Source organism: Moschus berezovskii, chromosome 8, assembly GCF_049115385.1.
Source record: "Moschus berezovskii isolate FMDL1 chromosome 8, NW_MosBer_1.0, whole genome shotgun sequence".
In the NCBI taxonomy this organism is placed as follows: domain Eukaryota; kingdom Metazoa; phylum Chordata; class Mammalia; order Artiodactyla; family Moschidae; genus Moschus; species Moschus berezovskii.
Window position 1 is genome coordinate 104,653,882 of NC_142467.1, and position 71,599 is coordinate 104,725,480.

Consider the following 71,599-nt stretch of genomic DNA (forward strand, 5'->3'; position numbering starts at 1 on the left):
TGGGAGATAGTGAGGGACAGGGAAGCCTGGCATGCCGCAGTCCATGGGGTCACAAAGAGACAGACACAATGAGTGACTGAACAGCAACAACATGGGGAAAGGAATGGTGAAATTTCAGGCAGCAGGCAGACTGTATGCTTGTTCTGATCCGGATAGATGGCAGCTGGTGGTCCTGAAGCAGAGTTTTAGTTTCTTGCACAGGAATTGAACTTGGATAGCCTGGGCAACTTCCCTGGTGGCTCAGATGGTAAAGAATCTGTCTGCAATGCAGGAGACCCGGGTTCAATCCCTGGGTAGGGAAGATCCCCTGGAGGAGGGCATGACAACCCACTCCAGTATTCTTGCCTGGAGAGTCCCACGGACAGAGGAGTCTGGCAGGCTACAGTTCATGGGGTCACAAACAGTCGAACAAAACTGAGTGACTAACACTCATGCAGCCTGGGCAAAAAAAATTCCCCAGGAATTCTAGCTTCTATACCATCAAGGTTTAGAGACTAAGAAGGAAGATGCCCTGTTGTCTCTTGCCCCATTTGAAAAATGAATTTCTCTAAGGCAAGCCTGTAAAACACAGGTACAAAGTTTATTATCAGAGACACAGAATAACATGTGGAAAATCACACAGAGAAACTGTTTATTTAGGACAGAAGCAAGGCAGAAGTATACACCTAGAGAGAAATGGTGCGGGTGTCCCCCCGAAAGAGGCGGAGCATGGAAAAGAGGCAGTTAAATCATTTATATGAGCTCCCCTGGTGGCTCAGATGGTAAAGAATCTGCCTGTAATGCAAGAGACTTCGTTTCGTTCCCTGAGTTAGGAAGATCCCCTGGAGGAGGGACTGGCTTCCCAAGCCAGTAGGGCAGTTCTTCCAGGTCTTTATTTACCTTTGGCCCTTTACCTCATTTCCTTGTTTACACCTGACTCTCCCTGTGGTTTTGTCACTCAGTGTCTGACTCTTTGCAACCCCATGGACTGTAGCCCACCAGGCTTCTCTGCTCTGTCCATGGGATTCTCCAGGAGTGGATTGCTGTTCCCTTCTCCAGAGGATCTTCCCGACCTAGGGATTGAACCCTGATCTCCTGTATTGTAGGCAGATTCTTTACCATTTGAGTTACATGGGAGTCCTTCCTACAGGGAAGACCTTCCCTAGGACCCTCCTCAATACACGTGCACATCTTTTTGCCCAGATGGATTTCAGTGCAGAGGCCTGGGGGAGGTTCAACAATGCCTATTATGGGGCAGCAACCCCTCCCTTATTGACCCTGTGCATGTGCAGTGGGGGAGACTTCCTTGACCTCAGGAGTGATAGATGTGCTCATCTTATCTTTATGTTCTAGTAGAGCTCCTTCCTGCCATTAACTTTGTCCTTGGAGTGTTAGGGAAAACAAAGTTGCAATTTACTCTGCTTGACAAAGTCCAGTTTCTCTGCCCAGGGCCCATCTATCTCCTGCCTCAGCTCTAGAGAGATGCCAGGCTGATTCCTGAGAGATGTGTCTTCATGGCTAGACGAAATAAGAACTGTTCATCCATTTTATGTGCCAGCTGTGTCTTCTCAGGAAGCTCGGTGGTAAAGAATCTGCCTGTCGATGCAGGGGATGTGAGTTTGATCACTGGCTTGGGAAGATCCCCTGGAGAAGGAAATGTCACCCCACTGCAGTATTCTTACCTGGAAAAATCCCATGGACAGAGGAACCTGGTAGGCTACAGTACATAGGGTCCCAAAAAGTTGGACATAACTTAGTGACTAGACAATGACAATGTGCTCCTCACCATTCCAAATTCCTATTTCTTTTAAAAATTGTGTCTTACTGTTGGTGGGAATGCAAACTAGTACAGCCACTATGGAGAACAGTGTGGAGATTCCTTAAAAAAAACTGGAAATAGAACTGCCATATGACCCAGCAATCCCACTGCTGGGCATACACACCGAGGAAACCAGAATTGAAAGAGACACATGTACCCCAATGTTCATCTCAGCACTGTTTACAATAGCCAGGACATGGAAGCAACATAGATGTCCATCAGCAGATGAATTGATAAGAAAGCTGTGGTACATATACACAATGGAATATTACTTAACCATTAAAAAGAATACATTTGAATCAGTTCTAATGAGGTGGATGAAAATGGAGCCTATTATACAGAGAGAAGTAAGCCAGAAAGAAAAACACCAATACAGTATACTAACGCATATATATGGAATTTAGAAAGACGGTAATGATGACCCTATATGCGAGACAGCAAAAGAGACACAGATGTATAGAACAGTCTTTTGGATTCTGTGGGAGAAGGCGAGGGTGGGATGATTTGAGAGAATAACATTGAAACATGTGTATTATCATATGTGAAATGGATCGCCAGTCCAGGTTCGATGCATGAGACAGGGTGCTCAGGGCTAGTGCACTGGGATGACCCTGGGGGATGGGATGGGGAGGGAGGTGGGAGGAGGGTTCAGGAAAGGGAACACATGTACACCCATGGCAGATTCATGTCAATGTATGGCAAAACAACTACAATATTGTAAAGTAATTAGCCTTCAGTTAAAATAAATAAATTAAAAAATATAAAAATTGTGTCTTAGTGATAGAAATTACAGCAGCTCAGTGTGGGTGATCAATGCATTAGAGCAGGGGTCCCCAACCATTTTGGCACCAGGGACCAGTTTTACAAAAGGCAAATTTCCACTGACGGGGTGGCGCAAGGGATGGTTTTAGGATGATTCATTCACATGATTTTTTTTGTATACTTTATATGTCTATTATTATTACATTGTGAAATGTAATGAAATAATTACACATCTTACCATAATACAGAGTCAGTGAGTGCTCTGAGCTTGTTTTCCTGCAAGTAGATGGTCCCATCTAAGGCTGATGGGATAGCCATGAAAGTGAAAGTCGCTCAGTTGTGTCCGACTCTTTGTGACCCCACGGACTATATGGTCTATGGAATTCTCTAGGCCAGAATACTGGAGTGGGCAGCCTTTCCCTTCTCCAGGGGATCTTCCCAATCCAGGGATGGAACCCAGGTCTTCCGCACTGCAGGCGGATTCTTTTCCCGCTGAGCCACCGGGGAAGCCTGGGGTAGACACGAGGAGTGGCCAAATAAAGATGAAGCAGCACTGGCTTGCTCTCCCACCGCTCACGTCCTGCTGTGTGTCCCAGTTCCTAACAGGCCAGGGACAAGTACTTGTCCATGGCCGGGGGATTGAGACTACAATTCTACTTCCTCCAATTCCATACAGTGTGTGGATTCCTTTGGTTTTTTACCCAATGAATACACAAATTGTACACAGATACACACACGTTCCTGTTTTGTTTATGGGTGGAACCTTTACTCACATACCATTTTTTTTAATGAATTAATTTTTCCTAATTTTTATTTTTAATTAGAGGATAATTACTTTACAATATTGTGATGATTTCTGCCATACATCAGCCTGAATCAGCCATAGATTTACATATGAACCCTCCTTCCTGAACCACCATCCCACCTCCCTCCTGATTCCAGTCCTTTAGTTTGTCACAAACAACCAGCTTTGGGTTCTCTGCATCATACAGCAAACTCCAAAAAAACCCCACATGTATCCCAGTGTTCATTGCAGTTATGTCCATAGCTTTAAAAAAATCTGAAAATGTCTATGGATTTCTTTCACTCTTTTCATTCTATGTATTTCCTAGCATTTACAATAGCTAGGGCATGGAAGCAACCAAAATGTCCATCAACAGATGAATGGATAAGGAAGTTGTGTATTATTCGGCTCTAAAAAGGAATGTATTTGAGTCAGTGTTAATTGACTTTTGATTTACTTTTGCAAAAAGTCTTAAAATTAGAGAAAATTTTCTCATAGATAAATAAGATTTGCCGAAGACTTTTCACCTTTTCTTTACCTATCAACCTATCTATTTTTGTTTGAGTTTTGAAAAAGTCTTAAAATTAGAGAAAAATTACAAGCACCAGACAAACATTTTCACAAAACTTCCCTATCTCCCATCAGTTCAGTTCAGTTCAGTCGCTCAGTCGTGTCTGACTCTTTGCGACCCATGAATCACAGCACGCCAGGCCTCCCTGTCCATCACCAACTCCTGGAGTTCACTCAAACTCACGTCCATCGAGTAGGTGATGCCATTCAGCCATCTCATCCTCTGTCGTCCCCGTCTCCTCCCACCCCCAATCCCTCCCAGCATCAGAGTCTTTTCCAGTGAGTCAACTCGTCGCATGAGGTGGCCAAAGTATTGCAGTTTCAGCTTTAGCATCAATCCTTCCAATGAACACCCAGGACTGATCTCCTTTAGAATGGACTGGTTGGATCTTCTTGCAGTCCAAGGGACTCTCAACAGTCTTCTCCAGCGCCACAGTTCAAAAGCATCAATTCTTTGGCGATCAGCTTTCTTCACAGTCCAACTCTCACATCCATACATGACCACGGGAAAAACCATAGCCTTGACTAGACGGACCTTTGTTGGCAAAGTGATGTCTCTGCTTTTTAATATGCTATCTAGGTTGGTCATAACTTTCCTTCCAAGGAGTAAGCTTCTTTTAATTTCCTGGCTGCAATCAGCATCTGCATTGATTTTCGAGCCCCCAAAAATAAAGTATGACACTGTCTCCACTGTTTCTCCATCTATTTCCCCTGAAGTGATGGGACCAGATGCCATGATCTTTGTTTTCTGAATGTGGAACTTCAAGCCAACCTTTTCACTCTCCTCTTTCACTTTCATCAAGACAGGGAGTAAGAGGTAAAGGCATCTTCTGGAAAACAGGTGACATGGGGGAGGAGGGGCACTTATGGGAGAACAAATAACATTTCGGAAAGATAAATGGTACTTTAGGAGGATAGATGGGGAAACAGTGGAAACAGTGTCAGACTTTATTTTTTGGGGCTCCAAAATCACTGCAGATGCTGATTGCAGCCAGGAAATTAAAAGACGCTTACTCCTTGGAAAGTTATGACCAACCTAGATAGTATATTAAAAAGCAGAGACATCACTTTGCCAACAAGGGTCCGTCTAGTCAAGGCTATGGTTTTTCCAGTGGTCATGTATGGATGTGAGAGTTGGACTGTGAAGAAAGCTGATCGCTGAAGAATTGATGCTTTTGAACTGTGGTGCTGGAGAAGGCTCTTGAGAGTCCCTTGGACTGCAAGGAGATGCAACCAGTCCATTCTAAAAGAGATCAGTCCTGGGTGTTCATTGGAAGGACTGATGCTAAAGCTGAAACTCCAATCCTTTGACCACCTCATGCAAAGAGTTGACTCACTGGAAAAGAGTCTGATGCTGGGAGGGATTGGGGGCAGGAGGAGAAAAGGACGACAGAGAATGAGATGGCTGGATGGCATCACCTACTCTATGGACATGAGATTGGGTCAACTCCGGGAGTTGGTGATGGACAAGGAGGCCTGGCGGGCTGTGATTCATGGGGTCGCAAAGACTCGGAGATGACTGAGCAACTGAACTGAACTGAACTGATATCAACTCCCAGTTTTAGCTTCCCCTTCAAGTCACATTTCTGTGTGAAGCTTTGCATGTTGTTGTTATTGTCCAGTCGATCAGTTGTGTCCAACTCTTTGTGACCGCGTGGACTGCAACACGCCAGGATTCCCTGTCACCATGTCCCAGAGTTTGCTCATATTCACGTCCATTGAGTCAAAGATGCCATCTAACCGTCTCATTCTTTGTTGCCCACTTTTCTTTCAGCCCTCAATCTTTCCCAGCATCAGAGTCTCTTCCAATAAGTCGGCTCTTTACATCAGGTGGCCAAAGTATTGGAGCTTCAGCATCAGTCCTTCCAATGAAAATATTCAGGGTTGGTTTCTTTTAAGATTGACTGGTCCGTTCTCCTTGCTGTTCAAGGGACTCTCAAAGAGTCTTCTCAAGCACCACAGTTTGAAAGCATGAAGTCTTCGGTGCTCAGCCTTATGGTCCAAATGTCACATGTGTACATGACTGCTAGAAAGCTATTAAGTGTTTTTTCTCATGGTTATCTGCTTTTAACAATTTAATTTGCAGATTCCTGAACACTGAACCTAAGAGGGTGGAGGAAGTGTTTTCCTCCACAATTCCAAGAGCTGACAAGTTACCAATGCTAACTTAATCCTGATCCCCTTTTCCTTCTGTGCCCTCAGTGTCTGACTTGGCAGAACTCCAGTTTCAGGTGAGACTGCTGATCCTTCCCCCTCACTCTCTCCGCGCGACTCGCCTCTTGGTGCTGCACTGCCCCGTGATCCTGCTGCTTTATTTCGTTACTTTGTATCTTCTCATGATGATTTCAAATCTTCTGTCTATAAATTTCTCACCCTGCTCTTCCCCTCTCACTTGTTCCAGACAATCTTAGGTCCCACAACAAACTTCTTGAAAGGTTTGCCTGTATCTCTAGCAACTCTAGACTGTCTTCCCTTTCTTTCCCTCAAAACTGCTCCCATGTCACTGATGACTTCCACGTCGCTGAATCAAAGCCACACCTTTTCAGTCCTTGTTTGTCTGAATTTCTCCTTCCTCTTGGCGTTCACTGTCACTCACCTCTTTGAGACACTCTTTCTTTTGGCTGGACTTCCAGTATTCATTCCTTTTATCCTGAAGGCACAGACAGGTTATTGCGATCAGAGAGACACAGTGCTTATTAAATATCTCACAGTAAACATACAGGTGTTTCCCCCTCGCCCAGGACTTCACCTGGGGCTGTGTGTTGAGAGCAGGTCAGTTGTTCCACACCAGCAGGTGCAGGACGGCAGGAAACCTTGTCCCTGCTGCTTCTGAAGGGACTTTTCCTCTCCTGGGTAGGATCTCCTCCTAACTCGGCCTTTGATACATAAGTAAAGCTGTTCCGTTCCGTTCCGTTCCGTCGCTCAGTCGTGTCCGACTCTTTGCGACCCCGTGGACTGTAGCCTACCAGGCTTCTCCGTCCATGGGATTCTCCAGGCAAGAATACTGGAGTGGGTTACCGTTTCCTTCTCCAGGGGATCTTCCCGACCCAGGGATCGAACCCGGGTCTCCCGCATTGGAGGCAGATGCTTTAACCTCTGAGCCACCAGGGAAGCCCAAGCCCCGAAAGGGTCCTTCTGCCCAGTGTCGCTCTGCCAATGGAATGAGTTGTGTTGAGAAGCAAAGGAACTGAAAGGGGGGAGCCCTGCGGTACAGTCCATGTTCTCCAATAGGTCGCGGGCGGGGCTGCTCCACAGGGCTTTCCTCAGCAGGGCGAGGGTGGAGTTGGAGCGCTCTGGGAGGAGAGAAAGGCGCAGCTGCTCCGGGTAATGGGGCTCACAGGGCTCCTTGCCATCTTGCACTAAAGGTGTCCAGTGCAGCGTCTACCCACACGTCCTCTCTCCTCCAAGCAGGAGCGTCGGCCAAACAGGTTCACACCAGGAACTACGGTTTGAAGGGCTGGGAGCGAGGCCTCTGCAGGTGTCACCCAACTTACACATCAGGTAGGTTTTGCTCCTATAAAGCTTTCATCTCTTCCAGAACTTGCCTCAGTCCATCCTCCTGAGCTCCAGCAGCCCGTCTCCCGGTTTCTCCGCGCGTCACTGGGGCGAGTCGCCCACCGCGCAGCCCGAGCGCGCGCAGAGGCTTTGAGGATGTGGGGCGGCTGGGGGCGCTGAGGAAGTGGTGGCGACCCCCACTTGCAGGAAGCCACCGAAACCGACCTGCCCACAGCCACGGAGTGGATCCACAGGCACACCCGCCGGCCGGCTCGCGGCTGTGCAGCCCCAGAGCAGCGGCCCCGGGAGGTGCCGCCCGCCCCCGCCCTCACGGCGCCCCGCCTCAGGCAGCCTGCCCTCGGTGGCGCGGGGCAGCTCCAGGGCCGGCTCCACGGGCTTCTCGCAGAACACCACCTTTCCTCACATACCATTTTTGAAACATACTTTCCCCTACTCTCTTTGTCTATGTTTAATACGATGTTTGCAAATCTCTGTGACATTCTATCAGCCTATTTAACACATATGAAGAAAGTGGTTCAGAGGGGTGACACCAAGTGACCAGAATAGTTGATTGATACAGACTTGCCCACTGAACGGCTCTGGATAAGGGCGGAAGAACCCCTGGAGAAGGCACAGTGGGTGAAGTGTTTTCAACACAGCCCGGGGGACATTTCATAAGCCAGACTTGGCAGCTGAGATGTTTTGTATTTGATGAAAAACCATTGGGAATGCTCCAGCCTCCTCAGGTTCTGCACAGAATTCTTTCTCCTGAGTCTGCCTGCTTCCTGTGCTGCCTCCCCTTTCCCTTCTACCACCTGATCCAGGGGTCAGGGGAGTCAGGCCAGTAAACCCTGTCCTTTTGATGGCTGCAGAGACCTGCTGTGGCTTGAGTATTTGGTCCTGGCTACGGAAAGTTAGATACCCGCTTAGAGCTTCAATATGGGGCTAGAATTTGCTCTGCATGTTGCCCTTCATAAGGATCAATTTATTGTTGTTCCATAGCTAAATCATGTCTGACTCCCTGCAGCTCCATGGATTGCAGCATTCCAGGCTCCTCTGTCCTCCACTATCTCCGGGAGTTTGCTCAAATCCATGTCCATTGAGTCAGTAATGCTATCTAACTATCTCATACTGTGCAGCCCCCTTCTCTTTTTGCTTCAATCTTTCCCAGCATCAGGGTCTTTTCCAACAAGTCTTATTGCATAAGGTGGTCAAAGTATTGGAGCTTCAGCCACAATTCTTCCAATGACTCTATAGGATTGATTTCCTTTAGGATTGACTGGTTTGATCTCCTAGCTGTCCAAGGGAATCTCAACAGTCTTCTCCAGCACCATAGTTCAAAAGCATCAATTTTTTGGTGCTCAGCCTTCTTTATGGTCCAATGCTTACATCCATAAATGGTTACTGGAAAAACCATAGCTTTGACTATACAAACCTTTGTCAGTAAAGTGGTATCTCTACTTTTTAATATGCTATCTAGGCTTGTAGATAATTTTAATCTTAATTTCATGGCTGCAGTCACAGTCCACAGTGATTTTGGAGGCCAAGAAAATAAAACCTGTCATTGCTTCTACCTTTTCCCTATCTATTTGCCATGAAGTAATGGGACCAGATGACAAAGGTCAATCACATGATATCAAATTTTAGCACAAAGGTCAAAGGACAACACCCACTTGCCCTTTTGTGCAGCCTGGATGTTCCACCCAATGTCTGTTCTTGGAGGCTGTTGCTCCTCATTCAGGTCTCTGCCCACCTTCACCCTTTGACTAAGGTAGGATGTTCTCTGGGCACATCACTCACCACACATCCTTGGTGATTCATTCAATCATTGTCCATCTCCTCACAATATGTTAGCCCCTTGACAGCAGGGAAGATGTCTGCAGTGCTCACTGCTGCATCCCTGTGCCTGAAATAGTGACCAGCACGGTAACAATCATGGTTGTATGAACAGCTCTGTAGGTATAGATTTTTCTCTTTATATTATAACTGAAAATTAGAATTAGCGGGATGAAGGAAGAAACTTCTCCCTGTACCCTTTTCAGAATCCAGACTCAGGAGTCTTATGGCAACACTTCCTAAAACTTGAAGCAGTGGACAGAGTTCCCCTGGATATCTATTTAGATGCAGTTCTGAGTCTGTGTTTCCACATGGGGGTTTCTGTATTTACTTTCAAACTCTCGGGTGACATGGTGGGATGTCAGTTTGAGGACCACACTTTCAGCAGCCTAGGCTTAGAATTGCCCGATGCAAACCTTTCTCTCTTTTCCAGCTTTATAATGAGCATTATTATGTGTCAGGCTGTGCTGTCACCTGTACAGTCCTATTTACCTAACTTACTGGGGGGCTGGAACCAGTCATTTCATGCCTCTGAATCTCCAGCTCCTCTTCTGTAAAACTGGGCTCATGAACTTGATCTTCCAAGGCTGTTGGAAGATCACATCAATAACAACAACAATGACAAACAGTGACTTGCATTTACTGACCCCTTCCTCTGTCTTATGTTTTCTACAAGCATTGTCTCTTTTAGTGATCCCTACCATTTTCCATGAGAGGTGATGCTAATGGAATGCCCATTTACATACAGGGAAGAGGGAGAGCTTCGTGGTTCAGGCTACTCAGCGTGAGGCCTGGGTCACAGCCTCTTTCTATCAAATGTGTGACTTTGGGCGAGTCACTCACATAATTTTCAGTCTCCATTTCCTCAACTCTAAAATGAAAGCACACACAAAAAGTTTATACACGAGAAGGCTTCAAACAGTTTCAGTGGCCCCTGTTGGCAAATGCTGGATGGGTGGTTGCCATTCCTGCTCTACGCTTCCTGCTTATTCCTGGCCCATAGTTGGTCTGCAGTGAGTTGAACCCCTCTAGGCACTGGGGCTCCTTCTATGTGTATGATGTCACTGATGGTTTATCATATTCTGGCCTTGCCATTTTAACCCTGTAGTGAATGGACCTGCCAGGAGGCAAAGTCTACCCCTGTGAAGGAGAAGGTCATTCTTGGGAAAGGATGCACCCTACACCCCTGAGAACATTAGGATCCTCCACCTGAATCCCCCAGCCATTGTTGAGGGGAAGGACATTTGGAGTCTCCCTAGCATTCCACCAGTTTCAGGACAGTCCTTCTCCTGACTCTCCTGCTCAGTTTCTTTGCCAGGAGCTCCATCCTTCAAGTTCTCTGTCATCTGAGAACACACCACACCACAGGACAATTCTGGACAGGATCAAGGAAGGACCCAGGAGGGGACACCAGATCCACTGGATGGTTCATCCTGGATGTGGGAAGATGATCCACGTGATGATACGAGGACCTCAAGATATCTCCCCACTGGGGTGACCATAGTTGCTGAGAATCCACCATTATAACTACCCCCAGATTAGTAGGGCGTCATCCCTTATGAATGGGAGTGGAATGATATAGCAGAGGAGAAAGGCTTGGGCTTGCTGGTATGACAGATCTGGCTTCTTTCCAGCTTTGCAACTTAGGTTGAGCTTCACCTCTATGAACTTCAGTTTGCTCTTTTGTCAAACAGGTATCTTCCCTTCTGCCATCACGTGGGCCCCTCTGCTGACCCCAGGGTGCTGGCCCAGAGCCCTGAGGGGAAGGTGATGCATTACTTTGCTGTAAGAACATCCCGCACACAGTGGGATTATATAGAGCTCCTGACACACTGTAGGCATGCTTTTTGAGGGACCCAGTACACAGTATGCACTCCTCATATACAGCTGTCGCACAGAGTTGTTTCCTTTATGCAAACCTTATTTCAGGGTCTCATCCAACATCCCATTTCCCAGATAGGAAGATTGAGACCAGAGAGGGTCTTCAAAGCCCACAGTATGAATGAGGGTGGGTCAGAACTCCACTCCCAGCTCTGGCTTTTCTGTGTGCATACTATTCTCTCAGGTCCCTTGCAGCCTTACCCTTCATGTCTCAAGATGCCCTCTTCCAACTGAGTCCTTTATTCCCTTGTAATTCTCAGCTGGGTGTGTTTCTCTGCTCCTGATTCCAGCAGTCACGTCTCAACCCAGGCCCTGGGCTGCTGAGAGGCAGGACTTGAATTCTTGCCAGGCTCTGTCACCAGGATGTCAGAGAGTTCAGGTCTCCGAGCTCCCTGTTTCTGCGCCAAGAAATGTTACATGACACCCTCCAGGCCCAGGCGTGGATAAGAGACCTGGAAATGGCTTCAGACAAAGCTGAGCTAGGCCCAGCTTGCGTGATACCTGAATGTTCATGCTTTTATCTGCTACACTGTGCTTAGAGCAGCAGGTGTGGCTGCACACCTGGGACCCCAGAGTCATCGTTACCAGCCCCACAATTTGCCCATTTGGGATGTGATGAGTCCTGAGCATCCAGTGTACAAACTGTGACCCTGAACTTGTTCACAGGCCTCACCCTTTATTTGGACAGCCTCCAGGTAGGGAGGAGGTAAACAGGCGGCAAGGATTGGCTGGCTTAGTGTGGACCCTGGCAGTTTTTTCCTGGGTCAGGGTCAGACCAAGCCTTCCCAGGAGGAGGAGGGGAGTTGTGCAGGACAAGCTGCTCTTGGCAGAAGGTGACAGGCTGGGGGTCATGGGGCTGGGAGGCCTGGCCTGGGGTGGGAGAGGCCACTGTTGTAGGCAGGGTGGCTCCAGGGAACAAGCTGGTCTGGGAGATGAGTGGATGTCAGTAGGTAACTAAAACACAAACATTCTGTGTGTGTTTCTTTCTGTCTCTCTCTGGGTCTGATTCTCCCTCTTACCCTGCCTTTCCCTATTTGAGCCCATGTCTGCCCATTTCTCAGCCTGTCTCGCCCATCCCCAACACTCACCCTGCCCCTCATTCCCTTGCTCTTTTCACTGTATTTATCTCTGCCTCACAGCTCACCATCACTGCCTCCTTTCATCCTCAGGAGCTTACCCTTCACACTGTTTGCCCCACAGGATGCTGGAGCTGAGCCTATCCTGGCTGGGACTCGGGCCAGTGGCAGCCTCCCCATGGCTGCTGCTGCTGCTGGTCGGGGCCTCCTGGATCCTGGCCCATGTCCTGGCCTGGACCTACACCTTCTACAACAACTCTCGTCGCCTTCGATGTTTCCTGCAGCCCCCAAAATGTAACTGGTTCTTGGGTCACATGGACCTGGTGAGTGTAGGCAGCAGGATGGGTCTGTGGCATCGGGGTGGATGGACTTTTCTGAGGGTCAGGAATGGGGCTCAGGTTTGGGGGCGGGGTCTAGGACAGCAGAGTAGCAAGGGAAGCCAGGGAGCCCCCTCTACCTCACTCACTCGTTCCTCTGCTCTGCCATCGAGACCTTCCCCACATTCTGTCCTTCCAGCCCTAGTCTGCTTTGAGGTCCATTTCCTGCCTGACTTCCACACATTAGTGTACGTCTGAGGCTGGGCTGCACAGAGCCTGGTCTTCTGGCCTTTCCAGTCTCTATGGTGACCTTGAGGTCTCCTCAAGGGTGCTGTTCAGGCTCTGATCTGCTTGTGGTCCATTTCCTATGTCTTTTTATTCTGGGTTACAGCTGTCCCACAGGAATTGGCTATCACCTCCCCACCCCCACCTATAGGACCACAGCTTCCCATACCCTCTCTCTCCCAGGATCCCTTCCTCTAATCTTACCTGCTCTCCTCCCAAGATATCCCAATGGGCTCATTGCCCAACCTGGATAAAGTTCACTTCCTCTTTAAGAAGCCCTCTTAGACCTCCCCATCCTCCGTGCTTGCCAACTTTGTGCCCCAGACTTTGATCTTTGAATTGGTTCTGCTTATGATTAATTAAACAGTCACTTGTCCAATTATATATTAATTGCCTTCCAGTTTGATGTTAGTTCTAGGGAGCAGACACTACAGTGTGTACTCCAGGGCTGGCATACTGTAAGCATGTGAAATAAATGTTTGGTTATCTAGGTGGTGAACTTGCCATTACCCTCTTCTGTCAAGGTCAAAGGAATGAGTACCCAGCTTTTCCCATCTAACAGTCCGGCTGAGAGATGACAACATTTTTTCTTTCCTGTCTGGGATGAGAAGTACAACTTGAGGGAGGACTTAACTGCAGTTTTCCTGTTTATTATGGCAAAGTTCAGAAGTCCAGAACAGGGGGCACTCCAAAGCTCGCTGTGCAGATTTCCTGAGAGTCTGGGTCTAGAAATGGTCTCTGCAAGCCCTGGAGGTAACAGGAATGTTATAAAATTACTGCAGTTCTGCCCTTCCTTCCAAGGGCTTGGCTGTGTGGTCTGGTCTTGATCACTTTTCCTTCCCGCGGCCCCTCTTGCTGTGTGACCTTGGCTGAGTCACTCTGTCTCTCTGGACCAGTCTCACCAAGTGCACTGAACCCTCACCTGGGGTCCTTGGGGAGAGGGGAACAAAACCCAAAAGTAAAAGTGACTTATGTTCACCTGCCTGGAGCACCTGGAGGACCGTTGTCAAGCTTGGATGGAGCATCCTGATGGAGGTGACGCTTCTCCAGGAGCATCATCTTCTTCCTGTTGGGTTGCATATGGTGTCAGTTTCTTCATATAAAAGTGGCACAATTGAAAGTTTTATCCCTAGGTTGTAGAGGAATAGACAGACAGGATGCACTCTGCACAGAGCCTAGCCAATAGAGGTTTGTAGGTCTGAGTTGCTTTCCTGATTAATGTCTGTCCCTTGGGATCTACCAGGGCTGGAATGTCCCAGGTCTGAAGACCCTTTACCATGCAAGGAACTGGAGGCCACGTGGACCATCCAGATTATGAAAGGATGTGGGACCAAAATCTAGGGAGAAGTCCTGAGGCCACCCTGCACCCACAAACCTCCCCTATAAGGATCTCCTCCTGTAGGCACTCCTGGAACTGGGACCACTCCCAGGACATGAAAAATCTGACTTCTCAAGCCAAGGTCAGCCACCCTATGGGTAGAGAGCCTGTATTTTCCCTGTGTCCTGGGGTACATCCTTGGGACTTGGAGATGCTCCAGGTCCCTTCTGCCCCCAGAGAAGGAGGAAGAAGGGATTCTCTCTATCTGTACAGAATCTGACATACTGTCCACTGCAGTGGCTCCATCTGGGAAATGATGGCTCTTCCCTTGCTTGCAGGTGCCCCCCACGGAGCAGGGCCTGATCAACTTCACTCAGATGGTGGCCAACTACCCCCATGGGTATTTGATCTGGTTTGGCCCCACTATCCCCATGGTTGTCTTCTGCCACCCTGACATGCTCCGGAGCATCACCAATGCCTCAGGTACCCAGGCAGAGCTTGTGGTGGTGGGTGCCATGACACATCTGAGGGATTCCAGCCCCTCTTTGCCAACATTTGATGTGGCCCCTACAGGACCCTGGCCCCTCCTCCCCTCTTCTCACTCAGCCATTTCCTCCTTTCTTTCATATATTTGTCACCCCCTATTTCACTGTTTCCTTCTTCCTCACACTGTTATCTATACCCCACTTTGGTGCCCTGCTGAAAGATGTCCCCAGTCTCAGGACTCAGATCTGGAACAGGATATCCCTGACCTGGTGTGGTTGGTCAGGAGTTGGCCAGAGAGAGATGGGCTGTGGCAACCCAAGAAGAAGCAAGGTCCTCTGTCAGGGCATGTTGGAAGGCTTTCTGGAAGAGGAGGTGCAAGAACTGGATCTGGAACAATGAACAGATATATTTGAAAGCAGAAGGTAGAGTGATGCAGTGGGTATTCATAGCATCCCAAGCAACCTGGAAGGTCTGCTGCAGTCTCACTCATCCCCAGATCCCCAGCAATGAAAATTTATGTCTGGTGCATGATCTGGGCTGCTATTTTTGTGACATCCACCTCTCCAATGGGTCGGTTTCTTGACCATATCCTGTGGCTCAGCCACTTCTAATTCAGGGCCTTCCTTCTCCAGTGCCCAGGAATCTCCCTGAAGAGATGCCACCCCATCCCACCCTAGCTCCCTAATTTTGTCCCGTGCCCCTCCCATCCACAGACAGACCAGGCAAGCAGAGGAATGGGCAGCTTCTGACAGAGACCTGGTTTCTGACACTGGAATGCTGAGTGACTCTGGGAAGGGCCCTGGTTCTCTCTGGCTGCTGAAGTTTCTTTCAGCTATTAGTGGTGGAAACTCAACCCTGTATGATCTATACAAAGAAAAAGTATCAATTGTTTATAAACTCCAAGGAAGATGTCTTCAGGACAGCTGGATCTGGGTCTTAAAATGTCATCAGAAATCTGTTTTCATCATTTAGTTCTGTGCTCATCTGTGATGGCTTCCCTCTTATCCTGGTAAGATTGAATCCCCCAAGCTCAACCCCCATAGAGAAGTGAACTCATTAAAAACAGTTTTAGAAAAAGTTGAAGGTTCCCTTTAACTTGCCTGGCTTGGGTCATAGGACCAATTCCCATGTTCCTGAGAGTCTGATTGCATGTCTTGGCAGGCACACGGTTACCTGAGCTATTGTTTTAGGGCTCAGAGCAGTTCAAGGGTTAAGAACTCAGACCCTGGATTCAGGCACACCTGGCCTCATGTGTCAAGCAGAGTATCTGTGAGACTGTGGGCAAGTCATTTCAATATTCAGAGCCTCAGTTTCCTTATCTGGAATATGGGGGTGGAAGAGAATTGAGTTGAACATGGTGTTTGGGTTCCACACAGGGAAAGACCCTTCCTACCCCTGCACCCAAAGGGACATCCAACTGTCCTTTATGGAGTGTGTGGGGGAAGGAGCCTGAGAAAGCATGAGGGTAGCTGCTGAAATTGATTCATGGCTTCAGGCGTGACTCTGCCCTGCAGGTCCTTCCCTCTGGCAGCCTAGAAGAGAGTGAATTAGGTCCTATTTGTTTCTCTCCAGATTCAGAGCTGGGAGGAAGGTCTCCTGTACACACAGGGCCTGGCCAGCACCTATGGGGATGTGTGCTGCTGGTGGGTGGGGCCCTGGCATGTGATCATCTACATTTTCCACTCCACCTGCATCAAGCCTGTGCTGTTTGCTCCAGGTAGATCCTTGGCCACAGCTTGTCCCCTGTCATTGTCTGTGTTGCCTCTAATTGGGCGGCTGACCATGATGCAGACAGTGGGGGTGTGTGGCAAGGGTACCACTGTTTCTCACTGCAGACTCCAACCTGCCTGACTTCCGGTCATGTCTGTGCAGTCTGCTGCATGGCTACATCTGGTCACATTTAGGTATCCACGTGGATTCTGGTTACAACTGGTGTATGTTATACCTGGTGCCACCTAGTATATTTTATACCTGAGCTCAGAGATGTTCTCAGTCATGTCTGGAGCTCACCAGTGGCCAAGGACATTTGAGGCATCTAGGAGTCTCTCTGGTTCTTATCTGAAATGTCGTTAGAGATTGTCTGGTTCTCCTGTTGATCACTCCTGGGCCACATGTGGGGTTTGTCTCAGGTCTGAGGCTCAGGGTCACTTTAAGAAATGCCTGCGACCTTGTGTGAATCCTGCCTGTTTTGGGTCTGAAGGTATGCCTGGATCCCACTTGGTTCATGTCTGTGAGATCAAGACATTGTATTCAAATCCTGTCTAGAGCCTGCCCGGGGCATCCTTGGATCAGGTCAGGTGGTCTTCAGGTCCATGGCAGAGTTATTGCATCATGTCAGGTTATGTCATGCATGTTGGGGCCATGTCAGGGCACGTTAACACATGGGGCCATGTCAGATGTCTCAGGAGAGGTCCTAGTGCTGGGGAAGGTGTGGTGTCCTTGGTCCCTGTAAAGGTGTTTTATAGAGGGCTGGGTTTTGCTTCCGTGTCAGAATGTGCTGGACTCTGTAGGCTATGTCAAGGGATGTTGGGGCATGTTGTGTCATTCTGGGGTGGGTGTGTCTAAGCACATTGAGAGTGTCTATGGGCTCTGCCTTTGCTCTTCTCTGTGCTGTGGCCTGGTCTGGTCCCTTCTCCCCCCCCAGCTTCCTGTGCTCTTGGTCCCATTCTGCTGTGTTGGGCTTGGAAGGGGAATGCAGATTCCTGGCTGGGAGCCTCCACCCCCCCATCAAAAGTCCCTCTCCTCTCCATCTACCTGGCCCCTGATTGTCTTTATTCATTTCAGCTGCCATTGCACCCAAGGACATGCAGTTCTATGGCACTCTAAAACCCTGGCTTGGTGAGTAACTGTGAGTGATGGGGATTGGGGATGACTTTGGGGACCCAGGGAAAGGTCTTCCTTTGCCCACTCCCCGTGGCTGTCTCTGCTAGGGGATGGGCTCCTCCTGAGTGCTGGTGACAAGTGGAGCAGCCACCGTCGCATGCTGACACCCGCCTTCCACTTCAACATCCTGAAGCCCTATATGAAGATTTTCGCTGAGAGCGCAGAGATCATGCACGTGAGTCTCTTGAACCCAGGGTCCCAGATGGAGTCTTGAGGATAACGGGGACTCAGGAAAATCTTGTCTGGAATTTTGGATCTTCCAGTTGACTTTGAGGTCATTGTTCTTCCTTCTGAACCTGAGTTTCCTTGGCTGATAAATAAGTATAATGTGAGCCTTGCTTTGCAAAGAGGTCAACATAATGTAATGGAGCCATGTTCCTGGCACATAGTAGGTACTCAGAATGTGTTAGTTTCTCTTTTTCTTCACAGAAGCCTTGGAATCTTGAGACATATTTTAGGAAAATAATGAATGTTGTATAGTAGTTATTCTGGAGTAACAAGTCACTTAAAAACAATAACATGAAAGTGAAAGTCACTCAGTCGTGTCTGACTCTTTGTGATCACATGGACTATACAGTCCATGGAATTCTCCAGGCCCGAATACTGGAATAGGTAGCCTTTCCCTTCTCCAGGGGATCTTCCCAACCCAGGGATTGAACCCAGGTGTCCTGCATTGCAGGCAGATTCTTTACCAGCTGAGCCACCAGGGAAGTCTAAGAACACCGGAGTGGGTAGCCTATCCCTTCTCAACTGATCTCAGATCATTTCACCCAGGTCAAATGGACTTCCTTTTATGCGATTCTCTCCCTAAAAGACATTTCAGGTTTGTTCACTGGCAGAAGCAATGTTCCAATGGACTGAGAAGAAACTGAAATACCCTTTTATTTTTATTTTAGTTTTTAATTGGAGTTTAAACGCTTTACAGTGTTGTGTCGGTTTCTGCCATACAACAATGCTAATCAGTCATATATAGCAGCTTCCACCTAGCTATCTGTTTTACACAAAATGGTAATGTATGTCAACGTTACTTTCTCAATTTGTTTCACCTCCTCTTCTCCCTGCTGTGTTCAAGAGTCCGTTCTCTATATCCGAATCTCCATTCCTGCCCTGCAATTAGGTTCATCAGTGCCATTTTTTCTAGATTCCATGAAAAGTGAAAGTGTTAGTCTCTCAGTTATGTCCCATTCTTTATGACCCCATGGACTGTAACCCACAGGTTCCTCTGTCCATGGAACTCTCCAGGCAAGAATACTGGAGTGGGTTGCCATTCCCTTCTCCAGGGGTCTCTCTGACCCAGGGATTGAACCTGGGTCTCCTTGCATTTCAGGTGGATTCTTTAATGTTAGAGCGACCAGGGAAGCAAATTATATATATATATAACAAAATATTTGTTTTTCTCTTGGCCAATATAAGACTTACTTCACTCGGTGTAACAGGCTCTAGATTCATCCACCTCAGTACGACTGATTCACATTTGTTCCTTTTGATGACTAAGTACATTGTACCTATGTATGTATGTACCACAACTTCTTTATCCATTCATCTGTCAATGGTCATCTAGGTTGTTTTCATATCCTGGTTATTGCAAATAGTGCAGCAATGAACATTAGGGTATATGTGACATTTTCAACTATGATTTTCTCAAGATATTTGCTTAGTATTCCTGGTTTTTAAAGAAATCTCCATACTGCTCTCCACAGTGGCTGTATCAATTTATAGTCACACCAATAGTGCAAGAGGATTTCCTTTACTCCATATCCTCTCCAGCATTTATTGCTTGAAAAGTTTTGATGATGGAAGCTCTAACTGGGGTGAGGTGATGCCTCACTTTAGTTTTGATTTGCATTTCTCTAACAAATGAGTGGTCATGTATGGATATGAGAGTTGGACTGTGAAGAAAGCTGATCGCCGAAGAATTGATGCTTTTGAACTGTTGTGTTGGAGAAGACTCTTGAGAGTCCCTTGGACTGCAAGGAGATCCAACCAGTCCATTCTAAAGGAAATCAGTCCTAGGTGTTCATTGGAAGGACTGATGCTAAAGCTGAAACTGCAATATTTTGGCCACCTCATGCGACGAGTTGACTCACTGGAAAAAACTCTGATGCTGGGAAGGATCGGGGGTGGGAGGAGACGGGGACGGCAGAGAATGAGATGGCTGGATGGCATCACTGACTCGATGGACATGAGTTTGAGTGAACTCCGGGAGTTGGTGATGGACAGGGAGGCCTGGCGTGCTGTGATTCATGGGGTCGCAGAGAGTTGGACACGACTGAGCGACTGAACTGAACTGAACAATGAGCAATACGGAGCACCTTTTTCATGTGTTTATTGGCCGTCTGTGTGTTTTTGGAGAAATTTCTCTTGGGGTCCTCTGCCCATTTTTTGATTGTGTTGTTTGTTTTTCTGATATTGAGCTGCATGGGCTGCTTGTATATTTTGGAGATTAATCCTTTGTCAGTTTCTTTATTTGCAATTATTTTCTGCCATTCTGAGGGTTGTTTTCACATTATACCAGATGGACCTAATTGATATCTACAGGACAACCCTTCCAAAAGCGACAGAACATATTTTTTTTCCTCAAGTGCACATGTGACCCAGGATAGATTACATCTTGATCACAAATCAAGCCTTGGTAAATTTAAGAAAATTGAAATTGTATCAAGCATTTTTTTTTGACCCCTAGCTATGTGCTTAGATATCAATTATAGGAAAAAACTGCAAAAAACACAAACACGATAAAAAAAAAAAACACCTAGAAACCAATGACATTGAAAACACGACAACTCAAAATCTATGGGATGCAGCAAAAATAGTTCTAAGAACTGCTTTACAAGCCTACCTTAAAAAACAAGAAAAATATCAAATAAACAACCTAACATTACACTTAAAGAAAATAGAAAGGAAGAACAACAAACCCCCAAAGTTAGTGGAAGGAAAGAAACTATAGAGATTGGAGCTGAAATAAAAAAGAAATGAAGAAAAAAGTACCAAAGAGCAACAAAACTAAAGGTGTTTCTTTGAGAAGATAAATAAAATTGATAAACCATTAGCCGGACTTCTCAGGAAAGAAGAGGGACGACTCAATTGATAAAATTAGAATTGAAAAAGAAGTTACAACAGACAATGCAGAAATGCAATGTCTTTTGGGGTCTTGGTTTGGGGTACCCTGAAAGTGAAATTCACTCAGTTGTGCCCAACTCCTTGTGACCCCCATGGATTATACAGTCCATGGAATTCTCTAGGCCAGAATACTGAAATGGGTAGCCTTTTCCTTCTCCAGGGGATCTTCCCAACCCAGGTCTCCCACACTGCAGGTGGATTCTTTACCAGCTGAGCCACAAGGGAAGCCCAAGAGTACAGGAACTGGTAGCCTATTCTTTCTCCAGTGGGTCTTCCTGGTCCAGGAATCGAACTAGGGTCTCCTGCATTGCAGGTGGATTCTTTACCAAGTGAACTATCAGGGAAGCCTATGGGGCACCCTAGTCATCATTTTTCTCAGATTATTGGCCAAAGCAGGTCCAAGGCCAACTCAGAATCAAAGGATGGTTAAATAGGCTCCACCTCTTATTATAAACTACTTAAAGATCACATTGCAAAGGAGATTATATATATATATATGGAATTGAAGAACTAAAGTAAAGGATTTTATGAAGTGTTTGGGATTTTTCTATACTTGCAAACGGACAAGTGAGCTTGTTACTGTTTCATGGATTCTGCCATTAGACACGAGAATCCTGAGTCACAGACAAAGGATAATTTATTACTTTTGGCTCAGTAAATGGCATGTGCTTCCTGTTGGTTTGTATTCTTCCTCCAAGTAATCAAATTCCATGAGGATGACACAGGTGGGCTTCAACTGGTGCCTGCTTGTGTTCGGTTCAGTTCAGTCGCTCATTCGTGTCCGACTCTTTGCGACCCCATGAATCACAGCATGCCAGGCCTCCCTGTCCGTCACCAACTCCCGGAGTTCACTCAAACTCTTGTCCATCGAGTCGGTGATGCCATTCAGCCATCTCACTCTCTGTCGTCCCCTTCTCCTCCCGCCCCCAACCTTTTCCAGGATCAGAGTCTTTTCCAGTGAGTCAACTCTTCGCATGAGGTGGTCAAAGGATTGGAGTTTCAGCTTTAGCATCAGTCCTTCCAATGAATACCCAGGACTGATCTCCCTGAGAATGGACTGGTTGGATCTCCTTGCAGTCCAAGGGACTCTCAAGAGTCTTCTCCAACACCACAGTTCAAAAGCATCAATTCTTCAGTGCTCAGCTTTTTTCACAGTCCAACTCTCACATCCACATATGACCACGGGAAAAACCACAGCCTTGACTAGACGGACGTTTGTTGGCAAAGTAATGTCTCTGCTTTTTAATATGCTATCTAGGTTGGTCATAACTTTCCTTCCAAGGAGTAAGCATCTTTTAATTTCATGGCTGCAATCAGCATCTGCAGTGATTTTGGAGCCCCCCAAAATAAAGTCTGACACTGTTTCCACTGTTTCCCCATCCATTTCCCATGAAGTGATGGGACCAGATGCCATGATCTTTGTTTTCTGAATGTTGAGCTTCAAGCCAACCTTTTCACTCTCCTCTTTCACTTTCATCAAGAGGCTTTTTAGTTCTTCTTCACTTTCTGCCATAAGGGTAGTGTCATCTGCATATCTGAGGTTATTGAGATTTCTCCCGGCAATCTTGATTCCAGCTAGTGCTTCTTCCAGCCCAGCGTTCCTCATGATGTACTCTGCATATAAGTTAAATAAGCAAGGTGACAATATACAACCTTGATGTACTCCTTTTCCTATTTGGAACCAGTCTGTTGTTCCATGTCCAGTTCTAACTGTTGCTTCCTGACCTGCATACAGGTTTCTCAAGAGGCAGGTCAGGTGGTCTGGTATTCCCATCTCTTTCAGAATTTTCCACAGTTTATTGTGATCCACACAGTTAAAGGCTTTGGCACAGTCAATGAAGCAGAAATAGATATTTTTCTGGAACTCTCTTGCTTTCTCCATGATCCTGCTGTGTAGTGTGTTGTATTACAGTGGGGAGAAATACTAGGTTTAGGGACTCTATGACTTATAGAACTAGAAACAAGCCTGATACTTTCTCAGGAGGACACATTCCCTCACTCCTGAAGGCTGTTTACTACAAACGCAACTCTGAGAAATGGCCCAGGTAAAGGACATCAGGGTCTTCCAATTTTTTTTAGTATACCAAGCAAGGATATGCAGGGTTATTGTTATCATCTTTCTAAATTCCATATATGTGCGTTAATATACTGTATTGGTGTTTTTCTTTCTGGCTGACTTCACTCTGTATATTAGGCTCCAGTTTCATCCACCTCATTAGAACTGATTCAAATGTATTCTTTTTAATTGCTGAGTAATACTTTAAAGATGCTCAGGGCTGGTGTACTGGGATGAACCAGAGGGATGGGATGGGGAGGGAGGTGGGAGGGGGGTTCAAGATGGGGAACATATGTACACCTGGGGCAGATTCATGTCAATGTATGGCAAAACCAATACAATAATGTAAAGTAATTAGCCTCCAATTAAAATAAATAAATTAAAAAAATAAAATAAAATAGAAAAAAAAAGAATATGCAGGGATACTCAGGGCCCACGGAGGACTACTTTTCTCAACATAGGGGGCAGTTTCCTAATCAGCTTTTAACAAGGAAGATGATGAAGGCAAGATTTATTGAGCATTGGATTCATGTCATAAATTGATCAAGAATATATAGAGAGCAGGTGGCTGAGTCAGGATTTAAATCCAGGTCTCTTGACTTCCAGCAATGAGAACTTCATGTTCTACAAGTAACAGCTTGCACTTTCACTCAAGTCTGATGCTCCCTGGGGATGGTCCTGGAACCAAGAGGCAGGGTCTTAGGGTAGTCCACCCAGGTGGTTGTGAAGGGGCCCCAGCTCTGTCTTCTTCTCTGACCAGGCCAAGTGGGAGCACCTGGTCACAGAGGGCCACACCCATCTGGACATGTTTGAACACATCAGCCTCCTGACCCTGGACAATCTGCAGAAATGTGTCTTCAGTTTTGACAGCAATTGCCAAGAGTGAGTTTCATCGCTGGGCCTGGGAACATGAGACATAGACTCAAGGTAGTAGATGGAGGAGGGAGGACTGACCAGGGCAATTGGAAGGGCCTTCCTGGAGGAGGTGGCTCAGAGCTAGACAATCCAGGACAGGAAATGGAAAGAGAAGGAGCTATCCTTTCAGGTAAGTAGAACCCTTTGATAAAGACCAGAAGGGTAGGATGAGAAAAGTATGTGCAACAGTGAGGAGACACCATATAAAAAAGGTTGGAGGAGTGAGAAGGTGATATCTTAAGGGAATTCTGAAGTCAGGCTAAGAAGATATGAACTTTATCTGAGGTTTCCTGGGAGCTATGGAAAGTGTTTGAGCACATGAAGGTCTTGGTTAAAGTTGAGCTTGGACATCTGACTCAAGAGAATCCAACAGTCATGTAGACACTGGATGGTGTTGACACTGGATGTAAGGAGACTAAGAAAGGGGCTGGGCCATTGACCAGCTGGGAAAGGATAAGGTCTGAGCAAAGTGGACAGTATGGGGAAGGAGAAGGGGCAGATACTGGGTGAGAGAGAAAGGAGAGAAGCTTGGTATCAAAGCTGTGCTCTGGGTGCCTGGGGCATGGAGGCAGCTCACTGAGATAGGATGTGGGTTGAGAAGAGTCAGAAGAGTCACATCTTCTCGCTCATCCCCACACTGTATCTGTGGGTCATCTGTTCTTGGAGCCTCGATTCCTGAAAGGAGGTAGACCCCGGATTCTGGGCTTCAGGTTTTAAGTTGTTGCCTCCCTTATGCTCTCTTCCTCAGGAAGCCCAGCGAATATATTGCTGCCATCTTGGAGCTCAGTGCGCTTGTGTCAAAAAGAAACCAACAGATCTTCCTGTACATGGACTTCCTGTACTATCTCACCTCAGATGGGCAGCGCTTTCGCAAGGCCTGCCGCCTAGTGCACGACTTCACAGATGCCGTCATCCAGGAGCGGCGCCGCACCCTCCCCAAGGAGAATATTGATGACTTCCTTAAGGCCAAGGCGAAGACCAAGACTTTGGACTTCATTGATGTGCTTCTGCTGACCAAGGTGGGTTCCTCTGGGATCTGAGTTCAAGAGGTAAAAGGGACTTTGATCTGATCAAACAATTTGAATGGGATGCAGAGGGTCCTGGGGAGCTGTGGAAGGTGCTTGTAGAAGGGAGGGATAGGTCAGGGATGTTTTAGAGATGATCATGTGCAGTATAGCCTGTAGGGGACTGCTAAGTCTGAAACTGTGAAGGGCCTGTGATTTGACTCTAATGCAAACTGATGTCAGTCTACCACTGAGGTAGGCTCTACATGTATGTACAGAATATATATATATATATGTGTGTGTATACATGTATATATATATACAGAATCCTGGAGCAGAGCAGCACGTTTATTTCTCATGGCCATAATAGTAGCCTGAGTAGAATTGTAGCTCTGGCTCCCCATTCCCAAATGCCTATGAGGGCACCATGATGCTTTTTTTGTATATCAGCCATGCTTGGATCACAGTACAAGTATCTCCAGATTTTGAAATTTGGAACTACAGGGCAATTGATACATCAGCCCCTTTATCCCGATGGAGAGAGGGAGAGAGGGACTGAAAGAAAGATTATTCTGAGCTTAAACAAATACTCTGGTGAGAAGGCAAATTCTACAGGTTCTATAGTTTTATAACCCAGGTTGTAACCCAGGTTGCCAGAAACTTTTTGCAGAAACCCCCTGTCATGTATAAACATGAAAATATTTTCAGATCACTGATTCCTCTCACCAGGGACAACACAGTAGAGAAAGATATTAAGGAGGAGGCCTATGGAATATGGCCTCTAGTTACAGGCTGAGCAAAGGATTTCTAGGGCTTCAGGCTGGGATTGGGTTCCTATATGCAGTTTTAGAGATTGTTTCACATTAGACTCAGGAGTCCTCAGAACTAATGTGATTCTGGGGATCTTACTTTCTCTGCAGGATGAAGATGGGAAGGGATTGTCAGATGAAGATATCCGGGCTGAAGCTGATACTTTCATGTTTGAGGGTGAGGGTCCCAGTTTGGGGCTACAGAAAGGGAGGGAACTTGCTGAATTGACCCTGGACTACCCCATCCCTCCCCATCCTCCCCATCCTCCCCATGGGCCTTAACGAAAGGGAGCTGTCCACGCTCTAGTACTGACGTAACCCTGAGACCCAAGCGGTTCTGGATGTCCCTCAGGCCATGATGCCACAGCCAGTGGCCTCGCGTGAGTCCTACACAACCTTGCAAAACACTTAGAATACAAGAAAAGAGCAGAGTCTCTCTATCTCAGGGACTTGGTGTGTGGACCTTGGGCTATCTCATCCCTACCAATCCCTCCATGGTCCTTACTGTGAGGGTGCTGTTCACCTTTAGTGCTGAAGTAGCCCAGAGATCCAAGTCTTTCTGGATGCTACTCAGGCCATGACACCACAGCCAGTGGTCTCTCCTGGATCCTGTACAACCTTGCAAAGCACCCAGAATACCAGGAGCGCTGCCGACAAGAGGTGCAAGACCTTCTGAGGGACCGTGAATCTAAAGAAATTGAATGGTGAGTTCAAGACCTCATGGTCTTTTTCTGAACCCCTCTCCTTGGCTCTGCTCCCTGGTTGGGGAAGAGAGAAAATCTTTTTGTTGATTCTTTCACTTAGTGGGAATAGGAACAGAGCCTAGAGGCAAGATCTAGGACTCATCATGGATAGCAGGGCAAGCTGGCTCTTGGGACAAAAATTTGGATTCTAAGATAATTTGCAACAATGTGTGAGGACAGATGATGACACTTGGCACATAATCAGTAAGTGAACTTCCCCTCCACTCCCTTAATTTTCTCTCTGAAATCACATGTTTTCAAACATCTTCACTCTGTAAGTGTTTCCTCATCTCCTTCCCCTCTAGTTCCTCATATTATTTAGTCCAGGATTCAGAAGGATCATCGAGGGAATAAAGTATTCAACTCTTGTCCGGGGACACCTGCATCTTTCTCCACCCAGTCCCCATTTAGTAAACACTGCCACCCTGCCTCCCTATCCCCAGTTCTATACCATCTCCAATTCTTTCCAGCTTCTTTGTTGTCCTGGAGATTTAGGAAGATTCAGGATTCCCAGATGCCCCCCAGTCTTTGCCTTCCGCCTGGTGGAGACATAATTTCAAGTCAGGACACTTCCAGTGTACACTCCAGTGCAGGCCTGGAGTTTAGTCTAAGAGGGACAAAATCGAGGGTGGAAAAAAGTGCCTAAGCTGAGACCCTGAACATTGGTTAGTAGATATTTGGGTGCATTTGAGATACAATTAGGTCAGGAGGACAGCAGGGAATAAATTAAGAACTAGGAGGAAGGAGAAGAGAGGGAGAAAGGAAGGAGGGAGAAAGGTGGTTGTCGTGAAAATATAACTGACCTATGGGAAGCATAATATTAATACACAGTAGCCCAGAGCATGAAGTGGATATCCATTTTTGGATATCCAAGTAATCTCCAGGCTTTTAATGGAGCCTAAAATTTTAGCATAGAGATCATACTCACATGTTGTTAAATTAACCCTTAGATACCCTTGTTGCTATGGTAAACCATATAGTCTATCTGGATTGAAACATATTTGTAAGTTTATTTGGATAATACACATTCACACTTCTTGATAAGTTGAATTCAGATACTTTATATCATGGAGATGGGAATGGCAACCCACTCCAGTATTCTTGCCTGGAGAATCCCAAGGACAGAGGAGGTGGGCGAGCTACAGTCCATGGAGTCTCAGAGTCAAACACGACTGAGATACTAACACACACACACACACACACACACACACACACACACACACTTTGTATCATCACCATCATCTTTTCTTTTATTACCTCTTATAACTGACTGCTATTTCTAATAGAAAAACTAATAATTTATGGATAAAGCTTTTTTGTCCATAGCAAACAACAGCAAATGCTAAATATTTAGTCTCTTATCATTAGGGAAAATAAAGGTTGTTTAATAAAAGCTCTGGGTCAACTGGGGATGTATATGGAGAAACGTTAATTCATCCTGCTTCTTGTGCCTTATAAGAAAATAACATCCACATTTAAATCAAAGATTTAAATGAAAAATAAAGAAGTCTTAAACTCTGTAGGATAGATCATGAAAAGTTATTTTCTAGCCCCAGAGTGTGGAAGGCCCTGTTTTTGACACAAACTCCAAGAGATGTATAAGATATTGGTATACGTTACTTGAAATGAACAGCAGTGTGTGTGGTATTTAGTATGCTACTCTATATTTTTTTTTTTAATGCAAAAAGGTACCTCTGGAAGTATACATAAAAAATAATCACTAGGAAAACTGAGGAGGGGAAGTGAGTGCTGTTGGATCATAGGGGGTTTGTCTTGAAGTTTTGAGCCATTTAACTATATCAGCTATGAAGAATTTAAATCACCACACAGAAAGGGGGGGATTTAAAAAAAAGAATTCAGCACCCCCCCCCACTGGATCTTGTCTTCAATGTTTATAAAAGTTTTCCAGTGAATTCACTTGTTTTCTAAAAATAAAATCACTATCTGCAAAAAAATGACATATTTACCCCACATTTCAAATGGCATTACTCTCCTCTCCCCATAAGTGTATTAGCTAGCATCTCTAGTCTTGCAGTTACATACGAGTAAACATTGAATCTGTTTCACAAACATTGAATTTGTGTTTCTTCTAATTTGTCTTCTGATTTTGTGGTCTTGCCGTAAAAATGCTTTATATTTACAAAATTGTAAGTTTCTATGTTTGACTTTTAGGTGAGTTGTTCAGAAACCATAAAAATATCTGGCTAAGTTCCTTCTAGTACTTTTTTGATCCTGCATTTCTTCCTTCCTTCCTTCTTTCTTTCTTAAAACTCATACTGAGTCATGACGGTCAAAGAAAGAGTTGTCTATATTTGTGTATATGACTTAATCAATTTGGAGATATTTTATCCACCTGTGATTTTGTTTTAGGAAGAAAGATCTTAAGGAACAGTCGAAGTGCTGAGGAGTGTCTCTGTTTTTGTTCCCTGGATAATTGTCATGAGGTTTCCGTAGGGACGACCTGGCCCAGTTGCCCTTCCTGACCATGTGCATCAAGGAGAGTCTGCGGTTGCACCCCCCAGTCACCAGCATCTCCCGCCGCTGTACCCAGGACATTGTGCTCCCAGATGGTCGGGTCATCCCCAAAGGTGCCCACAATGACTAGGGGAGGAGGTTCCTGGTCAGAAACAGGGGCCAATAAGGCAGTGAGGACCTAATCCTGACTGGTCCCTCCTGTTCCACAGGTGTTATCTGCCTCATTGATATTTTTGGAACCCACCACAACCCATCTGTGTGGTCAGATCCTGAGGTGATGCCTCCCCCACACCCTATCTCCATCATCTTTGTCCATTACCCTTTGGGGACCCAAGGAGGGCGCAGGGTTCTGGCTGCCTCTCCAAGGATGGACGTCCCAGGAGATACCACCCAGTAACCCTGTCTTGTTTTGCCCCCAGGTCTATGACCCCTTCCGCTTCGACTCAGAAAACATCAAAGGGAGGTCACCTCTGGCTTTTATTCCCTTCTCAGCAGGTCCCAGGTGAGGACATTGAGCATTTGAGGTGGGAATGCGGTGGTGGGGGTGGCAGCATCTGGGACTGAGATTCCAGGTATGACTGTCAGGCAGGGAGGTGGGAAAAATGAAGATGGTCAGAGTTCTGGCTTTCCCTCCCTCCCCTGCCCTGGAGGTGTCAGATAAATGTTTGGGGAATGGAGTTGGGCCCAAGGAGGGGCTTGCAGCGTGCTGAGAGCCCTTTCCTTCCCGCGTCTGTGTTCAGAACTGGAATCTTGACCAGGTCCAGGGGATATGCAAACCCATGTCGTGGGTCCCAGGCATTGTTAGACTTCTCTGTCTCTGCAGATGGGGATGGGGGTTGTGGGCCAGATTTCTGGCTTGGTGAGGCTGGGATAAAGGTCCAGGGAGTAGTCAGAACCACCACTCCTGCCTGCAGGAACTGCATTGGTCAGTCATTCGCCATGACTGAGATGAAAGTGATCTTGGCGCTCACCTTGCTGCGCTTCCGCATTCTGCCGGACAAGGAGCCGTGCCGGAAGCCAGAGCTGATCCTGCGCACCGAGGGTGGACTCTGGCTGCGGGTGGAGCCGCTGAGCGCAGCCCAGCAATGATCCAGCACCTTCTCTCCTGGGATCCTCCCTGACCCTAGACACCTCACGTGGCAGATTGGAAATCAAACTTCATGGTCACCTCTGCCCCAGTATCGTCAAGAGACAGCAAGGAGCACAAGGGGTCTGCTAGGTTCCAGGCAGGTGGGAGTTGCTGTAAACCTAGTGGCCTTTAGAGGGGCGTCTCAGGGGGAAAATTGGATCCCAAGGGTAAGACTACTCATTAGGGAAGTCCAACTGCTTGATGCAGAGAGGGTCAGATAACCTTGGATTTGCTCCCTGCCATGGTAATGTAAAGGTCACGGTCCCAGTCTGCCATTTACTAGTTGTTTGGCTTAAGAAAATTGTTTACCTCTCAGTTCCTTTATTACATAATTGTAGCCACTTTACTGGGATGTTGGGGAGACTGAATAAACAAGCATATGCAAAATGACCGACTCACTATGTAGCAAGCATTAGTAATTGATAAGGGTACATTTCCTCACTTTTCTTAAATTTAAAATGTTTTAAAGTCATCATAGGTATATTTAAATTTGGGGACATGTGAAAACTTGCTGCTTCAAATCTGTGGGAGAGGGCGAAGGTGGGATGATTTGGGAGAATGGCATTGAAACATGTATATTATCATATGTGAAACGAATTGCCAGTCCAGGTTTGATGCATGACACAGGATGCTTGGGGCTGGTGTACTGGGGTGAACCAGAGTGATGGGATGGGGAGGGAGGTGGGAGGGGAGTTCAAGATGAGGAACACATGTACCCCCGGGGCAGATTCATATCAATGTATGGCAAAACCAATACAATAATGTAAAGTAATTAGCCTCCAATTAAAATAAATAAATTTTAAAAAGAGAAGATTTAGCAACTTCAAAATTCCCATATTTACATCTATTGCAGTTTTAAAGGGCCTTGCTGTGAAGCTGACCTGAAGTTGGGAACTGAAAAAAAAAGATTTTTCCTATCACAGAGTCATGACCCAGGACTTCATTTTCATCTGGATGTTTTAGGAAGTAGAGACCACGTGGGTGGAAGTGGATGGGGCAGGAGTGGGGCCACTTCCTTCAGCACTTCCTCCTTACATCTCTCAACTTCCTTCAGTTGACCCAGGACTACCCCTACTCAGGTTGCAGGGAGTCCTGGGATAGAGTCTTAGTCTCAAACTCTTTCAGGAGCCAGAGGACTTAATGGTTGCAAATTAAGAAAGAAACCCTATATCATAAAATGAGTAAATATTTAATATATTCTAAGCTGGAATCAAGATTGCCAGGAGAAATATCAATAACCTCAGATATGCAGATGATTCCACTCTTATGGCAGAAAGCAAAGAACTAAAGAGCCTATTGATGAAAGTGAAAGAGAGTGAAAAAGTTGGCTTAAAACTCAACATTCAGAAAACTAAGATCATGGCATCTGGTCCCATCACTTCATGACAAATAGATGGGGAAACAATGGAAACAGTGGCTGACTTTATTTTTTTTGGGGGGGGTGCTCCAAAATCACTGCAGATGGTGACTGAAGCCATGAAATTAAAAGATGTTAGCTCCTTGGAAGAAAAGTTATGACCAACCTAGACAGCATGTTAAAAAGCAGAGACATTAATTTACCAAGAAATGTCCGTCTAGTCAAGGCTATGGTTTTTCCAGTAGTCATGTATGGATGTGAGAGTTGGACTATAAAGAAAGCTGAGTGTCGAAGAATTGATGCTTTTGAACTATGGTGTTGGAGAAGACTCTTGAGAGTCCCTTGGACTGCAAGGAGATCCAACCAGTCCATCCTAAAGGAAATCAGTTCTGCATATTCATTGGAACAACTGATGTTGAAGTTGAAACTCCAGTACTTTGGCCACCTGATGTGAAGAACTGACTCATTTGAAAAGACCCTGATGCTGGGAAAGATTGAAGGCAGGAGAGAAGGGGACAACAGAGGATGAGGTGGTTGGATGGAAACACCGACTCAATGGAGATGAGTTTGAGTAAACTCAGGGAGTTGGTGATGGACAGGGAGGCCTGGTGTGCTGCAGTCCATGGGGTTACGAAGAGTCGGACATGACTGAATTGAACTAAACTGAAGCTGAAAATCACAGTTGTTTTTCTTTGCCTTCAGAGTTGTTATTGAAAATGTCTATCTTCTACCCTAAATGACACCTTGTCACAGAAGAAAATACAAATAAGAAAAAAAGAAATAAAAGTAATATCCTTAATCCAAACATGTTAATCACCATTCATATTCTCTCACACATACTGTCAAATTTTCATTATATTAGTATTTGAAATCCTTATACCAGTAAAAATTTGACTTTTCATCTGAATGTGTTACATTTACATCACATCACTGCAGATGCTGATTGCAGCCAGGAAATTAAAATACGCTTACTCCTTGGAAGGAAAGTTATGACCAACCTAGATAGCATATTAAAAAACAGAGACATTACTTTGCCAACAAAGGTCTGTCTAGTCAAGGCTACGGTTTTTCCAGTGGTCATGTATGGATGTGAGAGTTGGACTGTGAAGAAAGCTGATCGCCAAAGAATTGATGCTTTTGAACTGTGGTGCTGGAGAAGACTCTTGAGAGTCCCTTGGACTGCAGGGAAATCCAACCAGTCCATTCTAAAGGAGATCAATCCTGGGTGTTCATTGGAAAGACTGATGCTAAAGCTGAAACTCCAATACTTTGACCATCTCATGCGAAGAGTTGACTCACTGGAAAAGACTCTGATGCTGGGAAGGATTGAGGGTGGGAGGAGAAGGGGACGACAGAGAATGAGATGGCTGGATGGCATCACCAACTCGATGGGCATGAGTTTGGGTGAACTCTGGGAGTTGGTGATGGACAGGGAGGCCTGGTGTGTTGTGATTCATGGGGTCGCAAAGAGTCGGTCACAACTGAGCGACTGAACTGAACTGAATCTCTTTTTTAAAAAAGTATTATTTTACTGACTACCAAGCACATTGAAGCTGAAACTCCAATACTTTGGCTGCCTGATGCAAAGAACTGACTCATTTGAAAGACTTCTGATGCTGGGAAAGATTGAAGGCAGGAGGAGAAGGGGACAACAGAGAATGAGATGGCTGGATGGCATCACCGACTCAATGGACATGAGTTTGAGTAAACTCCAGGGGTTGGTGATGGACAGGGAGGCTTGGCGTGCTGCAGCCCATGGGGTCGTAAACAGTTGGACATGACTGAGTGATTGAACTCAGCTGAACCAATCACATGGAAAGACGCTTTTATGCCATTAGTCATTAGGGAAATACAAGTCAATGCCACCATGTGATACCACTTCACACTCACCAGGATGGCAAGAATATAAAACAATGGAAAATAGCAAGTGTTGGTGAAGATACAGGATAGGTGGAATAATCGTTGTATAATCCTATTGTATAATAGTTGCATAATCCTCATACATTGCTGTTGGGAATATAAAATAGTGCAGCCATTGTAGAAAATAATCTGGAATTTTTCAGTAAAAAACCCTAGAATTAATGGCATTGAAACATGTATATTATCACATGTGAAAGGAATCACCAGTCCAGGTTTGATGCATGATACAGGATGCTCAGGGTTGGTGTACTGGGATGAACCAGAGTGATGGGATGGGGAGGGAGGTGGGAGGGGGGTTCAAGATGGGGAACACATGTACACCCAGGGCAGATTCATGTCCATGCATGGCAAAACCAATACAATAATGTAAAGTAATTAGCCTCCAATTAAAATAAATAAATTTTTAAAAAACCCTAGAATTATTATATGATCCAGCCATTCCATGCCTAGGTATCTACCCAAAAGAATTGGAAACAGGTACTTGTATGTAACTCTTTGTAGAGGCACTATCCACAATTGCCAGAAGCTGGATATTTGGGAAACAATCCAGATATCCATTAATAGATGAATGGACAAATAAAATGAAATATATCCATAAAAAAGAATATTATTGGGTCATAAAAAGGAATGAAGCACTGATACATGCTGCAACATGAATGAACTTTGAAAGCATCATGCTAAGTGAAAGGAGCAAGACACAAAAGGTCATATATCTTATGGCTTCATTTTTATGAAATGTCCAAAATAGGCAAATCCATAGAGATAGATCCAGTAGCTGAAGGGTGGAGGAGGAAATAGACAGTGACTGCTAATGGTACAGATCTCCTTTAAGGTGATGAAAATATCTTGAAACCAGAGAAGAGGTGGTGGTTTCACAATACTGTGAATGTACTAGATGCATGAAGTTGAACATGAACACTTAATAATGGTCAAATGGTGAATTTTATGTGAATTTTGCCTCAAGAAAAAAAATTATTCTTTTATCATACATTTTTCCTTGTTCATCTGTTTTTCATATAATAATATATGTTGTGAACATCCTTCCACAGCATACAATCAACGTCTTAGGGATCTTTAAAATCTTTTGTGTCAAGTATTCAAGTCATTTTATTTTTGTGAATGGCATTATGCTAGGAAATAAGTTAGTCTGGCTCACTTTGTAAGAATTCTCTTTATGCACTTTGATAGCTTGAGATATCACAACCAATTTAAAACTTAATTACTCTTAATCACATTCTCTGGGTGTAGAAAATTCATTTCTGTAGCAATAGATACCTTTAAGACATCTTAAACTCTTAGAGATGGGAGTACCAGACCATCTTAACTGTCTCCTGAGAAACCTGTATACCAGTGAAGAAGCAACTAACAGGTTCAGGACTGAGAAGGAGTACGACAAGGTTGTTTATTGTCACCTTGTTTATTTAACTTATATGTAGAGAACACATCATGAGAAATGCTGGGCTAGATGAGTTACAAGCTGGAATCAACATTACCAGGAGAAATATCAGCAGCCTTAGATATGAGGATGATACCACTCTAATGGTAGAAAGCGAAGAGGAACTAAAAAACCTCTTGATGAAGGTGAAAGAGGAGAGTGAAAAATCTGGCTTAAAACTAAATATTAAAAAAGGTAAGATCATGGCATCCAGCCCCATCACCTCCTGGCAAATAGATGGGGGAAATGTGGAAGCAGTGAAAGATTTCCTCTTCTTGGGTTCTTAAATCCCTGTGGATGGTGATTGCAGGCATGATATTGCAAGACGATTGCTTCTTGGCAGGAAAGCTATGACAAACCTAGGCAGCATGTTGAGTTGAAAAGCAAAGACATTACTTTGTTGACAAAGGTATGTATACTCAAGGCTATGGTCTTTCCAGTAGTCATGCACAGTTGTGAGAATTGGACGACAAAGAAGGCAAAGTGCCAAAGAATTGATTCTTTCCAACTGTGCTGCTGGAGAAGACTCTTGAGAGTCTCTTGGACAGCAAGGAAATCAAACTAGTCAACCCTGGAGGAAATAACCCTAAATACTCATCGAAAGGACTCATGCTGAAGCTGAAGCTCCAATACTTTGACTACCTGATACAAAGAGCTGATTCATTGGAAAAGACACTGATGCTGGGGAAGATTGAAGGAGAAGAGGGCAACAGAGAATGAGATGACTGGATGGCATCACTGATGCAATGGATATGAACTTTGGCAAACTCAGGGAGATGATGAGGGCCAGGCAAGTCTGGCATGCTTGTAGTCCATGGGGTTGTGAAGAATTGGACACGACTTGGTGACTGAACAACAACAAACAATAGATACACATGCATTCATGTAAGATGTGGGTGTAGTTGGACGCTTTTTATACAACACATAAGGCTTGGTGACTCCACAGACACTGATGCTTTTGGTCTTATTAACAGAGGTAGACCACTGGAAGCAAGAAGATGATGACACTTCAGTTCCCCAAGGTAAAGACTAACTTCATCCTCACACCAGTCTTATGGATTGGAAAGATTAACTCACTTGCTCAAGGTCACTTAGTTGATGAGTGGTTGGAGTGGGGGTAAATTCGGTCAGCTTGTCTTCATAAGTCATGCCTTGTCTCCAAAGGGAGTGATTTTTCAAGGTCTGTCTCAGTCCCAGCTGCATCAGATCACCTGGAGAATCCCTGCAGGCTTACTAGATAAGAATCTTTGATGACTGATGCCTAATTCTTTAAATGTAATATTTTGACATGAAATACATCCACTCATGTAAAAAAATGTAGAGGGAAAAAACTGGTTCTCCATATGTCCTTGGTTTTCCCAGTTTTTTCATCTTTTAAAATACTTTTTAATCTTTTTTTTAAAATTTATTTTATTGGAGGCAAATTACCTTACATTAATATATTGGTTGGTTTTGCCATACATTGACATGAATCCGCCCCAGGTGTACATGTGTTCCCCCTCTTGAACCCCTCTCCCACCTCCCTTCTCCCCATATCCTCCCTCCAGGTCATCCCCGTGCACCAGCCCCAAGCATCCTGTATCATGCGTCAAACCTGGACTGGTCACATATGATAATATACATGCTACAATGCCGTTCTCCCCAATCATCCCACCTTCACCCTCTCCCACAGAGTCCCAAAGACTTTTCTATATACCTATGTCTCTTTTTCAGTCTCGTATACAGAGTTAAGGTTACCGTCTTTCTAAATTCCATATATATGCGTTAGTATACTGTATTGATGTTTTTCTTTCTGCCTTACTTCACTCTGTATAATAGGCTCCAATTTCATCCATCTCATTAGAACTGATTCAAATGCATTCTTTTTGATGGTTGAAAAATACTCCATTGTGTATATGTACCAAAGCTTTCTTATCCATTCATCTGCAGATGGACATCTAGGTTGCTTCCATGTCCTGGCTATTATAAACAGTGCTGCAATGAACATTGGAGTACATGTGTCTCTTTCAATTCTGGTTTCCTCGATGTGTATGCCCAGGAGTGCGATTGCTGGATCATATGGCAGTTCTATTTCCAGTTTTTTGAGGAATCTCCACACTGTTCTCCATAGTGGCTGGACTAGTTTGCATTCCCACCAACAGTGTAAGAGGGTTCCCTTTTCTCCACACCCTCTCCAGCATTTATTGCATGTAGACTTTTGGATAGCAGCCATTCTGACTAGTGTGAAATGGTATCTCATTGTGGTTTTGATTTGCCTTTCTCTGATTATGAGGGATGTTGAGCATTGTTTCATGTGTTTGTTAGCCATCTTTATGTCTTCTTTGGAGAAATGTCTGTTTAGTTCTTTGGCCCATTTTTCGATTGGGTCACTTATTTTTCTGGAATTGAGCTGCAGGAGCTGCTTGTATATTTTGGAGATTAATCCTTTATCAGTTGCTTCATTTGCTATTATTTTCTCCCATTCTGCAGGCTGTCTTTTCACCTTGCTTAGAGTTTCCTTTGCTGTGCAGAAGCTTTTGATTTTAATTAGGTCCCATTTGTTTATTTTTGCTTTTATTTCCAATATTCTGGGAGGTGGGTCTTGCAGGATCCTGCTGTGATTTATGTCGGAGAGTGTTTTGCCTACGTTCTCCTCTAGGAGTTTTATAGAATCTGGTCTTACATTTAGCTCTCTGATCCATTTTGAGTTTATTTTGGTGTATGGTGTTAGAAAGTGTTCTAGTTTCATTCTTTTACAAGTGGCTGACCAGTTTTCCCAGCACCACTTGTTAAAGAGACTGTCTTTTGTCCATTTTATATTCTTGCCTCCTTTGTCGAAGATAAGGTGTCCATAGGTGCATGGGTTTATCTCTGGGCTTTCTATTTTGTTCCATTGATCTATATTTCTGTCTTTATGCCAGTACCATACTGTCTTGATGACTGTGGCTTTGTAGTAGAGCCTGAAGTCCGGCAGGTTAATTCCTCCAGTTCCATTCTTCTTCTTCAAGATTGCTTTGGCTATTCGAGGTTTTTTGTATTTCCATACAAATTGTGAGATTATTTGTTCTAGTTCTGTGAAAAATATCTTTGGTAGCTTTATAGGGATTGCATTGAATGTATAAATTACTTTGGGTAGTATACTCATTTTTACAATATTTATTCTTCCAATCCAAGAACAAGGTATATTTCTCCATCTATTAGTGTTCTCTTTGATTACTTTCACTAGTGTTTTATAGTTTTCTATGTACAAGTCTTTTGTTTCCTTAGGTAGATACATTCCTAAGTATTTAATTCTTTTCGTTGCAACAGTGAATGGAATAGTTTCCTTAATTTCTGTTTCTATTTTCTCATTATTAGTGTATAGGAATGCAAGGGATTTCTGTGTGTTGATTTTATATCCTGTAACTTTACTGTATTCATTGATTAGCTCTAGTAATTTTCTAGTAGAGTCTTTAGGGTTTTCTGTGTAGAGGATCATGTCATCAGCGAACAGTGAAAGTTTTACTTCTTCTTTTCCAATTTGGATTCCTTTTATGTCTTTTTCTGCTCTGATTGCTGTAGCCAAAACTTCCAGAACTATGTTGAATAGTAGTGGTGAGAGTGGGCACCCTTGTCTTGTTCCTGACTTTAGGGGAAATGCTTTCAATTTTTCACCATTGAGGATAATGTTTGCAGTGGGTTTTTCATATATAGCTTTTATTATGTTGAGATATGTCCCTTCTATTCCCACTTTCTGGAGAGTTTTTATCATAAATGGATATTGTATTTTGTCAAAGGCTTTCTCTGCATCTATTGAGATAATCATATGATTTTTATTTTTCAGTTTGTTAATGTGGTGTATTACGTTGATTGATTTGTGGATATTGAAAAATCCTTGCATTCCTGGGATAAAGCCCACTTGGTCATGATGTATGATCTTCTTAATGTGTTGTTGGATTCTGATTGCTAGAATTTTGTTAAGGATTTTTGCATCTATGTTCATCAGTGATATTGGCCTGTAGTTTTCTTTTTTTGTGGGGTCCTTACCAGGTTTTGGGATTACGGTGATGGTGGCCTCATAGAATGAGTTTGAAAGTTTTCCTTCCTCAGCAGTTTTCTGGAAGAGTTTGAGTAGAATAGGTGTTAGCTCTTCTCTAAATCTTTGGTAGAATTCATCTGTGAAGCCGTCTGGACCTGGGCTTTTGTTTGCTGGAAGATTTCCGATTACTTCCTCTATTTCCGTGCTTGTGATGGGTCTGTTCAGATTTTCTATTTCTTCCTGGTTCAGTTTTGGCAAGGTGTACTTTTCTAGGAATTTGGTAAATAAAATTGACAAACCACTAGCCAGACTCAAGGGAGAAGAACCAAATCAATAAAATTAGAAATGAAAATGGAGAGATCACAACTGACAACACAGAAATACAAAGGATTATTAGAGAATACTATCAGCAATTATATGGCAATAAAATGAATAACTTGGAAGAAATGGACTTTTTATTTATCATTTCATAGTATATTTATTCAAATAATATATATGGTTAGTTATCCTCTGCTTCATCTTAAAATGGTATATAAACTTATAAAATACAAATAGCAAAGTTTTCTGTACTTGGTGTACAACCTTGAGTTTTGTCAAATGCCTAGAGTAGTGTAACCATCACTGCTGTTGGTTAGCAAAAGCCTTTCACCTCACCCCCTGAGAAACACTGATCTATTCTCTATTCCTAGAGTCTGGCTTCTTTCACTTAGCAATGTATTTACGATTCACCCATGTGGCATGTATCAATGCTTTGTTTCCTTTGATTGTAAGGTAACATTCCATAGTAAGGATGGGCCATGTTTTCTTCACCAGTTGGAGGACATGTGTATTGTTTTCAGCTTTCTGCTGTTATGAATAAAGCTACTATGAACATTTTCATACAAGTGTTCATTGGACTTGGAGTGGGATACAAGGTCTTAACATATGTGCATGTGTAACATTAGAAGAAACAATGAACCTATTTTCAAAGTGTGCATTTAAAATTTTTAAATAAATAAAAATTCTCAGGGCTTCCCTGGTTAAGTCCTGTGGTTAAGTGGTTAAGACTTCATGTTCTAATGCAGGGGATATGGGTTCGACCCCAAGTTGGTTAGATAAGATCCCACATTCCTGGCAGCCAAAAAACCAAAACATTAAAAGTAAAAATAAATTGTAAGAAATTCAATAAAGTCTTCAAAGATAAATAAGATCCCCAGCTCTATTGAGATATGATTAACACATAATACTGCATCATTTTGAGGTGTACAACATAGTTGACTTGATACATTCATAACTTAGGAAACCATGATCACTATAGTATTAGGTTACCACCTCCACCTCATCTCATAGTTGCCATTTCTTTTTCTATGGTGAGAACATTTAAGATCTACTCTTTAGGCAGCATTCAAATTTGTGATGCAATCACCATGTTGTATATTAGATCCTCAACTTGTTAATTTTATAACTACCATTTGACCAACATCCCATTCCTCCCATTGCTACACTTCATGATAACCACCACTCTATTCTTTTTGAGTTTGTCATTTTTTGGATTCCACATATAAGTGATATGATACAGTAGAGTTTTCATCAATGTCTGTGCGGGGCATTGGTTCTAGGACTCCCTGTCAGAACTGTACATGGAACAACAGACTGGTTCCAAATAGGAAAAGGAGTACGTCAAGGCTGTATATTGTCACCCTGCTTATCTAACTTATATGCAGTGTACATCATGAGGAACGCTGGGCTGGAAGAAGCACAAGCTGGAATCAAAATTGCTGGGAGAAATATCAATAACCTCAGATATGCAGATGACACCATTCTTATGGCAGAAAGTGAAGAGGAACTCAAAAGCCTCTTGATGAAAGTAAAAGAGGAGAGTGAAAAGGTTGGCTTGAAGCTCAACATTCAGAAAACGAAGATCATGGCATCTGGTCCCATCACTTCATGGGAAATGGAAAAACAGTGGAAACAGTGTCAGACTTTAATTTTTTGGGCTCCAAAATCACTGCAGATGCTGATTGCAGCCAGGAAATTAAAAGACGCTTACTCCTTGGAAGGAAAGTTATGACCAACCTTGATAATATATTAAAAAGCAGAGACATTACTTTGCCAACCAAGGTCCGTCTAGTCAAGGCAATGGTTTTTCCCATGGTCATATATGGATGTGAGAGTTGGACTGTGAAGAAAGCTGATCGCTGAAGAATTGATGCTTTTGAACTGTGCTGCTGGAGAAGACTCTTGAGATTTCCTTGTACTACAGGGAGATCCAACCAGTCCATTCTAAGGGAGATCGATCCTGGGTGTTCATTGGAAGGACTGATGCTAAAGCTGAAACTGCAATACTTTGGCCACCTCATGCGACGAGTTGACCCACTGGAAAAGACTCTGATGCTGGGAAAGGTTGGGGGCGGGAGGAGAAGGGGACGACAGAGAATGAAATGCCTGGATGGCATCACCGACTCTGTGGACATGAGTTTGAGTGAACTCCGGGAGTTGGTGATGGACAGGGAGGCATGGCGTGCTGTGATTCATGGGGTCGCGGAGAGTCGGACACGACTGAGTGACTGAACTGAACTGAACTGAACTGAACTGAACTGACTAGACGGACCTTGGTGGGCAAAGTAATGTCTCTGCTTTTTAATATATTATCAAGGTTGGTCATAACTTTCCTTCCATGGAGTAAGCGTCTTTTAGTTTCATGGCTGCAGTCAGTATCTGCAGTGATTTTGGAGCCCCCAAAAATAAAGTCTGACACTGTCTCCACTGTTTCCCCATCTATTTCCCATGAAGTGATGGGACCAGATGCCATGATCTTAGTTTTCTGAATGTTGAGCTTCAAGCCAACCTTTTCACTCTCCTCTTTCACTTTTATCAAGAGGCTCTTGAGTTCCTCTTCACTTTCTGCCATAAGGGTGGTGTCATCTGCATATCTGAGGTTATTGATATTCCTCCCGGCAATCTTGATTCCAGCCTGTGCTTCTTCCAGCCCAGCGTTCCTCATGATGTACTCTGCATATAAGTTAAATAAGCAAGGTGATAATATACAGCCTTGACGTACTCCTTTTCCTATTTGGAACCAGTCTGTTGTTCCATGTACAGTTCTGACTGTTGCTTCCTGACCTGCATACAGGTTTCTCAAGAGGCAGGTCAGGTGGTCTGGTATTCCCATCTCTTTCAGAATGTTCCACAGTTTATTGTGATCCACACAGTCAAAGGCTTTGGCATAATCAATGAAGCAGAAATAGATGTTTTTCTGGAACTCTCTTGCTTTCTCTATGATCCAGTGGATGTTGGCAATTTGATCTCTGGTGCCTCTGCCTTTTCTAAAACCTGCCTGAACATCTGGGAGTTCACGGTTCACATATTGCTGAAGCCTGGCTTGGAGAATTTTGAGCAGGACTTTACTAGCGTGTGAGATGAGTGCAACTGTGTGGTAGTTTGAGCATTCTTTGGCACTGCCTTTCTTTAGGAATGGAATGAAGACTGACCTTTTCCAGTCCTGTGGCCACTGCTGAGTTTTCCAAATTTGCTGGCATATTGAGTGCAGCACATTCACAGCATCATCTTTCAAGATTTGAAATAGCTCAACTGGAATTCCATCACCTCCACTAGCTTTGTTTGTAGTGATGCTTTCTAAGGCCCACTTGACTTCACATTCCAAGATGTGTGGCTCTAGGTCAGTGATCACGTTATCGTGACTGTCTTGGTTGTGAACTATCCCCATGGAAAAAAAATGCAAAAAAGCAAAATGGCTGTCTGAGGAGTCTTTACAAATAGCTGTGGAAAGAAGAGAAGCAAAAAGCAAAGGAGAAAAGGAAAGATACAAGCATCTGAATGCAGAGTTCCAAAGAATAGCAAGGAGAGATAAGAAAGACTTCCTCAGTGATCAGTGTAAAGAAATAAAGGAAAAAAACAGAATAGGAAAAACAAGAGATCTCTTCAAGAAAATTAGAGATTCCAAGGGAACATTTCATGCAAAGATGGGCTCGATAAAGGACAGAAATGGCATGGACCTAACAGAAGCAGAAGATATTAAGAAGAGGTGGCAAGAATACACAGAAGAACTGTACAAAAAAGATCTTCACGACCAAGATAGTCACGATAATGTGATCACTGACCTAGAGCAGGTCAGGAAGCAACAGTCAGAACTGTACATGGAACAACAGACTGGTTCCAAATAGGAAAAGGAGTACGTCAAGGCTGTATATTGTCACCCTGCTTATCTAACTTATATGCAGTGTACATCATGAGGAACGCTGGGCTGGAAGAAGCACAAGCTGGAATCAAAATTGCTGGGAGAAATATCAATAACCTCAGATATGCAGATGACACCACCCTTATGGCAGAAAGTGAAGAGGAACTCAAAAGCCTCTTGATGAAAGTAAAAGAGGAGAGTGAAAAGGTTGGCTTGAAGCTCAACATTCAGAAAACTAAGATCATGGCATCTGGTCCCATCACTTCATGGGAAATAGATGGAAAAACAGTGGAAACAGTGTCAGACTTTAATTTTTTGGGCTCCAAAATCACTGCAGATGCCGATTGCAGCCAGGAAATTAAAAGATGCTTACTCCTTGGAAGGAAAGTTATGACCAACCTTGATAATATATTAAAAAGCAGAGACATTACTTTGCCAACCAAGGTCCGTCTAGTCAAGGCTATGGTTTTTCCCATGGTCATGTATGGATGTGAGAGTTGGACTGTGAAGAAAGCTGATCGCCAAAGAATTGATGCTTTTGAACTGTGGCGCTGGAGAAGACTCTTGAGAGTCCCTTGGACTTCAAGGAGATCCAACCAGTCCATTCTAGAGGAGATCAGTCCTGTGTGTTCATTGGAAACACTTATGCTAAAGCTGAAACTCCAATACTATGGCCACCTCATGCGACAAGTTGATTCATTGGAAAAGACTCTGATCCTGGGAAAGTTTGGGGGCGGGAGGCGAAGGGGACGACAGAGAATGAGATGGCTGGATGGCATCACCGACTCTGTGGACATGAGTTTGAGTGAACTCCGGGAGTTGGTGATGGACAGGGAGGCCTGGCGTGCTGTGATTCATGGGGTCGCAGAGAGTCGGATAGGACTGAGCGACTGAACTGAACTGACAGGCAGATTCTTTACCTTCTGAGTCAACAGGGAAGCCCCAAGAGCTTGTTATTATTCTTTTTTTACTGAGGAGAAATGTGAAGTTCAGAGGGCACATCAGTTGCCCAAGGTCATCTAGCTGGAAGATGGCAAGCCTAGCTTTGATCTAGAGAGCCCTCTGACTCCAACCCCAGTGCTTGCTCTTCTGCTAGGAGTGTCTACCCTACTAAGGTCAGAGGGAATGAATAGGGGATGTTCATATTCTGCAAGATAACTGATGTCTGTACAAGGGGGACCTATGGCTCACGGCTGGTGCCAAAATCTTCATTTTGTTGTGAAATCGGGAAACAATGGCAGTTTTTTAAGTTTGGTGCTGACTGTGAGTCTGGGAGTGTTGTTATAAGCACTTAACTCTTTTAAATTCATTTAATTTTCACAACTAACTTGAAAATACCCTCAGTTTTCAGGCAAGAAAATTGAGACACAGAGAGGTAAAGAGAGCTACCCAGATTAACTTAGCTGGTCCTGATTTGAACCTTGGCACTTGGAGTCTTTTTTCTGAGCCAGGTTACTTTTTGGCTTTTCAGTTTGTATATATTAAGTCCTGCTGCATGCCAGGCATGGCACTAAGCATTTACTCAGTATGGTACTATACATGACATTAAGCTTTTTCCTTTGAAAAATATAGTCTTTGTAACTACATGGATTAGTAATTGTGGTGAAAAGTGCTTCACAGGCTTCATCTAAGGAAAGAAAACAGTTGGTTAAATGTAGACACTTAACAGAATAAAGGAGATCAAACCAGTCAATCCTAAAGGAAATCAGTCCTGAATATTCACTGGAAGGACTGATGCTGAAACTGAAGCTCCAATACTTTGGCCACCTGATGCAAAGAGCCGACTCATTAGAAAAGACCCATATGATCCAGCAATCACACTCCTGGGCATACACATCGAGGAAACCAGAATTGAAAGAGACACATGTACTCCAATGTTCATTGCAGCACTGTTTATAATAGCCAGGACATGGAAGCAACCTAGATGTCCATCTGCAGATAAATGGATAAGAAAGCTTTGGTACATATACACAATGGGGTATTTTTCAGCCATTAAAAAGAATGCATTTGAATCAGTTCTAATGAGATGGATGAAATTGGAGCCTATTATACAGAGTGAAGTAAGCCAGAAAGAAAAACATCAATACAGTATACTAATGCATATATATGGAATTTAGAAAGATGGTAACCTTAACCCTTTATCAGTTCAGTCGCTCAGTCGTGTCCGACTCTTAGCGACCCCATGAACCACAACACTAAAGGCATCCCTGTCCATCACCAACTCCCGGAGTTCACCCAAACTCATGTCCATCGAGTCGGTGATGCCATCCAGCCACCTCATTCTCTGTCGTCCCCGTCTCCTCCTATCCCCAATCGCTCCCAGCATCAGAGTCTTTTCCAGTGAGTCAACTCATCTCATGAGGTGGCCAAAGTATTGCAGTTTCAGCTTTAGCATAAGTGTTTCCAATGAACACACAGGACTGATCTCCTCTAGAATGGACTGGTTGGATCTCCTTGCAGTCCAAGGGACTCTCAAGAGTCTTCTCCAGAGCCACAGTTCAAAAGCATCAATTCTTTGGCGATCAGCTTTCTTCACAGTCCAACTCTCACATCCATACATGACCATGGGAAAAACCATAGCCTTGACTAGACGGACCTTGGTTGGCAAAGTAATGTCTCTGTTTTTTAATATGCTATCTAGGCTGGTCATAACTTTCCTTCCAAGGAGTAAGCATCTTTTATTTTCATGGCTGCAATCAGCTTCCGCAGTGATTTTGGAGCCCCCAAAAATAAAGTCTGACATGGTTTCCACTGTTTCCCCATCTATTTCCCATGAAGTGATGGGACCAGATGCCATGATCTTAGTTTTCTGAATGTTGAGCTTCAAGCCAACCTTTTCACTCTCCTCTTTTACTTTCATCAAGAGGCCTTTGAGCTCCTCTTCACTTTCTGCCATAAGGGTGGTGTCATCTGCATATCTGAGGTTATTGATATTTCTCCTGGCAATCTTGATTCCAGCTTGTGCTTCTTCCAGCCCAGCGTTCCTCATGATGTACTCTGCATATAAGTTAAATAAGCAGGGTGACAATATACAACCTTGACGTACTCCTTTTCCTATTTGGAACCAATCTGTTGTTCCATGTCCAGTTCTAACTGTTGCTTCCTGACGAGACTGCAAAAGAGACATAGGTATATAGAACTGTCTTTGGGACTCTGTGGGAGAGGGTGAAGGTGGGATGATTGGGGAGAATGGCATTGTAGCATGTATATTTTCATATGTGAAATGAATCACCAGTCCAGGTTCGATGCATGATACAGGATGCTTGGGGCTGGTGCCCGAGGATGACCTAGAGGGAGGATATGGGGAAGAGGGAGGTGGGAGGGGGGTTCAAGAAAGGGAACACATGTACACCCGGGGCGGATTCGTGTATGGAAAACCAACCTATATATTAATGTAAGGTAATTTGCCTCCAATAAAATAAATAAATAAAAAAAGACCCTGATGCTGGGAAAGATTGAGGGCAAGAGGAGAAGGGAATGACAGAGGGTGAGAGCATTGGATGGCATCATGGACTCAACGGGCATGAATTTGAGCAAGGTCTGGGAGACAATGAAGGTAAGGGAAGTCTGGTGTGCCACAGTTCATGGGGTCACAGAGAGTCAGACACCACTTAGTGACGGAACAACAACAACAGAAATATTTTTCCTTCTATTTTACCCTTCCGTTCCAGGATGTGGGTATAATATTTAATTTTTTGTGCGTGCCTGCACAAACAGGGAAACTCACATAACTGGTTTGCTGAGATGTCTGAGGTGTCCCATCCCTTTGGGAAATGTAACAGTTGGGTCTTTCTGAGAGAGTCATTTCCTAGGCAGGTTGATAAGAAATCTAGGGAACCCCAAGGAGAGAGGGGTCTGGAATTCTCAAGGAGGAAGAAAGGACAAACTTTTTTTGTCCCTCTATATTCTTTAGGATTATATAACAATAATGTATCCTGTTTGAGGACAGTCTCTGGAAAAAACCTTCTGGTTAATCCTGTTATCTTAAGGTGTAAATTATGAGAGTAGCTCTAGTGAGGTCTTTACAACCTCGAGACATTCTTTTGATTCACTGTAATAACTAATTAGAGAATATATAACTCCATGGCTAACACTAGTAGGGGGGTACTCTTTCTGTCCCCTTCTGATGCCTATGTCAGAAGCTTTCTCTATCTCCTTTATCCTTTAATAAAACAAATAACACAAAAGCTCTGAGCGATCAAGCCTTGTCTCTGGCCCCGGATTGAATTCTTCTCCTCTGGAGGCCAAGAATCCAGGCGTCTTTTCATTCAGCAGCAACCTTTCATCTTGGGGGCTCGTCTGGGATCCTCCAGGACAAGGTAAGGATGCTTGGAGCTCTAGTTCTTTGTTCTCCTAGCGAACACGTTTTCTACTGTACTTTACTAACTCTACAGTGTGCTTGTGTGAATGAATGACACGCCCTGCGCAAAGCAAGTGAGGAGCCTTGCTCTGTGGTTCCACGGCGACCTCATACGGCTTACAGCAGAAACCTGTCGAGGGTTTATACCGACCTGCCAATGCCAAGTGCAATTTAGTTTTCTGACCAGGGATCAAACCAGGTCCCATGTGTTGGGAGTCGAGTCCCAACCACTTGACCACCAGGGAAGTCCCTCATTTTTTAAATTTACCATTTCACTGAACTTTTTAAAGAATTTTGAGAATTAATACAAGTAGTATGAACTTTTCCTGGAGAAGGCAATGGCAACCCACTCCAGTACTCTTGCCTGGAAAATCCCATGGACGGAGGAGCCTGGTAGGCTGCAGTCCACGGGGTCGTTCAGAGTCGGACATGACTGAGTGACTTCACTTTCACTTTTCACTTTCCTGCATTGGAGAAGGAAATGGCAACCCACTCCAGTGTTCTTGCCTGGAGAATCCCAGGGACGGGGGAGCCTGTTGGGCTGCCGTCTCTGGGGTCGCACAGAGTCGGACACGACTGAAGCGACTTAGCAGCAGCAGCAGCCAATGCCAAGAGGCACCATGTGTCTCCTTTGAGGACCAATCAGAAATGGGCAAAGAGTGTGGAATAAACTCTCCTTTTTCGGTCAATCTTTTCAGTCTCTTTGACCATTTCATAACTCCTTGGGAATTAGAAGTACTAACCTAATCTATTGGATCATAGACTTTCAAGGGACTTGTGATCTATGCTGTTACTGTGTACTATGACTTAGGTCCTAAATTTGGATTGGTAGTCAGGAAGCGCCTAGCCTCTCTAGGCATAGAAGTTTGGAAGCTAGATGGAGCTGTAGCTCCAAGAGTATCTCTGAGCTTAAAGGTTACTCAGATTGAAACTACAATGGATATTTTTTCCTTTGGTAACGCTGCTCTTAGTGGACCAGAGGAGGCTCTTATAGTGGTGTGATGATGCTTGGAGGGACCATATCAGTTTTATGTTCATATTGGTCTTATTGTGGTCAGAAATATACTCAGGGTCGTGCACAGGCACTCAGGTGATGAATGTTTCCCCCAGTGGTTTAGCCTGGGAGGCATTCCGGAAGGTTACTCTGATTGCACCCCAGGTGGCATCAGAGGCAAAGAAGATTAATGGTGAAGAGCTGGACGTCAGTCAGGGATGCCATCAGGTCTACCCCTGGTGCATCCCCACCCCGCCTCGGTGGTAGAACTGGGAGGGACGAGTACGGCGCCTGCGTCAGTAAGGGACAGACTAAGTCTGACCAGGAAAGAAAAACTTTGGCGTAAATTCTGTCTGCACCCCCATCTAGAGCAGGGAGGGACGCCTCCGGTAGAAAGAGGGCGCTGGTCGCTTTTTATCTCTCTTACAGATGGGAGCTAACAATTCCAGACTCACTCCTTTGAACTGTATCTTGAAAAATGGATAGATTTCATCCCCAGGGCTTAAAGACACACCTGGTCTTCCCATGTAATACTGCATGGCCACAGTACCCACTGGAAGACGGTGAACGGTGGCCAGTTGGAGGGTCTCTTAAGTATAATACTGTTTTACAATTAGACCGGTTCTGTAGAAAAAAAGGGAAATGGGTCGAAGTAGCATATGTGTTGCCCCTTTTCTCTCTGCAAAATATACCAGACTTATGTCCTAAGGGTATAGATTTGGGTGTGAAACCTTCAGCTCCCTCCTGTCCTCCTATTTTGCCAGGTGAGATGGAGGACAGGAGACAGAGATAAAGAAAAGCAGGTTTCTTCAATCCATCCCTGGGATCATATGCACAGAGCAGCCAGAGAGACTGAGGAACAGCCACACAAGCTGTTGTCTCTTCGTGAAGCACTCACTGGGAGAAATAAACAGTCTGTGAGAGTTAATAAGCCTTTTTCTCATTAAGAGATACAAAAAATCAAGGAGGATCTGGGAGGTTATTTAGAGGACCCAGAAAAATATATTAGAGCTTTTAAAGGTGTTTCTCTGCTTTATGACCTTACTTGGAAGGATGTGATGCATATCTTGGGACAAACACTGATTCCCAACTCAAAGATTCGAGTTTTGAGAGAAGCAGTTGCTTATGGAGATGAATGGTTTGGTAATGAATCAGTGGGGAAGAGGGAGGATAAGATAACTGCCCTCCCAACTGGAAATCAGGCAGTCCCAATACAGAACCAGACTGGGACTACAACACAGCTAAAGGAAGATGGGATCAGAGTCATTTTGTCAGATGTATTCTTGAAGGACTCAGGCAGGCGCGTTCCAAGCCTTTAATCTATGGCATATTGGCAAACATAGAACAGGAGGAGAAGGAAGCTCCTGGCAAATTCCTAGATAGACTGAGAGAAGCCCTTCACAGTTTCACTGAGATTGATCCGAAAGTGAAGAGGGAAAAGTAATATTAAAGGATAGATTTCTCACTCAGTCGTTTAGCCGTAAGCTATTAAAACGAGCATAAGGGCCAAATCAGTCTTTAGATACTCTGTTACAACTGGCTCAGACAGTCTATTATGGTAGCGAGTATGAGGAAAAGAAAGAAAGGCAGAAAAAGACAAAGGAACAGGCGGAAACCCTCGCAATGGCTATGAAAACCGTTCTTAAACAGCCTGAGAAAAATGCCCAGAGGGACCTATGTGAAAAGGGATGGGCTTGCTATTACTGGGGAAAGGAGGAGCACCTCAAGGGGGATTGCCCTCAGGCATCTAAGCTGCCCCCGGCTCCATGTCCTGTCTGCAAAGGACCACACTGGAAGAGAGACTGCCCCCAGAGGCATAGGTTTCAGGGGATGGGCTTTCAACACAATCAGGACTGAAGGTTCCCCGGGGATCCCCACACAAGCCCCATCATAATTACACCTGAGGAACCCTGTGTATTAATAACTGTGGGGTCCAATCCATCAATTTCCTTTTAGATACTAGGGAAACTTACCCCATGCTTACTGAAACCCCTGGCCCACTATCTTCCCAATCCGCTTCTGTAATGGGACTGTCTGGACGAGCCAAAATGTATTACTTCAGTATTTCTGTCGGTTGTGACTTGGATGCGGTGTTATTTTCACATGAATTTCTGATTGTGTGAGAGTCTTCCTCACCCCTTTTAGGGAGGGATATACTGAGTAAGGTCCATGCCTCTGTTTTCATGAATATGGAGCCTTCCCTTTCTCTCCCTTTAATTGAAAAAAATGTAAATCCTAGAGTATGGGCTGATGGAGAATCTGTGGGTCGAGAACAAAATGCTATACCAAGGGAATATTTCATGCAAAGATGGGCTCGATAGAGGACAGAAATGGTATGGACCTAAGAGAAGCAGAAGATATTAAGAAGAAGTGGCAAGAATATACAGAAGAATTGTACAAAAAATATCTTCATGACCAAGATAATCACGATGGCGTTATCACTCACCTAGAGCCAGACATGTTGGAATGTGAAGTCAAGTGGGCCTTAGAAAGCATCACTGCGAACAAAGCTAGTGGAGGTGATGGAATTCCAGTTGAGCTATTTCAAATCCTGAAAGATGATGCTGTGAACGTGCTGCACTCAATATGCCAGCAAATTTGGAAAACTCAGCAGTGGCCACAGGACTGGAAAAGGTCAGTCTTCCTCCCAATCCCAAAGAAAGGCAATGCCAAAGAATGCTCAAACTACTGCACAGTTGCACTCATCTCACACGCTAGTAAAGTCCTGCTCAAAATTCTCCAAGCCAGGCTTCAGCAATATGTGAACCGTGAATTCCAGATGTTCAAGCAGGTTTTAGAAAAGGCAGAGGCACGAGAGATCAAATTGCCAACATCCACTGGATCATAGAGAAAGCGAGAGAGTTCCAGAAAAACATTTATTTATGCTTCATTGACTATGCCAGAGCCTTTGACTGTGTGGATCACAATAAACTGTGGAAAATTCTGAAAGAGATGGGAATACCAGACCACCTGACCTGCCTCTTGAGAAATCTGGATGCAGGTCAGGAGGCAAGAGTTAGAACTGGACGTGGCACAACAGACTGGTTCCAAATAGGAAAAGGAGTGCGTCAAGGCTGTATCTTGTCACCCTGCTTATTTAACTTATATGCAGAGTACATAATGAAGAACGCTGGGCTGGAAGAAGCACAAGCTGGAATCAAGATTGCCAGGAGAAATATCAATAACCTCAGATATGTAGATGACACTACCCTTATGGCAGAAAGTGAAGAAGAACTAAAAAGCTTCTTGATGAAAGTGAAAGAGGAGAATGAAAAAGTTGGCTTGAAGCTCAACATTCAGAAAACGAAGATCATGGCATCTGGTCCCATCACTTCATGGGAAATAGATGGGTAAACGGTGGAAACAGTGTCAGATTTTATTTTGGGGGGCTCCAAAACCACTGCAGATGCTGATTGCAACCATGAAATTAAAAGACGCTTACTCCTTGGAAGGAAAGTTATCACCAACCTAGATAGCATATTAAAAAGCAGAGACATTACTTTGCCAACAAAGGTCCTTCTAGTCAAGGCTATGGTTTTTCCAGTGGTCATGTATGGATGTGAGAGTTGGACTGTGAAGAAAGCTGATCGCTGAAGAACTTATGCTTTTGAACTGTGGTGCTGGAGAAGACTCTTGAGAGTCCCTTGGACTTCAAGGAGATCCAACCAGTCCATCCTAAAGGAGATCAGTCCTGTATGTTCATTGGAAGGACTGATGCTAAAGCTGAAGCTCCAATACTTTGGCCACCTCATGCGACGAGTTGACTCACTGGAAAAACTCTGATGCTGGGAGGGATTGGGGGCGGGAGGAGAAGGGGACGACAGAGAATGAGATGGCTGGATGGCATCACCTACTCGATGGACATTAGATTGGGTCAACTCCGGGGGTTGATGATGGACAGGGAGGCCTGGTGTGCTGTGATTCATGGGGTCGCAAAGAGTTGGACACGACTGAGCGACTGAACTGACTGACTGTAATTGTCAGACTCAAAGACCCGCACTTATTTCCACAAAAGAAGCAGTATCCACTGAAACCTGAGGTTAAAGAAGGGTTAAAACCCATCATCGAGAATTTAAAGGAGCAGGGACTATTAATTCCTGTAACAGTCTCTGCAACACTCCTATTTTGGGTATAAAGAAATCAAATGGTAAATGGAGACTAGTTCAAGATTTACAAATAATAAATGAGGTTGTAGTTCCTTTACACCCCGTGGTGCCTAATCCTTGTACTCTATTGCCTGAAATTCCTGAACGAGCCAAATATTTCTCAGTAATTGATTTAAAAGATGCCTTCTATTCAGTGCCTTTGAGGGATGAAAGTCAATTTCTATTTGATTTGAGGACCCTATGGAACCAGCTTCTCAGTTAACCTGGACAGTTTTGCCCCAGGGATTTCGTGACAGTACGCACTTATTTGGACAAAGTTAGTCACAGGATGCACGAAACTTTAACAGATCTGAAGCGGTGGTGTTACAATATGTAGATGATATTTAGCTCTGTGCTGAGACAGAGGAAGCTTGTTCACGAGCCTCAGAAGATTTCTTAAACCTTCTGGCAGGTTGCAGTTACAAGGCATCAAGAGAAAAGGCTCAACTTTGTCAACAACCTGGTAGATATCTTGATGTACTCCTTGTCCTATTTGGAACCAGTCTGTTGTTCCATGTCCAGTTCTAACTGTTGCTTTCTGACCTGAATACAGGTTTCTCAAGAGGCAGGTCAGGTGGTCTGGTATTCCCATCTCTTTCAGAATTTTCCACAGTTTATTGTGATCCACACAGTCAAAGGCTTTGGCATAGTCAATGAAGCAGAAATAGATGTTTTTCTGGAACTCTCTTGCTTTCTCCATGATCCAGCGGATGTTGGCAATTTGATCTTTGGTTCCTCTGCCTTTTCTAAAACCTGCTTGAACATCTGGGAGTTCACGGTTCACATATTGCTGAAGCCTGGCTTGGAGAATTTTGAGCATGACTTTACTAGCGTGTGAGATGAGTGCAACTGTGCAGTAGTTTGAGCATTCTTTGGCATTGCCTTTCTTTGGGATTGGGAGGAAGACTGATCTTTTCCAGTCCTGTGGCCACTGCTGAGTTTTCCAAATTTGCTGGCATATTGAGTGCAGCACGTTCACAGCATCATCTTTCAGGATTTGAAATAGCTCAACTGGAATTCCATCACCTCCACTAGCTTTGTTCACAGTGATGCTTTCTAAGGCCCACTTGACTTCACATTCCAACATGTCTGGCTCTAGATGGAACAACAGACTGGTTCCAAATAGGAAAAGGAGTACGTTAAGGTTGTATATTGTCACCCTGCTTATATAACTTACATGCAGAGTACATCATGAGGAACGCTGGGCTGGAAGAAGCACAAGCTGGAATCAAGATTGCTGGGAGAAATATCAATAACCTCAGATATGCAGATGATACCACCCTTATGGCAGAAAGTGAAGAGGAACTAAAAAGCCTCTTGATGAAAGTGAAAGGGGAGAGTGAAAAGGTTGGCTTGAAGCTCAACATTCAGAAAACGAAGATCATGGCATCTGGTCCCATCACTTCATGGGAAATAGATGGGGAAACAGTGGAGACAGTGTCAGACTTTATTTTTTTGAGCTCCAAAATCACTGTGGATGCTGATTGCAGCCACGAAATTAAAAGATGCTTACTCCTTGGAAGGAAAGTTATGACCAACCTAGATAGTATATTAAAAAGCAGAGACATTACTTTGCCAACCAAGGTCCGTCTAGTCAAGGCTATGATTTTCCCAGTGGTCATGTATGGATGTGAGAGTTGGACTGTGAAGAAAGCTGATCGCTGAAGATTTGATGCTTTTGAACTGTGGTGCTAGAGAAGACTCTTGAGAGTCCCTTGGACTGCAAGGAGATCCAACCAGTCCATTCTAAAGGAGATCAGTCCTGTATGTTCATTGGAAGGACTGATGCTAAAGCTGAAACTGCAATACTTTGGCCACCTCATGCGACGAGTTGACTCACTGGAAAATACTCTGATGCTGAGAGGGATTTGGGGAAAGAAGAGAAGGGGACGACAGAGAATGAGATGGCTGGATAGCATCACCAACTCGATGAACATGAGTTTGAGTGAACTCTGGGAGTTGGTGACGGACAGGGAGGCCTGGCGTGCTGTGATTCATGGGGTCGCAAAGAGTCGGACACGACTGAGTGACTGAACTGAACTGAACTGAACTGTTAAATATCTGGGCCTAATCATATCATAAGGGACTAGGGCCATAGGCCCCGAGAGAATTAAACCTATACTAAATCATCCCCTACCTATGACTTTAAGACAATTGAGAGGTTTTTTGGAATCACAGGCTACTGTCGCATTTGGATTCTGGGTTATGGGGAACTTGCCCGACCTTTATATAAACTTATAGCTGAAACTCAGCAGGCCCAAATGGACAAACTGGTTTGGTCTCCAGATACTCAAAAGGCTTTTAAGGTTCTTCAGACTGCCCTCCTGCAAGCTCCCACTCTGAGCTTGCCCACAGGGTCAGAATTTAATTTGCTTGTCACTGAAAGAAAGGGTATGGCCTTGGGAATTTTGACAGAACCCCAAGGGACTCACCAGCAGCCTATTGCTTATCTAAGCAGAGAATTGGATGTAATTTCACATGGGTGGCCCCATTGCCTAAGAATAATTGGGGCAGCGGCTTTATTAGCATCTGAAGCTTTAAAATTAATTAATAGACGCAACCTTACTGTTCTGACTTCTCATGATGTGAGTAGAATCTTAAATTCTAAGGTTGATATTTGGATGACAGACAGTAGGCTTCTTAAATATCAGTCATTGTTGTTAGAAGGACCAGTAACTAAGCTTAAAGTTTGTGTAAATGTAAATCCTGCCACTTTTCTTACTGAGAAGGAAAATGAAACACCTGATCACAATTGTTTTCAATTTCTAACTTTAAACTATGCAGCTCGGGGAGATCTAATGGATACCCCATTAGACAATCCTGACATGAAAATATTTACAGATGGCAGTTCTTTTGTTCAGGATGGAACGGGTAAAGCAGGTTACGCCGTGGTGACTGTTGAACAGGTTTTAGAAGCAAAATTTCTCCCCCAGGGAACCAGTGCTCAGTTAGCGGAACTTGTGGCTCTGACCCGAGCTCTCGAGTTATGCAAAGGACAGTGAGTAAATATCTACACTGATTCTAAATATGCTTATTTGACTTTACATGCTAGTGCTGCAATATGGAAAGAAAGACAGTTTAAAATGGCAACAGGAGAACCTATTAAACATTTCAGAGAGATCGAGAGACTTTTAACTGCTATATATTGTCCTAAAGACACAACAAGGATGGGAGTAAAGTAGCCGAAGGTAATCAGCTGGCTGACTGTCAAGCCAGAAAAATGGCACTTTATGAAACCCCTTCACTACAGACTCCTTTGATCTGGATAGGTCCTGTGGAACAGGAAAAATCATAATATACTGAGGAAGAATTAGAAAGATATGAGAAAAGAGGAGAAAAGATTACTGAAAAAGGATGGTTACAGTCTGAAGATGGACAATTAATAATTCCTGAAAGTGCTCAATGAAAAATTCTTAAGAGTTTACACCAGAGTTTTCATTTGGGTGCAGAGAGTACTTACCAGATGGCTTCTCATTTGTTTGAAGGTAAAAATGTAATGGAAACTTTAAAGAACATTATCAAAAGGTGTGAGGTTTGTCAGAAAAATAACCCAAAGACTGGAAAGCTAGCAAAATCTGGATTACAACGAAGTGGAAAGTATCCTGGAGAGGACTGAGAAATTGATTTTACTCATATGCCAAAAGCTAATGGGTATTTTTCCTTACAAGTTTGGGTGGATACTTTTACTGGATGGATTGAGGCTTTTCCTGTCGTAGTGAACAGGCTATGGAGGTTATAAAGATTTTAATCCATGAAATAATCCCCAGGCTTGGGCTGCCACGGAGCCTTCAGAGTGACAATGGCTCTGCCTTTAAAGTTGCTGTAACTCAGGGGGTTTCTAAAGTTCTAGGAATAGAATATCACTTACACTGTTCCTGGAGACCCCAATCCTCAGGAAAAGTTGAAAAAGTTAATGACATTATCAAAAGACTTCTGCGCAAATTAACTCAAGAGACGCAGGACAATTGGATTAAAGTCCTACCCACAGCTTTAATGAGGGCTCGAACTGCCCCCCAAAAGGAGAGACTGACCCCCTTTAAATGTATTTATGGAAGGCCTTTCCTATGCACGGACATTGCTAAAGACCCTGAAGCCTTGAAATTAACTAATTATGTAACTCAGCTCTCAACTTTTCAACAGACATTAAGAGAACTCCAGGAGATGACTCCTTACTCAGCCTCTGAGTCAAGCAAGCCTCTATTTGAGCCAGGAACCAAGGTCCTCATAAAAACACTGGGGTCTGGGGACCCATCCCTTGAGCCCCTCTGGGAAGGCCCTTACCAGGTTATTCTTTCTTCTCCCACAACTGTCAAAGTGCCAGGAATTGATTCATGGGTACATCACACTCGAGTTAAGAGGTGGCACCCTGACCAGAACTAAGTGACTTCATTTTATATCTTTACTTTCTATGCTCTGACTTTGTACTTTTCAGGTCGGCCTGATAATCTATGGGAGCCTACTTATGCTGACTCCAAAAATCCTGAGTCTGCCATTTGATCCTCCAGACAATACCTTCCTGTTCTGGGTTCACTCCTACGCAACATTTCACAATCAGTCTAACTGCTGGGTCTGTGGAGTGCTCCCATCTTCATCAGTGGGCGGCTTCCCATGGTGGACATCTCCACTTCAAGGAAAAAGACTTTCTCCAAGTCTGCAAATACTTTCAACAACAATTGCATGTGATGCCTCTTCTTAAACAGATGACATCTAACAATCCTAAGATGGACTGATGTAACTATGGACATAATATGACTTTTAATTTTATCTTGTTTTAATGACTATTTTACCTTGCATCTGTAACTGTGTAACTGGATTTGTTTCTAGTCACATGAAGGCTTTTAAGTTACAAATGATTGTCCAAGCTCCTATGAGTGCCACAGCTTCCTCCAACTATTACTTGGGGCTCCTGGATCAGAGACCCTCAGTATGAGAGTTAGGAGAATATGTTGCCTCACCCATTTAGGGACAACACCCCTTATCAGCTCAGAAGCAGTTATGGAATGAAAGCGACTCCCCTTTCCCTTGGCAACATAATTCTCCTCAAAGAGAGGGTGGAATGAGAGAGTCATTTCCTAGGCAGGTTGATAAGAAGTCTAGGAAACCCCAAGGAGAGAGGGGTCTGGAATTCTCAAGGAGGAAGAAAGGACAAACTTTTTTGTCCCTCTGCATTCCTTAGGATTATATAACAATAATGTATCCTGTTTGAGGACAGTCTCCGGAAAAAACCTTCTGGCTAATCCTGTTATCTTAAGGTGTAAATTATGGCAGTACATCTAGTGAGGTCTTTACAACCTCCAGACATTCTTTTGATTCAATGTAATAACTAATTAGAGAATATATAACTCCATGGCTAACACTAGTAGGGGGGTACTCTTTCTGTCCCCTTCTGATGCCTATGTCAGAAGCTTTCTCTAGCTCCTTTATACTTCAATAAAACCTTATTGCACAAAAGCTCTGAACAATCAAGCCTCGTCTCTCACCCTGGATTGAATTCTTCTCCTCTGGAGGCCAAGAATCCCGGCGTCTTTGCGTCATTCAGCAACAGCCTTTCACTTCCAGGGACCTCAGATGAACTATATGAGAGTAGGTTTAAGTAGGGGCCATTTACAATGTACAGGCTGTGTAAACAAGAAATGTTGTTCACCGTCTGGTTCTACAAGGTAAAATCATGAGCCACTGCAGTTGCCAACTCAGGACAGAGAATAGGGTGAGGCAGTGTGTACATGGAAAAAGAGGCAAAATTGCCTTTAGATAGTTTCAGGTAAAATTTGTATGAACCTGAATTTTTGTATCTTGCCATACTTAGAACAATACTAAAATTATTAACTAATAAATCTGTTCCTCACGACCTTCTCCCATGATGCATATTGGATTGCATATTCCCTTAGCCAAAGGCATATATGTGCTGGCCTCCCTCCTTAGCTCCTTGGAGCAATTCCTCAGAGCTATGTGAGAAACTGTATCCTGGGCTATAGTCCTCAGTAGGGTCTCTGAATCAAATTGAAACTCACTGCTCTTACGTCGTGTATTTTTTATTTCAGTTGACAACAGAACAATGGGAACCATCAGGTGTAGCACTTTGGGAGCTAGCATCAGCTGAGAGCTGACATCATCCCCAGGAAAGGGCCTAGCTGATCCTGAAACTCAGAGAGATGAGCTGAAGCTGAAAGCAGCAGTGGCCATTGGAGAGGATGGATGTCAATCCTCTAACCTCTCTGATTGCCTGCAGGGCCTTCCACTGACCAAATGTCATCTACTTTCTCTACCCAGAGAGGCTGCAAGTAGGTGGCTAAAAACTCCAGTTGTAACAGGGAAGAACAAATGTGACTCCACGTTGGATCTATTTCTTTGACTCTAACATTTGGGCTAGGTTGTTGTGCTTAGTCATGCTGGCTCTGCATCTTTGTCAAATATGTTGCCTAGAGTCTGAAATATATGGGCTTCCCAGGTGGTTCAGTGGTGAAGAACCCACCTGCCAATGCAGGAGATGTGGGCTTAATCCCTGGGTTGGGAAAATTCCCTGGTGAAGGAAATGGCAACCCACTCCACTATTCTTGCCTGGGAAATCCCATGGACAGAGAAGCCTGGCAGGCTATGGTCCACGGGGTGGCAAAAGAATCAGACACAACTTAGTGACTAAACAACAACAACAACAAATACCCTGAAATATGCATGATAGCACTTTCTCAAGACTCTACTTCTCAGCTTGACTTTTAAAGTCATAACACTTTTCATTCATATAGCAATGAAAAGTTGCAGAACAGAAAATAACACCACACTGGGGGCTTTAGGATCCTCCACCTGAATCTCCGAGCCAGTGTTGAGGAGAAGGAGGTTTGGGGTCTCCCCAGCATCCTACCAGTGTCAGGACACTACCCCCACTCTCCTGCTCAGAAGTTCTGCCAGAAGCCCCATCCCTCAAGTTCTCTTCCACATTAGAACACCCCCACAAGGCAGTTCTGGACAGGATCAAGTAAGGGCCAGGAGGGAAGCGCCAGATCCACTGGGTGGTTTATGCTGGATGTGGTGAGATGACCCACCTGATGATGTGAGAACCTCCAGGTATCTCTCCACTGGTGTCACCATATTGCCTGAAATTCCACCTGTATAAATGGATTAATAGGGCACTGTCCCTTATGAGTCGGGGGTGGAACAGCATGGCAGAGGGAGAAGACTTAATCTTGGTGGTTTGATACACCCGAGGGCCTTTCAGATTGGCAACTTAGGCTAGAGGCTTGTTCTCTTTGAACCTCAGTTTGCTCTTCTCTTAAATAGGTATCTTCCTTCCTGCCATCATGTGGGTCCCTCTGCCTGGTCCCAGGGTGCTGACTCAGAGCCCTGAGGGGAAAGTGATGCATTATCTTGCTGGCAGAACATCCTGCACACAGTGGGATTACTTTATGTAGAGAACCTGACTCTCAGTAGGTGTGCTTTATGTAGGACACCCAAGGCACACTAGGCATATATGCATAGAGCACTCAGCATTCAGAAGCAGTGCTTTATGGAGAGTGCCCAACACATGGTATGTGTTCTTTGCACAGAGTACCACACACATAGTAGGTGTGCCTTATGTACAACCCCTGGCATACAGTAGGCAGGATTTATGCAGAGTCCTTAGCATGCTGTAAGTACACTTTTTGTAGCCCACCTTGAACATAGCAGGCACGCTTTATGCAGAGTTTCTGACACACTGTAGGCTGCTTCTTCAGGTACCAGTACATAGAAGGCACTCTTCAAATGTAGCTTTGTCTGCACCGAGTAGGCTTGCTCTAGGCGGCCTACTGGCACACGCTAACACAAGCACTAGTAGCCATCACTTTGCTTTCATTCCATCTTTTTTGAGGACTCCAGATTTTTCTCATTTTCCAGTGAGATCCTCTTTGGTCCCCCATCTCAGGGTCTCATTCAACATTCCACTGAGAATGGTCTGCACAGCCCACAGTCAGAGCGAGGGCGGGGCAGACCTCCACTCCCAGTTCTGTCCCCCCACCACCTTGTATAGATCCTGTTCTCTCTCAGCACACCCCAGCCGGGCCCCTCACGCCTCCAAGTGCCCACTTCTGATTGGCTCCTTTATCCCTGGACTCAGTCCAGTTCAGCCATTCAGTCGTGTCCAACTCTTTGTGACCCCATGGACTGCAGCACGCCAGGCCTCCCTGTTCATCACCATCTCCCAGACTCAGATAAAGGTAGTTTCCAGGCATACTGGTTTCTCTGCTCCTGTTCCTGGAAGCCTTGTTTCAACACAGGCCCTGGGCTGCGTGGAGGCAGGAGTTGAACTGCTGCCAGGCTGTGTGCCCTGGAGGCCAGGGGCTTCAGAGTTCTAAGTTTCCGGGGTCTCTGCTGAGAAATTGTCCATGATATTTTCCCTGGTCCACCTGGGGAAGGGAGCCCTGGAGATGACTTGGGACAAGGCTGACTCTCTGTCTGTCCTGAGGATCCAACGTCTGTTATACTGAACTGGTTCCCAGGCCTCACTTCATGTTTGGGCAGCGTCCAGGTGGGGAGGAAGTAATCATGCTGGGCCAATTGGCTGGCTTAGTCTGGAGCCTTGCAGTATTTTCTAGGGGAGGGGCTGGGTAAAGCCTTCACACAAAAAGGGGAGAGGAAGTTGTGTGAGAGACAAGTCGCTCTAGAAAGAAGGTGCCAGGGTGAGGGTCAGGGGGCTTGGGGTTTTGGCCTGGTGTGGGGAAGGCTACTGCCCATTGCAGGGTGGCTCTTGAGAATGAGCTGGCTTGGGAGATGAGTGGATACCAGTGGGTAACTAACACACACACACACACACACACACACACACACACACACACACACAAACTGTCTGTGTGTGTCTTTCTGTCTCTTTGTCCCTATCATTCCCTCTTAGTTTGAATTTCTCTGGTCTCCGTCCCCTCGCCCAGCGCCTGTCTGCCTGTCTCTGAGCCCTTCTGGCCCGTCCCCAGCACTCACCCTGCCCCGCACTCCCTTGTTCCTCTCCCTCTGACCGTCTCTGCCTCACAGCTCACCATCACGGCCTCTTCCTTCATCCTCAGGACTCACCCTCCACCCCACTGACCACAGGATGCTGGAGCTGAGCCTGTCCTGGCTGGGACTCGGGCTGTGACAGCTTCCCCGTGGCTGCTGCTGCTGCTGGTCGGGGCCTTCTGGCTCCTGGCCCGTGTCCTGGCCTGGACCTACACCTTCTACAACAACTGTCGCCGCCTCCAGTGTTTTCCGCAGCCCCCCAAACTGAACTGGTTCTTCGCTCAACTGTACATGGTGAGTTTGCTGGGAGATCCTGGGAGATCAGGAATGGGGCTCAGGTTTGGGCTGGAGTCTAGGACAGCAGAGAAGCCAGAGAGGCCTGGGAGGCCCCTCTTCCCTCCCTCACTCATTCCTCTGCTCTGCCATTGAGACCTTCCCCACATCCTGTCTTTCCAGCCCTGGCCTGCTTTGCGGTCCATTTTCTGCCTGCCTTGTACACATTAGTGCACCTCTGAGGCCGGGCTGCACAGAGCCTGCTCCCCTGGCCTCTCCAGTCTCCATGGTGGCCTTGAGGTCCTTTCAAGGGTGTTGTCCAGGGTCCAATCTGCATGTGGTCCTTTTCCTTGTGACTTTTCACTCTGGGCTACAGTTTCTCCATAGGAATCATCTATCACTTCCCCACCCCTACACCTCCTCTTTCCAGGATCCCTCCTCTTATCTAACTCTCTTCCTTCTACCAAGATGTCCCAAGGTGCTCATAGCCCAACCTGGATAAAGTTGACCACCACCCATTCTAAGAAGCCTTCTTAGACCTCTCTGTCCTCCATGCCTGCCCACCCTGTGCCTCAGACCTTGACTCTGGCTTGGCCCTGCTCATGATTAATTAAGCAGCTCAACTGTTGAATTACTTAATAAGCACCTCCCAGAAACTGCAATACTTTGGCCACCTCATGCGACGAGTTGACTCACTGGAAAAGACTCTGATGCTGGGAAAGGTTGGGGGCGGGAGGAGAAGGGGACGACGGAGAATGAGATGGCTGGATGGCATCACCGACTCTGTGGACATGAGTTTAAGTGTACTCTGGGAGTTGGTGATGGACAGGGAGGCCTGGCGTGCTGTGATTCATGGGGTCGCGGAGAGTCGGACACGACTGAGCGACTGAACTGAACTGAACTGAGTTTGATGATGGTTCTGGGAAGCAGACTACAGTCCATGGCTGGCTAATATTAGGATGAAAAATAAAGGTGTGATGACCTAAGTGATGAGCATGCATCACTTCCCTCTGTCAGGGTCAAAGGGATTGGTATCCATCTCCTCCCATCTAACAGGCCAGCAGAGAAAGGTGCCCATCTTTTCTTTCTTGTCTTGGACAAGAGCTGCCACTTGATGGAGGATTTACTGAAATTTTACTGTTCATTGTGGCAAAGTTCAGAAGGTAGGGGCATTACAAATCTCCATGTGAAGATTTCCTGAGATTCTGGGTCTTGAAAGCATCTCAGCGAGCCTTCCCAGGTGGTGCTAGTGGTCAAGAACCCTGCCTGCCAATGCGGGTTAGATGGAAGAGAGGTGGGTTTGATCCCTGGGTTGGGAAGATGCCCTAGTGGAGGGCACAGCAGCCCACTACAGTATTCTTGCCTGGAGAATCCCATGGACAGAGGAGCCTGAGAGGCTGCAGTCCATTGGGTCACCACGTCGGACACAACTGAAGCGACTTAGCACACAAGGCACAGTGAGTCTTGGAGGCAGTAGGAATGTTACAAAGTTACTGCATTTCTGCCCTCCCCTCTAAGGGCTTGATCATGGAGTCTGGTCTTGGTCACTTTTCCTTCCTGCAATCCCTCTTGCTGGGTGACCTCAGCTGAATCACTCTCCCTCTCTGGACCAATCTTATCAAGTGCTTTGAATTCTCAATTTGGTACTTGAGAAGGGAGTGAAATGTTGTTGCTGAACCATGAAAAGACGCTGGGATTCTTGGCCTCCGGAGGAGAAGAATTCAATCTGGGGCCAGAGACGAGGCTTGATCACTCAGAGCTTTTGTGTAATACAGTTTTATTAAATTATAAAGGAGATAGAGAAAGCTTCTGACATAGGCATCAGAAGGGGGCAGAAAGAATACCCCCCTGCTAGTCTTCAGCTGGATGTTATATGGTCACTAGCAGTCTGTTCAGAGAAGGCAATGGCAAGCCACTCCAGTACTGGAGTGGAAAATCCCATGGACAGAGGAGCCTGGTAGGCTGCAGTCCATGGGGTCGCTAAGAGTCGGACGACTGAGGGACTTCACTTTCACTTTTTACTGTCATGCATTGGAGAAGGAAATGGCAATCCACTCCAGTGTTCTTGCTTGGAGAAGCTTGGGGACGGGGGAGCCTGGTGGGCTGCCGTCTCTGGGGTCACACAGAGTCGGACACGACTGAAGTGACTTAGCAGCAGCAGCAGTCTGTTAATGAAAGAAAGGAATGTCTTAAAACTCCGAATGGCACCAGGCCCCTCATCCATAAGATGCAGTTTGGGATAATCTTGGCAACAGACGATTCATCCTGGGCCATAAAACAATTGACCTGAATCTTGTAGAAGGACAGATTACCATACAAATAGGTTCGTTTACATAGATTAGGGGAACAGAGTCTAAGTATAACATACTGGTTTGTCAAGTCAGTTCTGAGCCATTAGGTGGAACCAACTTGAAGACAGAGTCTGAAGTAAATGCATAGTATATTAACATAGGTTAAGACAAACATTTCCGTAAGAAAAATACACTGGTTCACTCAAGGTTTGAAAATAGTTAACTTCAGGTGGAACCAGGTGTCATTATGGCAACACAGTATTTTAAGAGAATCTTCCTTTTAAATTTGTACGCTGCTGCTGCTGCTAAGTCGCTTCAGTCGTGTCCGACTCTATGCGACCCCATAGACGGCAGCCCACCAGGCTCCCCCTTCCCTGGGATTCTCCAGGCAAGAACACTGGAGTGGGTTGCCATTTCCTTCTCCAATGCGTGAAAGTGAAAAGTGAAAGTGAAGTCGCTCAGTCCTGTCTGACTCGTAGCAACCCCACGGACTGCAGCCTACCAGGCTCCTCTGTCCATGGGATTTTCCAGGCAAGAGTACTGGAGTGGGTTTCCATTTAAATTTGTATAGAGTAGGGAAAAAATATTGCTAGTTTGTTTCCTCTTGCCGCTTAAGAGAGATAAAAATGTCTGACACTTGCAGCCTATTTCCTCCATTTGGAGACTCCTGGCCTTCCTGCCTGTTACCCTCTCAGGAGTAGGTCACAAAGATGAACGTGACTTATGTTCACCTGCTGAGAGCCCCTGGGAGTATTTGTCAGATTTGAATGAGGCATCTTGAGGGAGAGGATACTTTACCAGGAGGCAACCCACCCTTCTTTTCCTTTGGGTGCATAAGGTGTCAGCTTCTTCATTTATAGATGGCATGATTGAAAGTCATGTCCATAGGTTGCAGAGAAATAGGCAGGACGTACTCTGCATGGAGCCAGTTGGGGGAGGGGGTTTCATGGGTCAAAGCTGCTGTCACGAGTGTCCTTTGGGATCAGCCAGGGATGGAAAGCCCCAATGCTGCAGATGATTTACTGCAAGGAACTGCAGGCTGTATGGACCAGCCAGAATAGGAGAGGATGTGGGACCAAAACCCAGGGACAAGCACTGAGGCCACCCTGCTACCTACAAACCTCTCTAGTGGGGATCTCTTTCTGTGGCCACCCCTGGGGCTGAGACCATTCCCAGGACAAGAAAAAGTTTGGCTTCTCAAGATAAAGTCACCCTATCTGTGAGCAAAGAGCCTGTCTTCTCTGTGCTATCTTCTTGTACCCGGGGTATCTCCTTGGGACTTGGAGGTGCTCCAGGACTGCTCCTCCCCATGAGGGAAGGAGCAGGAGGAAGCAGAGATTCCCTCCATTTGTGCGGGATCTGACACACTGTCCACTGCAGTGGTTTCTTCTTGGGAGTGATGTCCTTACATGCTTTCAGGTGCCCCCGACAGAGCAGGGCTTGAGAAAATCAACCCAGCTGGCAGCTAACTACTCCCATGGATATATGATCTGGTTTGGCCCCATCACTCCCATGATCGTCTTCTGCCACCCTGACATGCTCCGGAGCATCATCAATGCCTCAGGTACCCATGCAGAGCTTGTGGTCGTGGGTGTCATGACACATTTGAGGGATTCTAGCCCCTCCTTCGGAGAAGGCAATGGCAAGCCACTCCAGTACTATTGCCTAGAAATCCCATGGATGGAGGAGCCTGGTAGGCTGCAGTCCGTGGGGTCGCTAAGGGTCGGACACGACTGAGCGACTTCACTTTCACTTTTCACTTTCCACTTTCACACATTGGAGAAGGAAATGGCAACCCACTCCAGTGTTCTTGCCTGGAGAATCCCAGGGACGGGGGAGCCTGGTGGGCTTCCGTCTATGGGATCACACAGAGTCGGACACGACTGAAGTGACTTAGCAGCAGCAGCAGCAGCCCCTCCTTGCCAACTTTTTATGTGGCCTCTACAGGACCATGGTCCCCTTTCCTCTCTTCTCTCTCAGCCACTTCCTCTTTGCTTTATGCATTTATCAAGCTCCATCTCAGCGACTCCTCTTTCTTCCCATGGCCGTTTGGACCCCAATCTTGTACCCTGCTGGAGTTCATCCCCAATCTCAAGGTCTCATATCTGGACAGAGAGATCCTTGACCTGGGATGGTTGGTCAGGAACTGGCCAGCAGGAGATGGTCTGTGGCAATCCAGAGAAGAAACTGCTGGGGTGTGCTGGAAGGCTTCCTGGAGGAGGAGGTGCTGGAACTAGATCTGGAACAATGAGAAATATTTCAAAGCAGAGGGTAGAGTGATGCAGTGGGCATCCATAGTGTCCCAGCCCCCCTGCCAGGCTGGCCCTCAGTCTCACTCATCTGCAGACCCAGAGCAATGAAGGCTTCTGGCTGGTGAGGATTAGGGGCTGCTCTTCCTGTGACATCCACCTCTCTGGTGGGTCCATTTCATTTATCCTATCTTGTGGCTCAGCCACTCTAGTTCAGTGCTCTCCTTCTCCAGTCCCCAGGAATCTCCTTGAGGAGACTCCACCCCACCCTGTCTCCTTTCCCTTGCCCTCTGCCCCTCCCATCCGAGACAGACCAGGGGAATGGACAGCTTCTGATGGAGACCTGGGTTCAGACACCAGAATGCTGAGTGACTCTGGGAAGGGTCCTGGCTCTCTCTGGCTGCTGAAGTTTCTTTCAGCTGTTAGTGGTAGAAATGCCACCCTGTATGGTCTAAGCAAAGAAAGGAAATCAACTGACTATAAACTCCAAGGAGGGCTGCCTTCAGGTCCAGCTGGATCCAGGTCTTAAACAATGTTATCAGAAATCTGTTTTCATCATTTAGTGTTCATCTGTGATGGCTTTACTCTCATCCTAGTAAAACTGAATCTCGGATGCTCGAACTCCATGGGAAAGGGAGTTCATTTACAACAGTTCTAGGAAAAGTTGAGGATTCCTTTTAATTTGTCTGATTTGGGTCATAGGACCAATTCCTGCAAACCTAAGATTCTGAGCATCCAGTCTTGGCACAATAGGGTCTACTGAGCTATTGTTTTGGGGCTCAGAGCAGTTGGGTAATTAAGAATTCAGGCCATGGATTAAAGAGTCTTGGGTTTGTGTCTCAGGTTTACTGTCTGGGAGAATGTGTGCAAGGGACTCCATCATTCAGAGCCTCAGTTTCCGTATCTGCAATATGGGGACGAAAGAGAAGTCAGGTGAACATGGTGTTTGGGGTCCAAACAGGGAAAGAACCTCTCTATCCCTGTACCAGAGGGACCATAGAGTTTGTATATGGCCAATGTGGGGAGGGAGCCCAGGAGAAAGCTCAGGACAGATGAGCAGCTGCCAGAGGTGACTCATGGGCTCAGGTGTGGATGTCCTTGGCCACAGCTGGCTCTCAATGATGGAGTCCCTTGCACACATTCTCCCAGACAGTAAACCTGAGACACAAGTCCAAGACTCTTTAATCCCTGGCCTGAATTCTTAATTATCAACTGCCCTGCAAATCCTTGCCTCTTGCAGCCTAGAAGAGTGTGAATTGGGACCTTTCTGTTCCTCTCCAGATTCATAGCTGGGAGGAAGGTCTCCTGTACACACAGGGCCTGGCTAGCACCTATGGGGATGTGTGCTGCTAGTAGGGGGGCCCTGGCATGTGGTCATCTGCATCTTCCACCCCACCGCTCCAGGTAGACATGCTCTTGGCCATGGCTTGCCTGCTGCCACCTCCTCCTTGGGTGCAGACATAGGGGGCTATGGTAGAGATGCCTCTGCCTCTTTCTTACCTGGACTCTCACCTGTCTACTTCCAGTCATGTCTATTCACACCTAGGGCATATCTGTGTGCTGTCTGCTGTAGGCTATGTCTGGTCAGCTTTATGTTTCTACCTGGTTTCTGATTACAGCTGGCACATGTTTTATCTGGTGATACCTGGTATATGATTAAACCTGGGCTCAAACAGACATGGTCTCAATCACATCTGGAGTTGCTTCAGCTGTGGCCAAGGACATCTGAGGCATTTTGACGTCTGTCTTTTTCTTGCCTGAGAAACTGTTAGTGATTATCTGGTTCTCCTGCTTGTCACATCTGGGCCATGTTTCAGGTTTGTTTGAGGTCTGGGACTCAGGGTCACTTTCAGACATGCTAATGACTTTATGTGATCTTGTGTGATGCCCATCTTAGGGTATGTCTGAGTCATGTCTGGGGCCCAGCCGGGGACACACCTGGTTCAGGTCTGTGACATCAGTGTATGTAAGCCCTGTGTGGGACTCATGCGGGGCAAATTCAGGCCAAGTTGGACTGTCTTCAGGTCCATGCCAGAGCATGTTGTGTCATGTCAGGCTGTGCCATGCATGTTGGGGCCATGTCAGGACATGTTAACACATGCGGCCATGTCACATATCTCAGGAGAGGTCAGTGCTGGGGCAGACATGGTGTTCTAGGTCCCCATAGAGATGTTTTGTAGAGTGCTGGGCTATGCCTGTGTCTTCATAACATGTAGGACCATGTAGGAGCCATGTCAGGGAATGTTGGGGCATGTCGTATTTTGCTGGAGTGTTTCTGAGCACCTAAGAGTTGTGTCTGTGGGCTCTGCCTTTGCTGTCTTCTGTTCTGCAGCTTCGTCTGGTTCCCCCCTCCCGTCACCTCTCCACCTGACTTCTGGCTTCCGATTTTCTTGACCCTATTCCTGCTATGCAGGGCTTGGAGGGGGAATGCAGATTCCTGGCTGGGATCCTCTGTTCCACACAAAATTTCCTCCTTTCCCCATCTCCCTGGCCCCTGATGGTCCTCCTTCATGTCAGCTGCCATTGCACCCAAGGATGTGATCTTCTATGGCTTTCTGAAGCCCTGGCTGGGTGAGTAACTGTTTACAAAGTGGGTTGGGGACATCCCTGGGGACCCAGGGAGAAGATTTTCTTTTGCCCACTTCCTGTGGCTATCTCTGCTAGGGGATGGGCTCCTCCTAAGTGCTGGTGACAAGTGGAGCAGGCACCATCGCATGCTAACACCTGCCTTCCACTTCAACATCCTGAAGCCCTATATGAAGATTTTCACCAAGAGCGCAGACATCATGCACGTGAGTCTCTTGAACCCAGGGTCCCATCTGGAGTCTTGGGGATAACGGGGACTCAGAGACACCTTGTCTGGAACCTGGCTCTTGTGGGTGGCTTTAGGGCCATGGGCTCTTCCTTTCTGAACCGTGGTTTCCACAGTTGAAAAATAAGGATTATGTGATCCTTGCTTTATAGGGTGGCTAAGATGACCTAATGGAATCATGTCTCTGGCATATAAGAGATGCTCAGAAGGTGTTAGTTTCTACATTTCCCTCAAAGAGGCCTTGGAATCTTGAGACATGTTTGGTAAAAATGATGAATATTTTGTAGTAGTTATTCTAGAGTAACAAGTCACTTAAAAATAGGAAGTGCTTAGTATTGAGAAGACTGTGAGTCAGTTGGCTGGTTCTTCTGGATGTAGATTGGTGTATCTGTGATCAGATAGGAAGTTTTGTTGATCTAGGGTCATTCTTCTCACATATTTGAGGTGTGGCTGGTTGCAGGCTGATCTCAGATGGCCTTACTCCAGGCAAAGGACTTCCTTTCATGTGATTCTCTACCGAAGTCCTGCCTCGGTTGAGTCCAGGGATACCCTCAGGAAGAGCGGCGTCGGCGAGAAAAGAAAGAAAACAAAGCGAGTCGAGTCTTGGTTGAGTGCTGAATCAAGACTATTTTATTTTTTTACATCAGTGTTTATATACCCTAAACTGGTACAGTTCTAAAGGGGGGCAGTGAACAAAGTCAGCTTAACATTATGTCAGTTTGCCCTTTACAAAACCAGAATGCTTTCTGCATACTTCTCTGTTTACGAGGGTCTTTTCTATGGTAGATATTAATACATTATCTTCTGGCCTTGGGGCTTATTAACATCTTATGACCTTTTCTTACAAGCTAGGTGAATGCAAAGCTGTTTTTTGTAAGCTAGTCTTATTTTTCCACTTGCCTTGAGCTAAACAGAAAACAGAAAAGTTATAAACTCATAGGGTAAAGATTCAGCAGGTTGCAGCATATTAGAAATTTAACCCAATGGTCAGTTCTTTCTAGTTACTACACACAGACTCTGTGGCTCTGGGAGGTAGCCTCTGCCTCTCATTCCTGGTTAATATTTTTGATTGTCTTATGGTTTCTACACTAGGGCCAAACTCTTATTATTGTAAATTCTAACTATAGTAACAATAATTTCTACATCAAGAGCAAAAACACAGCTAGCAAACGTTGATTCAGTAACAACTTCTAGAATAATATTTTTTATATTCTCTAATAGGGCTTCTTCACCCCCCAAAGGGCTCTGCGTTTATTAGGGCTTTTCGTGTGATCAGGTTCTTTATGCTATTTATGATTAAGGTATTGTGAGCAGTCGTGTGTGTTAGTGCCAAGGGCATAAACAGTTGATTTTATTTGGAAAGAGATCGGGGAAGGCCTTCTGCCTGTGTCACAGAAACTAAGGAACAGTCAGAAAGACAGCAGTCAGAAAGATAAGCATCAGAAAGACAGATATCATCTTTAAGGTGAGCGCCGGGGCAGCTTTTTGAAATCCCTGAAGTCCTGATCTGCCTTGCTCGTCAGGTCTTCTCCTCATGACCTTGTCATGGGTGGGATCTCGCGTGATGGCTCCCGGCAATTCTTTCCCTTTAGAATGCATCTCAGGTTTGTTCACACGGCAGAAGCAGAATTCCAACAGCCTGACAGGAAGCTGCAATGCTGCTTGGGAGCTTGGCTTAGGATGATCTACTCATCATTTCCACCAGAGTCTACTGGGCAAAGCAGGGCTTCCCCAGGTGATTCAGTGGTAAAGAATCTGCCAGCAATGTAAGAGACATGGGTTTGATCCCTGGGTTGGGAACATCCCCTGGAGGAGGGCATGGAAACCCATTCCAGTATTCTTGCTGGGAGAATCCCATGGACAGAGGAGCCTAGCGGGCTGTGATCCATGAGTTCTCTAAGAGCTGGACAGGACTGACCAACTAAGCATAGAACACATTGGCCAAAGTAGATTCAAGGCCAGCTCAGAATCAAAGTAGGCTCCACCTACTAATAGAAGTTACTGAAAAAAGCACATTGCAAAGGGTTTGGATATATATATATACATGGGGAAGGTCAGGAATTTGTGACGTGGTTGTGTCTTTTCCCTACTTGCAAACTGAAAAGGGAGCTTGTTACAGTTTTGTGGATTCTGTCAAAAGACATGAGAGTTCTGGATTACTGACAAAGGATAGTTTTTTACTCTTGGCATAGCAAATGGCACCTTCTTGCTGGTTTGCATTCTTCCTCCAAGTCAACAAATCCCATGTGGATGACACAGGTGGACTTTGACTGGTACCTATTCAAGTAGTATGTTTTATTATAGGGTGGAAGAATACTAGATTTAGGGTGTCTGCGACTTTCAGAACTAGAAGCAAGCCTGATATTTGCCCAGGAGGAGAATTTACCTCACTCTTATAGGTTGTTTGCTGCAAACACAACTCTGAGAAATAGCCCAGGTAAAGAACATCATGGACTACCAATTTTTTGGCATATCCAGCAAGATTATGCAAGAGTACACAGGGCCCATGGGGAGCTACCTCCCTAAACATAGGGAAAGTTTGTTTATCAGTTTCCATCAGTGAAGATGATGAAAGCTCACATTTGCTTAGCACTTAACTTTATGCAGTAAGTTGACCAAGGGTACAGAGAAAGGAGGATGGTGAGCCAAGATTTAAAACCAGGTCTCCTGACTCCCAGTCACGAGAACTTCATGTCTTGGCAGTAACAGCTTCCACTCCCACTCAAGCCTCCACTCTCTGGAGATGGTTTTCTGGGGCCAAGAGGCAGGGTCTGTGGGAGTCCATCCAGGTTGTTGGGAAGGGGCCTTAACTCTGTCTCCTCTGTCTAGACCAAGTGGGAGCGCCTGGTCACCCAAGGCCACACCCGTCTGGACATGTTTGAACAC

At 45.2% G+C, this 71,599-nt stretch overlaps 2 protein-coding genes across 7 annotated transcripts in view; both read left to right on the plus strand.

Annotated features, from left to right (window-relative positions):
* Window positions 1–6,724: 6,724 nt before the first annotated feature.
* LOC129558010 (prostaglandin E2 omega-hydroxylase CYP4F21-like) lies at window positions 6,725–30,387 on the plus strand. 2 transcript variants are annotated; one of them, XM_055428748.2, is made up of 14 exons: window positions 6,725–6,767; window positions 7,323–7,415; window positions 12,327–12,525; window positions 14,461–14,605; window positions 17,393–17,446; window positions 17,539–17,666; window positions 23,428–23,549; window positions 24,331–24,601; window positions 25,507–25,573; window positions 25,970–26,099; window positions 28,593–28,726; window positions 28,823–28,887; window positions 29,033–29,115; window positions 29,528–30,387. In XM_055428748.2, the coding sequence occupies exons 3-14, from the start codon at window positions 12,328–12,330 to the stop codon at window positions 29,700–29,702; spliced, it is 1,572 nt and encodes a 523-aa protein (XP_055284723.1). In that variant the 5' UTR covers window positions 6,725–6,767; window positions 7,323–7,415; window position 12,327; the 3' UTR covers window positions 29,703–30,387. The 2 variants fall into 2 exon arrangements, with proteins under 2 accessions (XP_055284723.1, XP_088695259.1); XM_088839133.1 differs by having other exon boundaries at window positions 6,729–6,767; window positions 7,326–7,415.
* A 30,313-nt stretch (window positions 30,388–60,700) lies between these two features.
* The window catches only part of LOC129558011 (prostaglandin E2 omega-hydroxylase CYP4F21-like), a 25,481-nt gene continuing 14,582 nt past the window's right edge, over window positions 60,701–71,599 (plus strand). Inside the window, exons 1-5 of one of the 5 annotated variants that reach the window (XM_088839134.1) lie at window positions 60,701–60,778; window positions 61,157–61,382; window positions 65,072–65,216; window positions 68,419–68,472; window positions 68,566–68,693. In XM_088839134.1, the coding sequence (XP_088695260.1) occupies window positions 61,380–61,382; window positions 65,072–65,216; window positions 68,419–68,472; window positions 68,566–68,693 (330 nt within the window). In that variant the 5' untranslated portion in view covers window positions 60,701–60,778; window positions 61,157–61,379. Of the gene's footprint in view, window positions 60,779–61,156; window positions 61,383–64,155; window positions 65,217–68,314; window positions 68,473–68,565; window positions 68,694–71,599 lie in introns of those variants that run through there. The other 4 variants (XM_088839135.1, XM_088839137.1, XM_088839138.1 and 1 more) reach the window with 4 other exon arrangements.

Bases quoted from the DNA above. Each gene is read 5' to 3' on its own strand.
- LOC129558010 (XM_055428748.2), top strand. From the start codon at position 12,328: ATGCTGGAGCTGAGCCTATCCTGGCTGGGACTCGGGCCAGTGGCAGCC. The intron at 25,574-25,969 runs GTGAGGGTCCCA...GATGCTACTCAG, and splicing joins TGATACTTTCATGTTTGAGG to GCCATGACACCACAGCCAGT. The intron at 28,888-29,032 runs GTGATGCCTCCC...TTTTGCCCCCAG, and splicing joins CTGTGTGGTCAGATCCTGAG to GTCTATGACCCCTTCCGCTT.